At 45.7% G+C, this 71846-nt stretch overlaps 1 protein-coding gene across 2 annotated transcripts; it reads right to left on the minus strand.

The window, feature by feature from the left end:
- Positions 1-685: 685 nt before the first annotated feature.
- Positions 686-54020, minus strand: LOC141953502 (acid-sensing ion channel 2-like). 2 transcript variants are annotated; one of them, XM_074892120.1, is made up of 2 exons: positions 53252-54020; positions 686-770 (listed from the first exon to the last, which is right to left on the minus strand). In XM_074892120.1, exons 1-2 carry the CDS (start codon positions 53813-53815, stop codon positions 762-764), a joined length of 573 nt encoding a protein of 190 aa, XP_074748221.1. In that variant the 5' UTR covers positions 53816-54020; the 3' UTR covers positions 686-761. The 2 variants fall into 2 exon arrangements, with proteins under 2 accessions (XP_074748221.1, XP_074748220.1); XM_074892119.1 differs by lacking the exon at positions 686-770 and adding an exon at positions 21414-21595.
- Between the last annotated feature and the right edge of the window lie 17826 nt (positions 54021-71846).

Here is a 71846-nt window from a genome sequence, read left to right on the forward strand (position 1 = left end):
GCAACAGCTGGAGAACATCCTTCAATTTCATTATGCCCCACCAGCCTTGCTGCCCTCAGCTGTACTTCCCTCCCAATAAATCCTCTTGTGAGAGCTATTTTTTCCCTTTAATCTACAGATGATTCAGTAATCTTTTCTGATAACCAAAAAGCTCCATTGTAACTTTTATTCATGAAAATAGAGACTTAACCTTCAGGTGCCTGCATTGTCTTGACAAAGTTCCAGTCATAAAAATCTCTCGCGCAACTTGGGCGCTGATGGATTGGAAGCCATAAATCTTGCTGTTATTAGAGCCACGGTTCTCCACGCTCATTGCAACAAGTACTCACCAGCCATAAATCTTTGTCTCCTTTTCTAAAAGAGCCCATTTTGAATGCTTCAGTGAGATCTGGATTATTCTTTAGCTATTTGGGTGCTTCTTAAAAAAGACATTAAAGGCAGTCTCAGAGAGAAAACGAGTCTCCCGGTGAAGCTTTCAAAGGAATCCCAACGTTAACACAAACACCGTTCCTGACGCTGCAAGGGAAGCAGGTGAAGAATTTTCTTCCTTAAAATGTTTTCCTTGTTTTCTAAACACCAGTTGAACAGAACTGGAGACCAGACACTTAGAGATTCGTTGCTTATGTTCAAATACACCCAGAAATAACAAACAAACAAACAATTTTGACCAGATGTAGAGTGATATTTAGATGTAGAGATGAAAAGCTGAGCTTGTCTTCAGATCAGGGTAGAAATATACTTCTGAAGTGATTTTCAAACCCCTAAGCATTCTGTGAAAAAAAAAAAAACCTTTAAAGCAGCATTTCCTTATCTTTTGTAGACAGTACAAGAATGATAACCAATTACTCCATAAAGCACATAGGGCAAGTTATTTTTTCCAGTAGCAGTATCGAAAAAGAGTTTATGAATTGAGAAATGCATTGATCAGTTTTGAATTCTGGCTTGTTGCACTGAGTAAAAAAACATTTTTAAACCTTTTCAGAGCCTGAATGATGCTTGCTTCCAACTCCATCTCCCTGAAGAGATACAACACATCCGAGGGTGTTCCTAAGGCCAGAGCTCTGAAAAAAAGTGTGTGAATAAACCCTTCAAGACAGATGGCAGAGGTGGAAGGAATGAGCAGCAGTAGCACTGACATCCAGCCACATGTTCAGGTACCCTTCTTAAATATCTCAGTCAGACCTTCAACAAAACCCAGGGGCACTCTGCCTAGATAAATGGTGATGCAGCCTCCATCTCCTGTGTGTACTCATACAGCTTTGAAGGTATGAATATTTATGAACACGCATCTGCTCACATCTGCGGAAGTTCATGTAGGTATATTCACACACTATACACTCTGAAATGTCAGAAAACTCAGTGCCAGAGCTGTAGGCTCAACCTCACCAAGATGAACCTTCTCATCTGAAACGTGATTCACTGGGACCAAAACCAGGGAAAGGCAAGAGACTCAGTGGCATCTGCTTCCCAAGGTAAGTGTCCCTTGTACAGAAGAAAGAATAATCCAGCCCTAAGTCAAGGCAAGCACTTGGACAACTCAGCTGACAAAAATATGGGAATTTTTGTTGCACTCTCAACACATCGCTTTGTTAAGTGGCAACTGAGAGCCTTTGCCAATCCCTGGATGTGTTTAGGTCTTTGTCAAGTAATTCTGGGATGTCAGGTCTGGTGGACACATGTCCATATTGAAGAGACAAGTGTGGTGATCTCTAACATCTTCAGTAAGAGGCTCATTGGAGACACCAAGAGCAAAGTCATACAGAGTGCCCCGGCAGGTCAGGGTTGGTGCATGCCGGTAAGGTCAAGAGAAGGACAACAACCAGGGAACCACCTTACCTCTTCCACAAGGACACAATTACAGAGAAGGAAACCACGCACCCAGAAAATTTCAAGTGTAATTTCGTTGGAAACATTAATGTCTCTATGCTCAAAGTTCTTTTAGACAAATAGACGTACACCCCCAAAATAGCCATTACAAGTATTTTCCTCCTACTCAGCAGGAAAAGGCACCAGGGATAATTTAATGTCTTGAGTCATTAGTTGCATATTGATGACAGGGGATGACGCCAAATCCTGAAGCTTGGCAAGGAGACGGAGATCCCATTATTAGTTTCTATTACACTTGCAAGACCAGAGTGTGAAAGCTCCTTACTATAGCATTAAAAAAGGTTTCTTTTTCCCTGGTGAAATCTCTTACTGACGGAAGTAACATCTTCAGCTAGTGTATTCCTCTTTTTTCAGAGAGGGGAGAGCAATGTATATGCAACCTCCAGGTGCAAGTCACATAGCAAACCCAATGATCCCCTTGCCCTGAGCAATTGGCAGCTCAGTCCCTGCCCTTTGCAGCAGGCACGATCAGCAGAGCTCCTCCTCGTTCCCAAGGCGCTGGGCCGTAGGGCGAAGAGACAGTCAAGACGTGGCCCTACAGCAAGCAACAGTCATGTCCCCAGAACACAAGACTGTTGAATAAGTATTGGCTTCTCTTCCTTGTTTTCTGGTGCTTGAACTTTCAGGTCATTCTTGGGTCTCAGTTTCAAGCTTCCCCTAGCAACCAAGTCAGTGGAAAACTCACTGTTGGAACAAAAAGCAGCATTTCTCACTGATTCACAAAAGCATTCAGAAAATCACCAATTATCACAAGGCAATAAAACCATGAGAGCCAGCAAGGGAAGAACTGCCATAGGATGTTGCCTGGAACCCATCACTGGGGACTATTTTCAATGACCATAATTTTTCCCCTGCAAGAAAACCGCAGATGACACCAAGTTAAGCGGGAGTGTCGATCTGCATGAAGATAGGGAGGCACTACAGAGGGACTTGGATAGGTTGGATCGGTGAGCTAACGTTAACGGGATGAGCTTCAACAAGGCCAAGTGCCAGGTCCTGCACTTGGGCCACAACAACCCCCTGCATGGCTATAGTCTTTGGTAGGTGTGGCTGGAGCTGTCTGGAAGAAAAGGATCTGGGGGTTCTAACTGACAAGCAACCAAACATGAGCCAGCAGTGTGCCCAGGTGGCCAAGAAAGCCAACGGCATCCTGGCTTGTATTAGAAATAGCGTGACCAGCAGAAGTAGGGAGGTGATAGTCCCCCTGTGCTCTGCACTGGTGAGGCCACACCTGGAGTGTTGTGTCCAGTTTTGGGCACCTCAATACGAGAGAGATCTCGAGGGGCTGGAGCGAGTGCAGAGGAGGGCAACAAGGCTGGGGAAGGGCCTGGAGAATAAATCCTGTGAGGAGAGATTGAAGGAGCTGGGACTGTTGAGTGTGAGGAGGAGAAGGCTGAGGGGAGACCTCATCACTCTACAGCTCCCTGAAAGGACGTTGTAGAGAGGTTGGTGCTGGTCTCTTCTCCCAGGTGATTAGTGACAGAACGAGAGGGAACGGCTTTAAACTGCAACAGGGGAGGTTCAGACTGGACATGAGGAAAAAATGTTTCCCAGAAAGAGTGGTCAGAGAGTGGAATAGGCTGCCCAGGGAGGGGGTGGAGTCCCCATCCCTGGGTGTGTTTAAGGGTCGTTTGGATGAGCTGTTGGGGGATGTGGGGTAGGGGAGAACTTTGTAGAGTCGGGCTGAGGGTTGGACTCGATGATCCCGAGGGTCTTTTCCAACCTGAATGATTCTATGATTCTATGAAAAGCAAACCCCTCACCTAAGCCATAACAGATTGATACCAGGGACTCAAATTAAGTCCTTATTCATTGATAAACACAGATTACCAAGCAGGTGGTATCTGAGGATGAAAATTCTCTGTTGATAGCATATGTGGAACTGCCTGCGACCCCAGCCATATCGAGGAGGAAGCAGATTTTCTCTCCAGATGGCAAGCTTTACTTATTCTAATCACAGATATGTCCCCAAACACCTGAATGCTCTCCACATACACACTGAAACATCCCTTCACAGCCTGGTGATTTGAAGTAAAATTTATTTAGTTATCTAGCAATTTTTAAAAATCAAAATTTGAGCTCTTTGCTGCCTGCTGTCTTTCTCCAAACAGCCTTTTGCAGTCAGCGTGTTGTACGGGTCTCCTTGGCTGCAGCGTAGGGTATCTCTGGAATAAAAACTTTCTGAAAGAGGGAAATAAGCTTTAAAATTAATCCTGGGATTAATTAGGAGGGAGATAGAAGTATAGAGTTCCAAACTGCCTTACTTCCTAATTAAAGACTGCTCACTTCACAGCCTCACGATCCTGAAGCAGTAAAGATAGAGCCAGGTATTTAGCAGTACAAGTCGATATATCCCCATTGACTTTGCAAAGTCAATTTATGCCTCTTCTACCTAACCTGACATACTCGGAAATCAGTGATGAGACTCGCAATGACTTCCATGGCACTTCGTGTCAGGCCAATAAAAATGATCCATACTTATTAATTCTTACAGTGTTTGGCTGGTCATTACGAGATTTTCCCTCTTGCCTTCCCCGCTCCCCTGTTCAAAGTCCACAGAGGAAATTCTACTTTTTCTCAGGACTGGGCTGTTTAAAGGAACATGTTTCATTTTAATTCATCCCACTGTTTGACAGCATGAGCCAATATAAAGCCTTATTTCTCCATCAAATATCTGCTTTACTCAATTCACAGGAAAAGTCCAAGGTTTACTGGAAAAGAAGTTATCATCTCAGGCTGCATGGTATCTGATAGAGATGCACAGAGAAGAAGGAAATGACTTCCCCATTCGAAAGGATGCTTGAGATGTCACAGCAGATTTTTTTTTCCCCCTTTTTACAAAGGGGCAACTAAACTTTCAAATCTTAAAAAGTGTTTTGAATCCAGTCAACCCAAACATTTTCCAGGCCATGGTGCCTCAGGCTGTGATTTCAAATTGTGTGAAATATAAGGTTTGCATAAATTAGTGGCTGTGAGTTTAAACTGAGGTGATTTTTTTTTTTTTTTGCTCAATGATGATTTCATTACATCTCTAAAGGTGCTCTCCGTTGCATTTTCCAGAGGTGGAGACAAGTGGAATTTATCAGCCACAGTTCCCAACCACTCTGACAGCTCTGAAGATGATAGACACAAAAAGCCAATACCTGAAGTGTATCCAAATGAGATAAAAATCAAGGATTTTTGTTATAACCCAATGCATGCACATACCCCTCTGCATGTCTAATGCCAGGCATCACTTTGTGGTGACTTGAAATCCAGCAGCAGTTGTTATTGACTGAACATATGCCAGAAAATCATTTCGCAAACGTCAGTGGGCTTGAAAGAGAAAATGAAAAATTCATCCAGCGAAAGAGACAAATGAGCTTAACTCGTTTCTTCTCCTAGAGTTAACAAGTGTTTAAAGGATTTTATTCACCATTGCCAGTGTCAAACCTGTGCAATGTGCTGTAATGCAAATGCACCTTCCTTGTAAAGCTGTTTTACAATTATGGGACCTGTCTGGGAATTCAATGAAATACTTGGTCAAAAAGTGGTCAAGTGCAGAACTCAAAATTACTTTCATATATGAAGCAGTTATGGTGAAAACAAAGCGGGGATGCAGAAACTGCTGAAATGGAGTATTTGCAACATTCCTTTTAAATCAAAATGTTTCATTTCACACTTAAAAGGACTTTTCTATGAAGCATTTTGGAAATGAAATATAATTTCCACCCAGATCAAGGTGCTCTCGACGTCTGCATATTTGAACTAAATCCTTCCATCTTCCTCTTCATTTCAAGTTGAAAGTGAAAGCTTCACAGTGATTTAAGCAATAAGTTTCACTGTGGATGAAGAGAAAGTTAATTTCATGAAGAATGTTGATTTTCATGTTTTCTTGTCTGATCTGAATGGGAAAAGTATTTGATCTCTCTAGCAAAAACTGTTTCTACATCCAGCAAGGAGCTTGGGTGCAAACCATTTATGTTCTATAATCAGTCATGTAGGACCAATGGGTTTTACCTTTTTAGGACAGTTCCACTTTATGTATCTAGTCGTGGTCTCCCAGAGCAAAGGTAGCTTGATTATAACAAGTTTTTCAAAATATGGCTCTTATGCATCACTAAGGCAAAAAACTGAGTTATTAGGGTCAAGTACAGTGCAGTTCATTATCCATCCCTGCCCTGCTGTGGCCTTCATGATGCTAAAGAGTGACAGCAAAAATGGATTGGCCTCGTGACAAATTTAAAGTGATAATGCTGATGCTGATTTTAGGGCTGATGACATTTTCCACTTAAGCCTGAAAAGATTGTCTGGCCTGGTTGGAAAGCAGCACTATTAGCTACGGCCCACAAACAGCAGAAGCACGAAGTCATCTGATTCTAGAAGAAATATGATTTTTCCACACTGTCACCAGCTATGTTTGTCTACAGGCGAGTTATTTACTACCTCTGAGCTTCAGCTGAAGCATTTCTAGGAATTTCAGAAGTATCTAACCTTGACAAATGCTGCTAGTCCAATCCCTCATCTCTGATCCTGGCACATATCTGTTGTTCAGAAGGCTGAAAACACAGTAGTATGCACATCTGGGTTTTCTTAAGTGTTTCTTTTTAATTTTCAGAAAGTCACCTTGTTCTCATGTCTGACCAAGCCAGAGCAGAAGCTCCTGTTTCCCAAGGCTGCAGCATACATTTGCAGACCTGTAAAGGAGCTATACTCACATTTAGCAACTCAATGGGGTCTTAAAAGTGTTGGTTAGCTAATGGATATGAAAGGTTTTGAGGCACCCAGGATAGTGGTTTGTTATTTTTGAGCTCCATGGAGCTAATGAAGGTGCAAAGACCTTTTATAAGCACAAGGATAGCCCATGGTAACCTCATCTCTTAAACACAGGAGGAACACCAAGATGTAATGGCTCCTGGGGATCCTCAAGATTATTGTTCTGGCCATGGAGAGCCAAATATTTCTACCACTTCTACTAAGAGCAAAACTTTTGCCATCAGGTAAAATACATTCTTGTGTAATCAAGGTTTTCTTAGGAAGCTTCTCAGTTTGGGTAGCAGGGGAAAAGGACTACATCCAACTGTAGCTCGTTGCTTCAAGTTTACCAAAGCTGGAATGTTCTTTTATTCTTCTTTATGTCATAAAACGCAGAAGAAAACCCTGAAACAGTATACTTCCAGAGCATTTTCATGACACTTATACTTAGGTTGAGTGTTATGATTTTTAACTTTGGAATCACAGGATTGCTGAAACTTCTCCCAGTCCCAGTTGCCAAAGCCAACTTGAACAAGTTGTGCCTGGAGGGTACAGCACCAGTGGGCAAAGATCTAAAAGCAATTGTCTACAAATACCATCTGGATCTACCTCACTTGGCAGCCAGAGTTTAAGATCTATCCCCTCTGTGCACCATCCTCATTTCACTCCTTCTCTAGTGATGAAGCTCCCCAGGTGTTTTTGGAGGTCAGCTCCCCTCCATGCAGCTGGGCTTGGTGGAAAACACTGAGCTTCCCACTCTGTAATTACTGGCTCTCAGCCTGGCTGAGCAAATGCTTTGATTCCCTTTCCAGGATGTGCTATGCCTCAAATTCTTCTGGTAATCATGGTTTAAAATGCTTAGAGTTGGAGATTAAAGGAGAGTGTTCCCTCTCACAAAGGGGCATTGAGACCTGGAAAGGTTGTGGCCATGCTCACTGAGGCCCAGGGCTGCTGTCAGCGCAGGAAAGCATGGATGTGGGCTTCAGAAAAAAACCCTAAGAATTAATGGAAGTGGAATATGCTAAAACTCATTAACTAGATATGACCAGGGCACCTGCTTCCCAAATGCAACATCAGAGGTGCCAGGGAATGGTCCCAGAGACCTAAGACAGTGGCAACCCTTTCATCCATTATATAATCAAGCTGCAAGCGCTCATTGAGACAGGATCTGAAAGGTCCAGAGTTGTCTCGGGATGGGGATTAGACAAGCTCAGAGGCTCCTGGATGGAACTGAGCAATAGTCTAGTGACAGCTCCAGCAAACCTGTCTGAGCTGGGGTGCTGGGGGGATGACAGACCACCTACTCCTTGTGCTCTACCCCAAAAAGCTCACAGCTTGCAAGTGTATAAGTCCTGCCCATGCTGATGACCTAACAAAAATAGGAAGGATCCACATAACTACAGGTGACAACACCTGGAAAAAGGAAGACACGTATGGGAATGAGGGGTGGAAGCAGAGAGAGGAGGACTAGCAGTTGTCATTGATGATTGGTCTAGATAGTGCCAAGATCTGAACTTGCACAGACATCCTTGTGTGCTCGGGGCAAGTGAGGAGTGGTTCTCCTTGAGGATGGGGCAGATCTAATGAGCCTGGAAACCTTCATCTAAACCCAGCAGCTATAGGATGTTTCTTGGTCCTAACCCAGCACCCAGTTCTGAGGATGAGCAGAGGAGACTGGCATCAGTTTGCTATATAGACTGAGCTTACTTCTGCCCACAAAACAGCACATGGACACCATGCAAGCCACAACATTGCCTGGAGCATGTTGCATGGAGGAAAACCCTTCAGCTCTACCTACCCGCTCCGCTGTCAATGCTCCATTGCCGTCTGCTCTCTCCCTCCCAGCTCTGGCTTTCCCATCCTCTCGGTCAGGTGAGGTTGCAACTCAGCTCACTCAATTATGGATTAAACTGATCCCAAATTATGCAGATGATCTGGAGATGAAGCACCATCTAACCCAGCTTGGGCTGCATAGTGGAGTCTCGTGTGCCGATGGCCTCCATCTCACCAGGCACAGCAGAGCATTTGGGGGTTATTTTCTTTTGGAAGGGAACTGGGCAATGGAAAGCATCTAAAACTCTCAAAGAAAAGTGCAGCAACTTGAATGCAGCTATAAAAGCATTAATAAGAGACAAGCAACTTCCCCTCCCAGCTCAGCTGTGGGATAAGGGTTTTGCATCACCTTCAGCATTTAACTTCTTGGCAGCTGTTTGGACTGAATAAAAAAACACCCTTCCCCCATACGATTACAGGACCCTTTCCTGGGGTTTCTATGGAAACCCAGATGCTTTTAAAAATATCTGCTCCTTCCTCCAGTGGAAGAGACTCAAGCAGCTAATTTCCTCCTGACCAGCTCTCCCCTTTGGATGGGCTGTTTGCTCATTGACCTACCAGATCAAGGGCTCTCCCTTGCTCCAGCTTGCCAGCTGCTTTGCTACAGGTTAAAGCAGCAGCTAAATTCAAAAAGCTGTCACAGGACACAAGCACTGGAAACCTGAATCATGAAGAGCCCCCAGCTCCCAGAAGGCAAAAACCAGGAGCTACTTCCATAGTTCTCCAGTGCTTGGTGAGACCATGGGCTGAAGATCTCTCATCCTGCACCCATGTGGCAGCTCAGCTTCGTTCACCATCTAATCCAGTCACCGGGAAAAGTCTGAAGGACTTTGGGGTCTGGCCCAAGTGCATCTTTGCACCTCTTTTGCATGAAAGCCTGACAGAAAATACCCTGGTGTGTCCACGCCTGGTGCACTGGCATTGGATGCAGACTGGACAGGGAGCATCCCTGCCTCTCCCTGGCCACATGCAGCCTCTGACACTGCTGAATTCAGCATTGGGAAGGAAACTGCCCCCCAAGCCCACTGACTTCCCAACACTCATCACTTCTGACAGTCACCGCTGCCTGCCCATTTGCCATAACAACCGTTTCCAGGCAGTCGTGCATCCTGGAAGCACAAGTCCCAGCGCTTTAAATCAGTCTAAACAGTTTCACAGACAAAACATCTTGTCAGCATCTACACAATCTCTCCTGATTGAACCAGTGATGGATGTGACACATCAAAAACACAGTGCTTATACTTTTTCTCTGCTTACGAAAGCTCTCTCAGAGGGGCTGGGGAAACAGCTTAGGAAAGCACAGGGCAGGGGACCCTTGCTTTGCTGACATACAGAACACATTCAGAAGACATCCTGTGATTACTAGCTTGCATTAAAGCACAAATTGTTACTTATCCTCCCATCATCTCATGCAGCCCTCACAGTTTCTCTAAATAGCACCATAGATGATTTAGAGAGGGCTGCAGTGCTTGGCAGAGGTTGAGGTAGTGGGTTTTGCAGGTGTTTGCATTATATTTTGCCAAATATTTGCTCTGTCTGGCTCTCCAAATTTCTGGGACAGAGTGAAAAGAGAACCCCAGGACGACAAGATTTCTAGGGATGAACATCAGGTTTTGCATCATTTAAAGTTTAGGACATCTGGAGGCAGAAACATCGCAATGAGGATTTTGCTCGGAGAACTGATCTCAGCACTGCAGGGACTCAGGAGCTGCTTGCAGGGAGTGGAGGGGTGAGCAGCTCTCAAGCGAGGGCCTGAGGACCAGGGGACGATTTGGCATGCTATAAAGGTTTTGTGGGCAGGCAGCATGCTCCCCCTGCCCCTCTCCCCTGCTGATAGCTCAGTATGCTCACGCATTTGCAGGTGCGTGTGTACGTATGTATGTCTGCATTTATCTGGGTAGGTACTGAGCAATCTGCCTCTCCAGAAGCCCTGCTCTAACTGAGCTAGCTAGTTATCCACAAAACAATGAGATTTTGCTTTAAAGTAAGGAGATTTAAATGAAAGAACATGACTACCTTTCATTTATTGCCTGGCTTTTCAGCCTTTTTAGTCACACTTGCAACCTTTCCTCTGCAACTCGGAGCCCAGAGCTGTGCTTTGTAATGACATCAGTGTGTACGTTCAGATTTCATCAGAAGAGCTGACACTTTAAGGAAAACATTAAATTTTGCAAGATTCATAATAAAATTGCTAGAGCTGGCAACCATGTAATCTGAAGTGTACATTTCCAGTCCTTTTCCCTGGCAAAGACAGCTGTCAAGCTGATAACTCACTGCCAAAGCTAAAGTTTGTCCAGATTATTTAGCAAATACACGCAAGTACTTCAGGAGAGAATCCACAAACAAGTCACTAATCCAAAAAAGCTGAATTCAAAAGGATGACTCTAAGTTTGATATTCCTGGCATGCTTAGAGCATAGAGATACAAGTAATTCTGGTGGTAGGATTAAACACAATTTGTGCTTTCAATCATATGATAGAAAGCGGATTAGGTCTGCAAGAAAAGCAACATGACTGAGGTTTTTTTCCATTTTAATGGCATGGGACTTTCATCTCATGTTTTACCCTGGTTCTTTCAGTATAGGGCAGCCTTCCTGCCAATGCCTTGTACCTCGGGAACATTGCATATACCCAAATGGGGGAGAAAAAGGCTATTTGCATAATAGGACAAGATGCTGTTGTAAATAGCTTCTGATGAGCTGAATCACATGGGAGGCCAGGGAGTGGGGCCAAAGCTTAATACCTGTTGCATGGCCCATTATATATTGCTTTAATATGTCATTAATATGCACCTCCCCAAGGCATTCCTGTATTTTCTCATGAAAGATTAAAGGGAAGGCAATTTCTACTAATCACACAAATTTTCTACATTGCTCTCTCACATTTTGCTGAAGGGGGAAGAGAGGACTGCCTCTTCTTTCTACAAACATCCCGAGGATGGTGTTTATTTCCCAGCAAAAACATCCCGCAGCAAGGCATTCCCGTGATGCACCGAGGGATTGACCCAGTTGCCTCTGGGATAGCAGACGGGTGTTGCCACGGTGTGCTGGCAACCCCTCTACTCCTGCCTGCTTTTCCAAAGCTTTCCACTTCAGAGTTCAGATGTTCAGGGTGGAAAATCCTCCTTCAGCCTGTTAATACATCACTGAGCCTTCTTGTTGTAGCTCTCAGCACTTGGTGAGGTTACTCAAGGCTTCTTATTGGGAGGAATAAAGGCAGCAAAACCAATTTTTTGTCTATTAACCTTTTAAAAGCTGGGTCATGACTACATGAAATGATAGCTGAGGAGATGGGCCCCAAAGCACATGGGTGTGACCAGCTCTGGGCGCCAGCATCCTTAGGACTGAGAGTGCTGCCTGCAGAGGTGGCTCTGCCTGCGAGCACCGGGGTGTTGCCTGATCGCTTGACAGTGGTTTATTTGCTGACTCCTGTCAACTACCTTCCCACCCCGACAGGGCAAAGCCAAGGGAGGACAAGGGTAACGGCCAGCACTCCTGGTGCCTCGGTCTCCTTCTCCTGCCAAGTGTAAAACAAACTCACAAGAAGTGACAAGGACTTGCTGAAGGGGAGTAAAATACAGTGCAGTTCTTTTGACAACAAGTTTTTTCCCATTAAAAAAGTGTCAAATCATCAAACCCAAGGTTTTTAACATCATAAGGACAGTGTCTGGTGCACAAGTGAGGATTTTTTTTAAATTGAAGCAATTTTTTTCAAGCTTTATAAACAAGAAACATATCCTTTTTTTCCTTTTGAATCAGAGTAACTTTTTATTTAGCTTAAGTGAATGATTACATCAAAGGTGTAATGGTGGCACCTGCAATCCCAGTCCAGCCAGCTCCAGGCCTCTCAAATCCATGCTCCAAGACCAGCTGTCCCTGCAACACAATGCTCAAGGCCAGGGTCAGTCTTTTCTTCTGCATTGCTTGGTAGACACAAACCCCCCAGACAAGGAGGTTTTTGCACATGGTTCCTCTTTCTGCAGCAAGCTCTGAGCAGGAGGTGCTTCTGCTTCCGCCACCAGCACCCTGCCTTGTTCAGCCTGCAGCCCAAGGGGGGAAACCCTTATCTTCAGTGAGCACCATCCCCTAAGGATCCAGACAGAAAATCAGTAGGAGTGCAGAGATTTGCTGGCTCTGAAGTGCTAAGGAGATAGAAGCCCATCATGCATGATTAGATGTGCTGATTATCTGCTGATTTTTAGCAGAGGGATTCCCTTAGCAGTTCCTTCTGGCTCCTCTATTCTTCATTTGTCCTTCCCTGCCTCTGCTGTCACTTTTCTTCAGTACCAGGTGTGATTCCCTGTTTTCACACATCCCTGATCTCTGGGACCTTGTGCAAAGGCCTGCTGTGTTTTTAGAGAGAGTGAGGGAGCACAGAGGAGGGGTGGGTGCTCCCGAAAAGGTCCTGTTTTATTTCCCCTCCTGGGATACCACCTCTTACTGCAAATTTTTCACCCATGTCAAAATTCAACAGTAAAGGCAAACTGAACTAGTCCATTTTAAACTGTCCAGAATTCTCGCTCCTTGCTATCTGGGATGCTCTACCAAGTTTCACCATACTCCAGTTTAAGCTGCTTCTCAGACTTAGTGTTTAGTATTTCCCTGAGTCAAGATGACAAGGGCTGCAAGTTATGGCCATGATAAAGCAAACAAAGATTCCCCTTGCAGGACAGGTTTTTCTAGGGACCAAAGCAATGGCAATAATTGACAGCAGCATGGAGCTCCACAGCTCCTTGATGCAAGTAGTCCTCTACTTCCTGAATGGAAGTTATTAACATATATGCATGCTCATTTGCATATGTAAACACTATCTCTACATGGGCTCTGCAATCAGTTGGATGCAGCTACTGTGCAAAGTGGACAGATTTTCAGTTTCTGTAAGTTGAGGGAGATATCTGGAACAGCATGATCCACACCTAGAAATACTGCAGTCAGATTTTCAGGAGTTTCTCATGCTTCCAGCCAAGCAAAGATCCAAGGTCTTCCAGAGGATCTGCAAAGGAGGAAAAGTGTCTGGTGTAGAGCTGCTTATTGCCTTTCCCAGTGCCTTTATATCATCCTGAGACAGTTCCTGATTCCACACAATCTTTAGAGAAGAGGAATAGTAAATGCTTTGAATAGGAAAATAGGGAAGTATAAAAATTATGCATCTTAACAGCTAACAACAACGTGATTTCAATTGTCTTTAATAAATTCCCTCTCTTGACATGCTGGGGACACTGGAAAGAATATGGTATCACGTGATTAGACAGAGCAATCCACTTAAGCCTTCCAGCTGGGCTCTCCTCTTGGCTGTATCATGGACTCGTGGTACAGCCTCACGCAGCTTGTCTGAACTCCCCCTGTCTCCATTCTCCTCTGCAGCACATGGTTGGTAGCAGGTAGTCAACCCTCACCTTTTTCTTGCCTTCTCTACTTAGGCTGCAAGATCACAGAATCACAGAATCGTCTAGGTTGGAAAAGACCTTGAAGATCCTCCAGTCCAACCATCAACCCAACACTGACAGTTCCCAACTCCACCAGATCCCTCAGGGCTATGTCGACCCTACTCTTAAACCCCTCCAGGAATGGGGACTCCACCACCTCCCTGGGCAGCCCATTCCAACGCCCAACAACCCCTTCTGGAAAGAAACGCTTCCTAATATCTAGTCTAAACCTTCCCTGGTGCAACTTGAGTCCATTCCCTCTTGTCCTATTGCTTGTTACTTGGTTAAAGAGACTCATCCCCAGTTCTCTGCGACCTCTACAGCTACCTGAAAGATGTTGGGCAAGAGACTGCTGTGGTCCGTATTTAATACAGCTGTGTTCTGCCCTTCAACAGGACTTCCAAAGGTTTTAATGCAAATATCAGGGAATCTTTAATTAGATCTGCAATCATTCCTAATACTGGCTCACAAAGGCTATTCTCTGTTTCCATCAATTTTGTTGCAGTGCTTAGCCTTAGAATAAAAGCAGTGGGTATGGTAGATAGCGAAGCATTTCACTGCCCGTCAGAGGTGAGAAAGAAGAGTAAAGTAGTGAATTCTGCTTTTATTTCTTTTGCAGTCCATCTACTCTTAAATATTAGCATGAGCAGGTACAGTCTGAGTTCAGTACTACAACGCTTTTGTCTTTATGATGTTTACAGCTGTAAACCAGCCAAGAATGACATGCAATTTCTCTAAAGAGCTTAAACACTTGCAAGCCTAGTCACATCCACACGCGCCTCAGCTCTTTTCAGAATAAGGCAATTGCACTGGAACATTTCTACCGAATCCCTGTTTCCCTTCACAGCAAAAGGCCTTCACCTGCATTGAGAGACTCTCATGCTACATCAAAATGGGGATCAATTATGAGACAGCCCCACAAATTCATAAGCCTTCAGGATAGTGCCTGTGCATTCACCAGTTCTCAATTAAAAACTTTCCTGCTAAACTTGGACCCCACCGAGACACAACTCTCTATTTATAGGTGAGACTGTTCTGCTTTTAACACAGTGCTGATGGCTGCGGTTGGGCTCTGCTGCAGTAGCTCAGCACCTTCCTGCCAGCTAAGGGTGGCTGCGTTGCTTGTGCAATGATTAATGAAGCTTAAGTGGACCTGGGATGAGAGTGAGGGCCCACAAGTTCAGCCAAGCTCTCTTGGGTCTGATTACGCCAGCTGTAAAGTGGGGGTGTCAGCACTCTGCTGCCATGGGAGGAGGTGCTGACAGGATTAGATCTATTAAAGGCTGCAAACGGCTCCAGTCCTGCTCGGGGTTGGTGGCTCACGTGGGTGCAGAGATGAGCTTGAGGATGGGGCCAGGGGCAGTTTCTCTTTACTGCATCCCTGGAGGCCATTGCCCATGCTGGTTTTTTTGGTAAACGTTTCAAAGACTATATTCTCTGAGTATTTCTTTACCTGGCAGACCCCTCATACCAAGATGACTGAGCAATATCATCAAAGACCAGAGTCCCGTAACTCTGAGATACCAGGTTTTTCATTTCCTTGAACAGTCCTTCCTCTTTCAAGCTTTCCAAAGGCACCAAATCGGAGGGTTCAGCGCTGCCTCTGCCCATTCTTGCTGCAATGAGAAAGAGGGATCAGGCCCAGAGAGATTTCCTGTGTTTGCTCAAAACTGGCACTCCTGCCTGCACGCGGCTTTCCAGCTCAAGGACTAATGCTGAGAAAGGCACTTTGAGCACAAAGTTAGCTAGATTGCTTTCGTGCCAAACTTGTGACTTGAGATTAATCCTTACCTCCCAAATCTTTTCATGTTAAGGAGGAAAAGAAATGTTCTGTCAATGTCCAATAAATGATTCCAGGGTCGAGCTTTCCACTGAAGGGAAACAGAAATAAAATACAGCAGCCCAGGATTTCAGTATCATTTAACTCCTTCAGAGCTGGCCCGCTCAACAGCCATCAGAGGCATCACTTGCTTACACCCAGAGTAGCTCAGCACCTCCTGGTCACCAGTGCCATCTGGGTGACAGCACGGACCCCTTGGCAGGGCAAAGCAGCTCCTATTAACCTCCGAAGGTGGAATTAACTCCGTCATTTGATAAACAAACAAGCTGCCACTAGCTGATGAGCACCTTCAGCCAGAAATTTGGCACAGGCAGCTCTGAGCTCTCCAGAAAACCTTGCTCATGTGGAGATGGGTGTTTTCATATGGATGTGCCCCTTGTCATGCCCGTGGGTGTGTGGAGTGGCTGGGGGCTTGTGCAGGATCTGGTGGTCTGTGTGTTGCTTGCTCTGGCTCAAATTGTACATACAAGGTTGCTAGATGTTTTTGCACAGGTACCTACACACTGCAGCCTCTGCAACGCAGTGGGTTAGCCCTTCCTCTCCTCTGCTTGCTTTTCAGGAGCAAGACACCTTTCTGCTCTGGATTTTAACCCGTTTCTCACGCAAAGCTAGGGAAATGGCTAATAGGCATCCACACACACACATACCTATTTGTCTGAGCTTTGCTTGAGCCCATGCCCTGGGCTGAACCAGGGAAGCCAAAACATTACCAGAAATTTGCAGGTGTAGCGAAAAACCCATCTCTGCCTTCACCCTTGTCTCTGCCCTCTCCTGCTGGGATTCGGTGTTGATGAAACTTGGACTAAAGTGACATTTTGCTCAGCTCCTTGTAAACGCACTGCTGCTTGGCAAGGAGGTGAGCAAGCTCCAGATGAGCAGCCTCTGGGGCTACTTCCCTGTTTTTTCCCCATGAGGGGGTAGGGTTCAAAGCACAGCCTGCTTGCTGCCCTCCAGCACTGCCGGAGCTCTGCAGGGCTGGGCAGGGTCCAGCCAGCCAGAGCTCCTCAGCATTTCACTCCTTCCCTGCCCTGCCTTAGTCTCTCTGAGGGCACCTCTGAGCCATTGGGTCTGACCAGGGAGCTCTGTATGCCCACGTCTGTGGGCTGTGTTGTTTCTTGGACACCTGCTATTTCTGAAGGGATTTAAAGTCAAAATAAATCCCCAGGAATCCAGAGGGACTCAGACTTCAAAGGCTTTGAAAAAGTGATCTCCAGGCAAGCATGAACTTGGAGCAATAGGGCATGGCTACAGGTATTATAAACTCTGCTCCACGCCCAGACTGTGAGTATGTTTTGCATACGTCTTGTTGAGATCCCACACGTGCTGACGCCAGTTTTGCTCGGTTCCTCTCTATCGCTCTCCTCTTGACACAATGCCTTCAGAGCTGGGATGAGGGAACATCTGCAATTCCTCTGCATTGCCACTTCTTTCTAAGCCTCTAAGTGGTTTTCAGTGAAAGAGTGGGAAAAGGCAGAGGAAGAGCGGGCTGAAACATCATCCTCAGCTATTTCAAAGCAAGACTTAATTGAAGGCACTTACCAGACGCCTGTTACCAAGTGCCTCAGTCTTTCATATAAAAATGTGAAAGCAGAGCCCGTAGCATTCACGAGGTCACCTAAGCAATCTTACCCTCCGGTAGGCTCAGTTCTCCCCAAAACCACTTTAGATGTTTGTCTAACATACTGTTAAAAACCTGAAGTGATGGAGACTCCACTTCCCAGGCAACTTATTTCAGGATTTAATATTCCTTTCCATTAAGAATCTTTTCTTAATGTCTAACCTAAATCTTTCTTCCTACAATTTAAACCTGTTATTTCTCATGTTATCCCCCATGGACAAGGAGAACTCCTTATTGGCTTCCTCTTCGCAGTTCTCTCTCATGCACCTGAAGGCTTTATTTATCTTTACAACATCTCTGGAAAATAGAGCATTGCCATTATCTCTAGCAAACAGATGGGAGCAGAGGAGCTAAGGTTGGGGGTTCTTGCTTAATTTTAGATATCCAGAAGTTAGAAGTCTAAACTAGTTGTGTGATGCTCGCTGTTGTATCTGGCACAGACTTCTCCAGCTGGGACTAGCCTGAAAGGGCTTCCCCATGCCACCCCTCAATCCCACCGCTCTAGTGCTGTGATCTTTAGCTTTGCCATCACAAAAAAAAAAAAAAAAAAAAAAAAAAAAAAAAAAATTCAGGATAGGACTATTTGTGCTGTTTTCCAAAACATGTCTCAGTTTCTGTAGCCCCATAGTATCCATCACTACTAACGAGGGTGAAGAAGGGGCTCTATTGAAAGGGTGCAAACACAACAGCATTGTGGCAGCGAGCACCATGTGTGGGAGAGGCATCCTTAGGTGAAATATCAATTTTGAGGCATGTCTCAGGAAAAAAAAATTTCAAGTTTACTTATAATGCTGTCTTTCATGTGCAAAGCAACTGTCTCACTTCATCAGAGCAAACAGCGTGTATTGGTTGCTCCTTCCTTTTGATTACTTTTTAAGTTTGCGTTATGTTTGAACTTGGGCAGGAGCATACGACTGTAACAAGTAGAAGGTAAAGCTTCGTTAGTTTGGAGAAACGTAAATATAATCATTTTTTCCAGTTTAAAAAAAAAATAGTTTGATACTAATACATGTTGTAAATTCAAGCTGCTAACTGGAAAAAATGAGAACATCATCATTTCAGTCTTTTTAGTGTTTGTGTCAATCTGGCACTTTGAGAAAAAGCAAGCTTTGATTATTTTTCATTTGAAGTGATGTTTCATTTCAAAACTTCCTTCAGTTGGACTTCTTATTAACTGAAAGTCACTCGAGAAATGCTAGAATTGTAAGATATGTATTCGGTTCATTTCTAAAGTATTTTTAAAATTATTTTTTCAATCCATTAATACTTTGAAGGTCAGGTTTTATTCCCCTCTTCCTCTAGAATCACCAGCCTACCATCCAATTGCTGCTTTACTCAGATCAATGCAGGTGTTTGTTGAAAGGGAATTTCAGCCCCTGGCAAAGGGGGGAGCAGGAGAGTTGAGGCCGGGCAGGGCTGACTCGCTGCCTGAACTTGCAGAGAGCTGCCGCATTTTGGCTTCTAAAACCTTACCGCCCCCTCTCTGAAAAATCTCAGCGTTTTACCAGTTGCTCTTTGCTGAGCCTGAACAAAGTAAAACCAAACTCAAATTAAAAAAAAAGGGGGGGAGGCAGGGGGGAGAAGGAGAGAGAGGATTCTTTGAGATGGAATTTTTTTGTTTTAGATGCTTTATTCTGAGTGGGGCCTTTCTTAAAATAAAATGGAGGTTAAAAAAAGAAAAAAGCTCACTTAACCTCACAGTAAACCAAAGCCATCAAGGTTTTGCTCTACCAATTGCACATAAAATATTCCTACTCTTAAACTTGTTTTCTAAAGAAGACTTTTCTCAAACAACAATATATTACTGTTTATCCGCAAATCCCAAAAAATCAGACAAAAACTAATCAAGCTGGAAACCTCTGAGCCATCTCTGCTTGTGAACCAGAGGACCTTTGCCAATGAAAGCTGTGCAGGATGACAGCTCCAGAGCCCAAATAGCTCATATGTTTTTCTCTACTGGCACATGATAATCTCTGAATCCCAGGACCACTAGTTTTTGTTCTGCAACGTTAATATGGTCTCATCTGAGAGCAGAGGCATATCCCTTCCCCAGGGCCTTCCTGGGGCTGCCTGTCCCATGTCGTCTCTGGCAAGCTGCCCCAGGAGGAGATGGGCACGTGTTTGTTGGTGTCGTAGGATGTTAACACTCGCCTCCATCTGCTGACGTGACCTGCTGCCTCCCTCCAACTCTCCTGCCCGTTGCACGCAAAGCTTTGCAATGCTTCAAGTACCAAACAAATCTGGTTTAGCAGGGCAGCTTGCAAACCCACTTAATGGGCCCTTGTTACCCAGCGGACCTGCTTCCCTGGGAAGTTTGCCAAGGAACCGGGATCGGGGTAGTGCATTTCAATGACTGAGTGACAGCTCAGCATCCCACCAAGCATAACAATTTGCAGTGTTCACGTCTCCTGGCTGCGCTAGCTGCGAGTACTGTGGAACCAGGACTTGGTAGCAAGAGTTTATGGCTCTTTTCGGCTCAATTCCCAGATCCAGTCCAGCAAAGACCATGGCAGGACATCTTTTTTGATATGAGTTCTGTGTAGTTACTAAAATAATTTGGATGTAAAGCAGAGCAGTATCTTTCTCTTCCAGAGCTAGGCACAGAGTGCTTGGATGATGCCTCCATTTCTATGGGAACATGAAACCTCTGCAGCACCTTTTAACAAGTGTAGTCCTTGGCCTGGGACCATGCAAAGCCTGGCCTGGCTGGTTGGATCCATATGAAGTAACTCAAGAAGGAAAACAGACCCCTGAGATATGTATCCTCTGGGATGGATTGCAATGAGCTTCAGAGCCTGCAACATCCCCTCTAATACCGCACTGACAAATAGCAGGGTTGGGAAATGTCTGTCCTCTGCAGCAGAATCCCTCCAGGTGATCATGGGACAAGAGAACCATGCTCCTGATTTCCATAGCTTCCTAAAATATTAGGTGGTAATGACAAATATCCTCAGTTTTTCCCCATCCTGACATCAAAGATCTGTCCTTCTTCGTTTCTGTGTCCGGCAGTTGGAGGGACGTTTCCAAAGACTCATGAAGGGCAGACTTCTGGATCTGAAGAGACACCATGCTCCCCATTTCCAGATGGTGCTGCAAGTGACAACAGACTGTAGGAACCAATTTGTTGCTGACAGTGAAAAAGCTGCTTATGTCTAGTGGGAAGAAACACAAGCACCATCCAGGAGAGAGAATTTTTAGTGAAGTCCTCTGCAGTTATCATCAGTGTTCATTCACAGCAAGTATCATTTGCAAAAGACCTAGATAAATATTCTGTTTCCAGCCCATTCTGTATTGAAGCAGGGGAAACTAAATTGCTCCCTTTTAGCACATACCACAGGTGTCTGAGCACAAATGAAAGCAGATTGTACCCTGGCATTTCTAAAGATGAATCTCAGCCACCTTTACTAGCTAATTCTGCAGGCTATGTACTCAACCCAGGCAGGAACATGGTGCTACGGAGTAAGAGGACAGTCCGAACTGGAGAACCTGAACAAGAACCAAATACACCCGCAACCATCAGTCAAATATCACCATCTAGAAGAAACATGGGAGATGTCTCATGGGAGACCAGTTTCTCCTATGCACACTGCACCTGAAGCACACACGCTATGACATCATCAACCCAACGTACAATAACAATGTGAGAGATCCTACTACAACCATTGAAATGAGGAACAGAGGGATGCATTCAGGAGTATTTCAGCATCTGCAATTTGGAGGCCACGTGGGACAGAAAAAATGATACTGAGGAGCTGTGTTTGGGAAGAGTATTCAAATGAAGATTTAAGTCTGTCATGTAGAGGTTGGTCTTCTGGAAAATGGTGGAGGAGGTCTTGCTTTTGACATTGTATTTTTTTTAGGTATTTCTTAAGCTAGAGATGACAACTCTTTCAGGGAATAGGGAACGATGACATCCAAAGGCTGTCTGAAATCCAAAATTGGGTCTAACATTATCTCCTTAAAACAGAGACTGTGAAATGATTCTTCACAAGACCATGAGGTATTCAGTGGTGTGGGTGCTCTCCTCATGCTGTCACTCCTGAACCACTGTCCTCTTCTTATGGGCACTGACTGGGTAGGTGGCACCTCCTGGGAAATGCCTATGGTAGAGATACACATATTGACATCCCTCTTTGGGATGGCTGGTCCAAGCTTGGGATGGTGACAAATATCAGGTTCAATGCTTCTCCTTCTCCCTGCATGGCCACACCACATAGCTGTGGTGTTTGGTGATTCATGTTACTCCCATCCAGTGGCAGCTGTGGAGAAAGGAAACACATGACACTAATATAATCCTTGCTCCTCCCATGCCAACATCCCATTCTGCCTGGCTTGGGGGGGTATCCATAGTTAAACGGTCATGATCTCCTTTCCCTTTGGCATAAAGAGCTTCAGCACTCTTCCCTTCCATCTCTTCTACCTCACCGCCCCCTTTCCCTCCAGAGCAGACAACATTCAAAAGATTCAGGCTGATCTTATTAGCGCTTTGACACTACAACAGCGTTCTGGTCTAACACATCAAGGACGGACTGCAACCGCGTCCCTGAGACGCGTCATCGAGAGAACGTCAAACGCATCGAGACTTAACTCCTCCTAGGATATACGTTACCACACGCACTCTGCCTTTCACCTCCTCAGTGGGCGTCAGGACCTCACTTATGGACCTCAAGCTGCAGAATAGCAGAACCTTCAGAAGGAAGTGGAGAGGTTGGCTGCCTAGTGGCTCTAGCATTTGCTGAGGGGGTGTTTGGCTGTTCCTGCCAGAAGCAAAAGCTGCTCTGCCTGGACCTGTTAAAAAAGAGTAAGTCTGGCTGTAAATAGGCATTTCACCATGATCGCGCTTACAAATGTAATTGAGGAGAGGTGACTTCTCATCAACGCACATGCAGAAAGAACTATCCTAATGAAAACCCAAAAGGGATAAAACTTATTCCCAATCAGTTATTTGCCCCAAATGAACATGGCAAGATAGTGAAGCTGTAACAGTGTGTACTACATCAAGAACAATCCAAACCAGTGTTACTTCAATGAGAAGGTCCTACCAACAAAGCTCAGAGTAGAGCCTGACAGCCATCTCTGAGGCAGCAGGTTGTATCCTCCACTGCTGCAGTTACTTCAACAAAGCTGACAAAGACCTGTTGTGACACCCCTTGAAAGGTTCCTAGTTCCCACCACCTGTGCTTGTGGTCACTATGATATCAGAGAGGAGGAGAGCAGTATGAACGCTCTTGGAGCATCAGCCATGATCAGTGTTTGTGGCCGATTGAAATAAGGCCGAAAAGCTGTCGTTGTTTTTCTATAGCTCATTAGCTTCAGAGTCTGTGAAGCTGCCTTCCTGTTCTTCCTGGCAGGCTGCTGACATCATCCAGTTTGTCATTATGTGGCAGAGGTCCCAAAGAGGGTGAAAGACTCCCAAATGTGTCCAGAGCCCTGAGGCATCCTTCTCTGCTGAGGATCAGGTAATCCAGATGTTGATATGGCTGTGGACAGTGAGATGGAGAGGGTGGGAAGACAGTCAAAATATCAGTGGCTATCATTGCCGAGAGCAGAGTCTTGTCTCAAGAACATAACGGCCCATCCGTCACCTCATCTGGAAACATGACATTGGTGGCAAGTCAGATTGGTGCCAGACTGAAGAGTTGGAAGTGGGTGGAGCGGAATGGATTGGTCATGGAATAAGGTATAAAAGTTGTCTGAAGTGTGACATGTTTGTCACCTTCCCTTCCCTTCAGTAATCATGATAGGTATGAATCCCTTTGCCCTCTCCAGGCAACCTTTCCTTGGGCAGGCTTGTCAGGTGCTTACCCTAAACCAAAATCTGGTCATAGCTAGTGACATGGGTGAGTAATTTGAATATCTTCTAGTGCTCATTCTACAGACAGCAGTCTCAATGACTGGTCACCAGAACTGACACAAGATGGCTATGGCCCACTCAGCTGCACCAGCTATGGCCACCATGAAGCTCCCCAACCTGTGACACTACAGGGACCCTGCTGCAGATTTTAACTGCAGTGAAAACTGTGTGGCACAGCTCCTCTGTCTGGGTGCCTCATGTTGCTCAGGTGAATCAGAAAGGATGGAGGCGGTAGCTAAAGTGCTTCTTTCCCCATGGGGAGCAGAGGCCATGTGATTCCTGCCTAACATTATGCTCCCAACAGGAGCACCTCTGAGGTTCAATTTGTCCTCTCAGATCTTGCATGCAAATATCTGTGTAGGCTTTGGGCCGACTCTGGTCTTCATGATGCTCCAAAGTAGCTGATGCTGCTCATTGCTTCTGTCATTGATGCCAGTTGGTCATTTGCAACTAACCAAATGAGAGATTTTCCCACAAAACTTCGTAACGTCCCCACTCCCCGGACTCAGATTCTTCCTGCATGCTGACTGTGAAAGAAAAGTTTCTATTTTTAGCTTTGAGGTGTTGGCAAGAAATGCAGTGTATGGATCTGCATTACAAACAGTCAGGTGACAGCACAGCCCCTAATCCTGGGCCTTCATTTCATTCCATCTGTACCAAGGATTGCAAACCTTGGTGCTTAATCTAGTGCCCTAATTGTCTGTCAGCCACTCTCCCAAATGCAAATAAAATGGAACAATAGGTAAGGTTTTCATGAGAAAGTGCACGGGGATTGAGAAAGCTTTATGTAAGCTGTGTTCAATAATGTCTGTGTTTAAAGTCTGGAGTGCTTATTCTATCAATTTTCTCCTTTCTCCCCTTCTGAATTTTATTTTCAAACAGGGAAAAATCTTTTTCAAGGTCACAGGGAGGTTATGTTTTAAGATGTTTGCAGTGTATAGCTTCAGGCTAGGTTAAAATTCCCTTAATGATCGTAGCCTGTCTTGACTGGGATTCATTTCTTCTGCTATCTTTATCTTATACCTTCCCGAATCCTGTTAGAGCTATGATGCTGCTAACATGGCACGACACCAAGGACAGAAGACACTTTTCTCCCTCTTTTTTTTTTAATCCCTACAATAGTGGCTTGTTGTCTCTTTTTGTCTTCTTCCCTCTGCTTTCTCATGGCTTCTAGTTGACAGTAATGAGCTGTTTAGCTCTGCGATCAGGATACTGGCAAAAACGCAGCAATTCTCTTTATTCTAGAGGAAACTGGGTATGTTCTCTGTGTATTAGAAGACTGATTTCTTTTTTCCAGTATAACAGATTCCTTTGTACTGGCTCACTATGTGTCACCTGTGTTAAATTTCAAGTTATAACCCCAAAACGGAACAAAACCACCACCCCACCTGTTTTGTGGGATGCAAACCCAAAGACTTGACTATATTCAGGAATTAAAGGCCTGTGTAAATGTGGAGCAAACACACTGAGCCTTCCTCCATGGTGCCTGCAGCTCCAGCTCAACCTTCATCTCCCATCACAAACTGCTTTGATTACAGAACCACAGTCTGTCTAGCTGGTGCAATGCCTTTGGAGAGGAGAAAGATGCTGTTCGCTAATAAATAAGGACAGGTGATGATCCTGTCTCGGGGCTAGCAGGGAGGTAGAGCTACAAATTCAATGAACACGCGCCATTTGCATCCTCACAGCCAAGAACATGGAACAGCCTACAACTAAATTATTTACTACTGAAAGGCCAGGGCCTCTCATGGAACAACCAGGGATTCACTTTGGCTTGTATCTAGATTTAAGACCTTGACTTAAAAGACCTTGTCACCACTCTCATGCTTATAGCAGGGGCAGATGACCCTATATTTGCAAGGACAGAATATAGCACAGATAAATTGCTCTTACATTAGCTAAGGCCCTGAAGCAAAATCACTGAATAGGCTGTTGTGGCTGTTCATTGCATGGGACAGCTGCCAGGGCCCTGCTCAAGGCCCCTTAAGCACTGTCACCTCTGAGTCTGCATTAGGTGCCATCCATCAGCTGAGCTCCCACCCAGCATGGAGCAGCCCCAGCCAGAAATGACTTGTAAGCACCGCTGAGATCTTCCCAAACAGGCCCCTGCTGCTCACTCAGCAACTTCAAACACCTCGTCCATCTTCCCTCTCTGCCCACACGTAAATTAATCGTCTACTGGGATTATTCTCTTCTTGGACTTTGGGGACCTTCCAAACTGTGGTGAGCAGCAGGGTCATCTGTCTAACATGTTTCTTTAGTAGCTGTCCCAGCTTTCATCCCAGTAGTTTTATTGGGACACATTTACACAGTTACAAGTGATTTATATGCTTAAGGGCTCTCCTAACTTTCCTACTTAAGATTATGCTTCCCTCCCAGCACCTTTGACTTTGGCCAGTTTGTCCCAGTAGCAACCAGCTGTGTGCAAAGTATCTGCTGAGTTATCTGCTGAATTATCCATTCGTGGGCAAACAACCCCTACCAGGAAAATGGTCATTTTGCTCACTGGTCTTGTGTTGCCATTGCTAAAGATTTACTGCTACTGCCAGGACAGTGTATTGTGGATGTTGCCAGAGGAACAGGCAGCAGGCAGCCTAAGGAAGGTCAAGGGAAATCCATTTCCCCTATGATGTCTTGTTCGTATGACCAGAATTTCTCCATGTACAAGTGCATTAATATTCTTCTATCCCTATTTGAAATGCTTTGCTTTGGTCTGCCTTTGGCTTTATCCTTGCTCAATAACAAATGGTGTCCTACATTTGTCTCTAGGCCAGTGATAACCCCTGTTTCTTCCTTCTCTCTTTTCTAACCGGTGTTCTCATCACATAGCAGAAATAACATAAACACATAAGCACAGTCATAAAATACAAATGAAGAGGATAATGCAATTTCTGAATTCAGTGATAGTCATCAAGACTATATTGGTAATATTATGGTGTTCTGTATCTCAATTGTTATGTAGCTGCTATTACCTCTGGTGTTGAATATTATCCCGCTCCTGTAGTACAGAAGGGAATTTATACCTAGACCTGTGCTACCACATCAATTTACAATGTGTACATAGCCTGCCCTTCAGTTACTTGCACTCTGCATCCTCTAGTAAATTCAGCAAGTGAATAGAAAACACAGGAGAATCAAGGTACCTGATTCCCCTGCATGATGTATCTATGCTGTGCTCCAAAATGAAAGCAGAAAGTAGCCTTGTTAATCTTAACTTTTCTGGAACTCAGTACAATGTCTCTCTCTCATGCTTCCTCTCTCATGAGCAAAAAAACCCAAAACCCTATTAACAATTTCCTTGTTCTTTGACATGCTTATACATCTGTTTTGTTCTTTATGCCCTGCTGAGACTAGAAGCAAAACTGTAAGCAGCTCATGCTGGGTCAGTGACACCAGTACCACCACCAAGGGAGCGTGAAGACGAAGAGCAGAGCAAGCTACTCTTGAGATGGGCTGTTACGCAGTGTCTGGAGGAGCTGGCACACGTAATTTCCCAGGGTGAAGGAGAGGACTGTATCTGCACTGCAAAATAGCTGTATTATAACCTGTTAACTGCAGGACAGCATCCAAGTTAGGTCAAGACAATGATATTAGCTAGTTAAATGCCAGTATCAGCAACAGAGATTGTATGAGGATACAGAAAGAGCCAAACATGCCAATAAATCCCACTGGCACAGTATTAATGATTACAGAGGTGAAGGGCTGATGGGACATGGGTATATTTTGAACAAAACAGTGTAGTGTGGGCAATGCAGATCACCACTCAGTAGCTGACTAACCTCAATACAAGGCTAACTGTCCTCAACATAAGTAAGAATTGTGTCTCAGATACCAGGGGTCATCTGCAGCATATCCTCCTCTTCTGGACAGTCTGTGTTTTGAGGCAGAAATGGCTTAAAAGAGTTACAGGTCACAGCAGAAGTGGACTGTATTCTCCAAGTTTCCCAGCTCTGAGAACAGTGAACTTAAACAGGACTGAGACACAGCACAAAAGTGCTCCCTGAACCTTCTCCATGGGACATGCTCAACATGGGTGCACAAGAGAGAAAGAAAATTTAAACCTTAGACCTGTATGGAGAAGGGAGAAACAGCCCCATTTGTGCAAAAGTAAATTGTGAAACAATTACATGGTGCGGGGGAAAAATTACAGTAATAGCCAGTAAGGAAGACTTCTCTTAATCATCCCGTATTAGCTCAGTGAATCGGAAAATTGTGGCAAGTCTGCCAGAGAATATACTGCCCAAACCTCGTATCAACTGCTGAGCTACATAATATTTAGCTGCTTGGACAGGAAAATGCATTGCTTCCCATAAAGCATGCCTCCCAGAGAATTACAATCTCTTATTTGTCATGCCAAGGTGGGTGTGTGGGGGGAGAAAATTGGAAATAAATGCTACAAACGCTCTCTGTTGTGAGTAGGGAGTTAGTTTATCTCTCCAGCCCAGAACATAAAACCCACAGCTGCGACTGGAAACAAGAGTTATTTACAGTGCATCTTTTTTGATGAAAGCCTTCTAGAAGGGGTGAGGAAGGTGTTTCTTCTTCATCATAAGTCTGACCCTTGCATCTGTGGATATGGAAGGAATAAAAGTGTGAGATCCTTGAAGGGAGAGGAAAAACAGTGTTTTCCTATGAGATGTCTTCCCAGGGCCATGCTGACAAATCTGCAGTGTTTTTCATTACAGCGCCATGGAGCCCTTAACGAATGCACCCAGGAAAATTAATTCCTCCACAGCTCCAAAGCCACAGGGGTACCTGTGGTTGAGAAGCCACCAGCAGTTCAGGAGAGGAGCCCTCTGGGTGCTTGGACCGAGCTCTGACACTTACTTTCACCCTCATACATGCCAGTATATCCCTCCCAGCCAGGGGTTTGTCTCTGCGTTGGAAGCCCAGTGGTTTCTTTGGTTGTACACCCCCATGGTAGCTCATAACCAGGGGCTTTTGCAGTGGTTAAACCATCAGGCTGGGATTCAGGGAACAGTTCACTCTATCACAGATGGCTTGCAGAGCCAAAAGAAACCTGTTCTCTCTTTCATACTTTCCCCACTGATAAAAAAAAAAAAAAAAAAAAAAAAAAAGATAAATCAGCCCTTGAGGCAGAGGGAGTTTTATGGCCCACTGATTAAGAACTCATGTTCACATTAATCCTACTTTAATAATGACAATAAAGGTTCAGAGTTTTCCCTTCCATTTGAGGAACCTCCACTTTAAGGTGAGGAGCTCAGAAATCAAGCACTTCCTTGAAGCCGTCTCAGACCTGCTGGCCCAAAATTGCTTCTCATGCTGGCTTGTCTGCTTCCACAAATGCTTGTCACTAGAGGAGCCAAAGAGTGGAGCCCGGATGTATGCGACACCTTGTCACGTGTAACCACCAGATGAACCCAACTGTGAACACTGGTCTGTGGGCAGGATGAATAGTGTTGGTGTACAAGAAAAAGGAAGCTTTTGGCAATTGCTCTTGACTTGTGGGTGTTCTTGCTTGGGCTTTCTGCCTGGACACCTTCAAGAGCATTCACAGTTCCTCCTTGCACCATGTGTGTATGTCATTGCAGAGACCCGCTGCCCAACTAACCAAAGTATGAGAGGCCCCAGGCACTAAAAGGCTCCTGAACCTTGTGGCCTCTCGATAGTGCCTTCCATCCAGGAGCATGCTCACCCGCCTGTATGCACATGCAGCTGGGATTAGGATCTGTTCAGCTGAAAACTCTGCATTTTTGAAAAAAGAGCCCATTTTCTGCACAGGGATATGACCTGAAAGGGAATCAAGCTCACATGCATCTGTTTTATGGGAGAGCAATTCATTGTGTCTTTGCATCTGTGAGCTGGCAAACACGATGCTATATCTCATGGCAAGTTAGTCTTTAAAACTAGCTGAAGCATACTCGAAACAAGTTTTTTTTCTTTTTTTTTTTTTTTTTTTTAATATGCAAGATTGTAAGAGAGAAGCTATTTGATATTTAACTTCGCAAGAGCTAAAAGAATGTCTTTAGCAATGCTTAGCTGGCTCCTCTCATGAGAGCATCTCGGCTCCTAAAAAAGGCCTAAAAATCTTTTCTAGAAAACACCTGACTTTAAAGAACAACTTCAGAAATGCTATTCTTGAATGTGAAGAACTCAGCTTTTTTGGATGGTAATGGACTTGTAAGGCTAATTCACAGAACTGGTGAAAGAGGGAGATTTGGGGAACAGGCACAAAGGCGTCGACACTCCATAGTCTTTGGATGGAGCTGGGTATTTCTGCAGGTTTCCCCCACCAGCCTGGTAATAAGCAGCAATAAATTGTAGCAGGAGAACTTGGAGATCCCCAGTCATTTCAACACAAGACTTAAGCTTCTTCCTGCTCCCCAGCTGTGGCATGGAGCAGGGGAGAAGAAGACGAAAGTTGTCCCCTGTGGAACCAGCTCTTAGCTTCTTTCTGTGCTAATTTACCAGCTCGGTTTATGGAGTGGGTTTGATGTTAATGGGTGGTTGCATCCTGCTGCTCTCCAGGAAACTTCTGTTTCCTGCAGCCCCCTGAAAAAACCCTGCTGGGTTTTCAGAACTGCTTAAGGCAAATTAAAAGAGGGGGAGAATGCAGGATGTCCCTTCCTCCATGCAAAGAAGGGGATGAGAAGAGGTGATGCTGCTTTCAACTGCTTTTGCAGCACAGATGCACCTACCTGAGTGTGAGACTCAGACCCCAGAGCTCCTGCTTCGCTCCCCCCTCACTCCTCCTGTAGCTTTGGCCATCTCTCCGGATAGGCTGAGAAACTTCGGGACCTCCCAGTCCCGGAGCCCAGAGCAGGGATGCTGGAGGAGAAAAGGACCCCGGGCACTGCCTGCTCCCCAGCAGGGCTTGGGCAGGGATCCATGGGCAGGCATGAGTCCCCGCCACAGCCCACATCCCTCTCTGATGAACCCGGCACAATTTCTAGCCCAGGAGGTGGACACCAGCAGCAAACAAACTGGAGAGGTTTGTGGTGCCATTTTACTGCATCACTTGAAGGACACATTTGGAAGAACTTCTGGGCTGTCTGAGCCCAAACCTGCCATGATCTGTCTAGGGAAGTCTTCATGGCTCCTTCAGCAACCCTCCTCTTCCTCCTGCTGGAAGCCATCACAGCACAAAGAGGTATCTGTTGCCTCTCAGTATTTCACACTCCTTGCTGTGTTGCTAATTTTTCCTTAGGCTTCCCCTGGGGCCATGCCTTGCCGGACAAACAGAGACATCAGCAGCAGCCCTGCAGACACCAGGGACAGCAGAGCAGATTGTGCAGGGGTTTCCATACGGCTCTCTCGCCTTCAGCTGGCAGAGGCAGCCCTCACCACTGTGGCATTGGCGACCACATCTCAATCCAAAGCTGCTACAAAGAGTTTTGTGGTAGCTGAATCAGGCCAGATAAGCCTTGTGGAAGTTTTTCTGGGGAGGCAAAATAGCTGCTTGCCTCGCTGAGTTTCTCTCTGCTCCATTTACTCAGGCTCTCCAAAGTTCAGCAAAATCCCTCAGCTCTTCTGAAATCAAACATCCAGAGACAAAGCTAAGAAAAATAAATTCCTCCTGTCCCAGGCTGTCACTCTGAGTGGTTTATACCAACAAAGAAGGGATTAGTCACTAATACCACAGGGTCTATAGGTGTGTTTGTGTATTTTATGGCATGTTTTTCCACTGTGTGCCTGCAGTGGCTGTGTATCAGGAGGCTCAGGTGGCCACCAGCTAATGGAGTGTCTTTCGAGACCTCTGTACTCATGGAGAGCCCTTCTCTACCTACACGTGCATACACAAATGCACACACTTGCACACTCACACGCACACCCCTGCTGCTCTCCAGCTGCTGCCTGGGCAATGCCAATAGCACCAAAAGCCCAAGAGGTAAGCCTACGCTAGAGGAGGCAGAGGAATAATCCCTCATCTTGCCATTTTTCCCAAGGTGCTGAACATTTTACTCTGCAAATACTTAAAAACCTTGCTCTGGTGGCTCCTGTTTTCCCACCAGCCTCCCAGAGCCCACGTGGCCCTGGCTTGAAGGCTGCTTCTCCCAGGGCTGGGATGAGGCAGGCGCTGAGTGGAGAAATGATCAGAAAACACTTGAGAGGAAAATGTGGTCTCATCTCCTTTCCAACATTTCACAGCAAAGTGTCAATTTGATTCAGTGAAATCCACTTCAGGACAAAAGTCTAAATGAATCACTTAGACTTTCTTGTTTAGTTTCAGAAATGCTGAAGTATTTTATTTTAGGTAGGTAAACCAGACAGTTCCAACTTAACACTTTAATCCCTTTTATTCTTAACATGCTCCTGTACTGAAATATTGATGACATATTTTATTAACAAAACCACATAATTTATACTAAATATCCACTTAATATATGTGCATAGAAACCCATTTAATATCATATTTAATATAAACTCTTTATAATATATGAAGCCTAGTATAACACAATATAAAAACCTGTCATGTTATAATATAGTTTCATATTTTATGGTAAGAAAGAAGTAAAATGCAAACAAGCCCACATCAGCATTACCTTCATGTTGCTCTGATTTTTATTTTGATTTATTTTGTGTGCATCATGGAGAAAAACAACAGGAATTGGTCCCAGCACACTTTGAAAAGCAGGTTTGACTGGGCTCTGGTCCAGCAGGACAGGAACCCATCACAAAGCAGCAGCGTTTCCAAGGGAAGCCATCAGGCGAGGCTGTGAAACAAACCTACCCCAGCTGGAAGATCTCGACTCAGAAGTACCATTTCCAAGGCCTGTCTAGACAGGGAGAATACAGGGCTAATTGCTGCCTGGCTTAGCAGAGCTCTGCTGGCTCAAATCAAGCGGGTGAGGGCATCAACAGCAAACGCTGCCCAGGCAAGATGTGCTCTCCGGGGCTGTGGGTCCACATCACACGCATGGCTGGTCTGACAAATACTTCTGGCAGCTCTCACCTGGGAAGGTGAAGGGAATGCAGCTCTGCCTTCGTGTCTTACAGTCTCAGTTCAGTGGAGAAAAGAGGGACTGGAGTTTAAACTGTCTGTTAAGAGCATCTCTCTGAACAACAAAACTTGCTCATCCAGTGGGGGATAGCATCCAGCACAGAGAGCCATAAATAATGTATAGGTCCCTCACGTGGAGGTTGCTTCAGACTCGTGTTCCTCAGAGAGTCAGCAAATATTATTTTTTTATTCTCTTTTGTGTTTCTGTTGAATGGTGGGTGGCTCTGGGAGAAGGGAAAGTCTCTCAGAGGTGTTGTGCTGATCCACTTTAACATCTTCCTCCTCCTTTCCGCTCCTCTTCACTGCCTTCCCAAAAAGCCCGCGTACCCGCACGCTGCCGGCGAGCGGTGTCAGATCGGCAGCGCTGCCAAGCTCCCCCGGAGGCTTGTAGTTGTAGCTGGGTTTGGGAAACAGATTGGCTTAATGTGTTAAACTAAACGCAGATTTTAGAGCACGTAGCAAACAGGGCAAATTGCAGCTCAGCAGTTGCGGTGCCTGGGACTGCTGCCTCCCAGGAAAATGAAGCAGAAGGATTTGGCTGCTGGGGAATGACAGGAGGCAAAACGTGAATTTCTCTCCAGGCTAATGGAAACGCTTCCCTGAAAACAGGTTTGAAACTCCTCTGCTAACAGGGAGATCCAAAACTCACAGCTGCTGAGCAGGTGCCTGAAATCGTGATTCATTGGTGTTGTCCTTCTGACTCCCAAAATGCTAACAAGCTGTTCAGAACCCTAAACTGCTAATTATGAGTCTGAGACCTAGAAGGAGTGTCCAGGATGCCTTCTTACTATTAAAATAGTCCAGACTGAATTTCTGACAGACTATCCAAAAAAATCTGGGATTACTTAATGAGACACTAGAGTCTGAGGTTTTTGGGACCCCAAATCTGCTAGAAAAGGTGCTCAGCACCCTGGTGCTTCTCAAAGTCCTTTATTTTGGAAGCAGCTTGAGAATTTGGACCTCCACTCCCATGTTTCTCTTATGCTGTCCTTGTCTCTGCTTGAGCCCATCCCTTCAGGTGGGATTCATGACCCATGGGTTGTCCCAGCTGAATGCAGCATTTCTTCTGTGTTATAGCCACTGTCTGAATCACATGGACCAGTAAATGGAGAGCAAGTCTATTAAAAGCCACTGCACGGAGTGGTGTCACACTGACATGTATTTCTTCTTCTACAAAGCGTCCTGAGATAACTTCAGTTCTACAGAATCTGACCTACTTTAAAGCCAGGCTGATTTTGTCCAGGAGCAGCTGCATTTGAGGGCAAAGAGGTAGAAGTAAAAGCTTCTGAAATCCGAGTCCAGTTTCCTGGTCAGAGGCTCGTGACCTCAGCAGGATTCAGAGCTGCTCGACATTGGCGTCTGTTCTGTCTGCTCCTTGGCTTTCCTGACACGTCCTTCCCAAGCACATGTTGTAGCCTCGGCTTTCACAGCAAAGAAGAAAGAAAAGCAGTCTCTATTAGTCATTGCATCATTTGCACAGCCATCAAATGGGAGAAGTAATTAACTCGAACATGTTTATCTACAGTAATTACGAATTTGCATTGCTCTATCAACAAAGTGGATTGGGCTCCCAACACTCTCTGAAGTATTCACATAGTCCATGCATTCCCTTTTTTGCATGAGTCCTGGATCTTTAAAAGAATCACGTTCAGTCCTGGCTCTGTCTATATCTTTTCTGTCTCTCAGTACCCCCCTGAAGATCTGGGGCTCCTGGGCTGTTTCTCAAAGGCCACTCATCACCATGCAATCAATAGACCCTGGTTTGCTTCCATTCTCCAGCTGGTGATGGGAATAGCAACCCAGATAACAAACCTTGCGGTGGGAACAGAAGACGGTGAGGTCCTCCAGTGTGGCAGTGACTGAGCCTATATTTGGATTTTAAGGGAATTTCAGCAGGGCCATGATTAGCCATAGAATTTTCCACTGCACTGGCAAGAAGTATTCAATCTGCACGGCTGCTAGGACTTTCTTGCAAGACTTCCATTCACAGAGTCCCCCTCTGTCTCACACCGCAGGCGGCGTGTGTCACATAATATATTCTTGATTTGTTTCCGAGCTTGATTCCTCGCCTTAGATTGTGTTGGAGGCTGCTGGGATGTGGGCTGGCTCTACAAACCACACACACTCCCTGGAAAATGCTCCAGTGAACAAACATTCATTAAAAAACAGCAAATGTGAATTATAACTGACTGCATAAAGGTGCTGGTGAATTGACAACATATGCACACAGTCAAAGCAAATGATCTGGAACACAACAGCGAGAGATGGAAAACTCTCACATCCCAGTCTGACACGTATCTCGGGGGTGATGCTGAGCTGCTAGCTAGGGCAGATCCTTCACGCTTCTGTCCTGCTGCATTTTCACCAGCACGAACCTTTTACGGCTGACCAGGAGAGGCGATATCAATGTCCAAGGGAGATCCGGCAAAGCCACCCCCACCCATTCAAATACCTTTATTGCACTTTGTACCAAACAGCCAGTACGGATTTACTTTTTAGTCTCTCTCCTTGCTGGCTGCATTGGTTAAGCAGAGCATCCCTCCTTTTGCAGCAGGACCAGCCAAGATCTAGCGGGCCTGATCTGTAGTTCTCCTTTACTTTGGGGTACTCCCTCTGGAGATGGGTTGTAGGTGAATCTGGCAAAGCACTGAAGGGTTTCAATAGTACTAGCTCTGACTGCAGCGTAGAGTGGTGTTAGCAGGGTCATTGCTGGCCTCACTTTGAGTGGAGCTTTCGAGCACAGAATTTAGGATTCAAAAGGGGACAAAATGGACTCAGAGCAAAATCCCAGTGCTGGCATGAAAATCAAGAAGAAAGGAGGTTGAACTGCACATTCAGCACAAAGCTGGAATGCCAGTCGCAGATTTGTTAGATAATATCCCCTAAGTCAACAGAAAGTGAGTCTTAATTAGTCCACATCTGGACCTTGGTCCTAAATGCATTCGCGCATCACTTGATGCCAGATCTCTCTGTCTCCCTCCCTCCCTTCAGGCATCACAGTGCATCTTTCAAGGGAGTTGATTTGCAGTTTGAGCTTGTAACACAACCCTGCAAGGCATGTTTGACGTGGCTCCAGGTTTGCCTATGAATGTTTCCATACAGCTCTAATTAATAGCAACAACAATCGCTTTTTAGCCATGGGAGGGAAACCTCGGTGGGCAGAACGAATATTTCTCTAACTGCTACCACAGCCTTGTCTCTCTAGGAAACCTGAGGGCAAACTTCCAAATTTCTTTCCTCTTCTGCAGTATATTCCAGTGCGTGCGGCAGCCCTGCGGGGGAGCCGTGCTTTGTAATGAAAACACAGTGCGTTTGCTCTCACTTATTTATGGGATAATAGACCAGGTGCTCTGTTTCATGAGACAATAATCAGAGTTCCTAGGTGGGTAAAATCAAGACCAACTAACTCATTTCTGCACAGGGAGTGTATTATTGTCTTTTCAAATAGGGTTTACATTTCTCTCTGTTGTATTATGAGTGCTAGAAAGCTATTGGTCAGAATCAATCTAGCAGATGGTTTCCCCTCTTTTTCTCCCTTGCTGCTCAGACACTCCCTTAAATCAGAGACAACATTATATTATTTTTAAGCAATAGAGAGGACAGACCATCTTTCTGATCCATTTTTGTACAACATCTAAAACAACAGCATTCCAGGGGCTCACAGATGCTATGTCAATACAGATGATAAAAATCCCACCACATCTAGAGCCTTGATTTCAGTCGGATTGGCCATTAGCAAAGCCCTGAGGATGTTCTTTACCACCCCTTGAAGGTGAAAACATTGAATAACACTCAGGGATATCCTCAACTTCACATTAACATGTAAGTTTGAGAGACTGTCAGACTGGAGATTGCCTCCACCTTCAGGTGTCTTGCACTCATGTTTTGGGTGGATGGTCGTAGCAGGCAACATGAACACCCTCAACCACAGAAGCTGCTTCAGCCTCCACATGGGATCTTCACACAGCACTGGACAGGGTTAAACACCCAAAGGACCTGCACCCTCATGGACTAAATATTATTGTCTCCATTCAGACATAGACAGAGCCTGAGTTAATCAAATATCCAGATCTGACAAGTTGTGTATTAAAATCTTCCTATGATCAAGCAACACAGAACTCACACTGTGTGTCTCCAGGAACTGAGGGGAAAGAGCTTTCCAGGACATGACTGTTTTTCCAGGTTTCCCAGGTCACCACCTTGCTGAACCCAGATGGGTTCAGGCACATCACCTAACACCCACAATCCACGTGTACACCCAATCCGTTCCTTCAGAAAAGGAAAATTTTAGTGTGCATCAAATTGGAGAGGTTCTTGAATGCAGCCTCCTGTTACTGGCAACCACATCATATAATCCCATCCACAAGGGATGATCCTGTTTTAAAACCTGCTAGGCCTTTTATCCCCATTATTCCCACTGAGCAGTTACTTCAGGATTTCATTCCTTCAAGCATTAAAAAAACCCACCTTTCTAACTTCCAGCATAAAGTTATCTATGACCAATTTATACCTTTTGCTCCACAGCCATCATCATTTAGCTGAAATAGCTCCGTTTCCTTCTCAGTGCTTATCCCCTTGACGTATTTTCTACAGAATAATCACAGCCCTTCACACAGCCTTTGCCTTGTTATCTTAAACAAGCTAAATTCTCATAATCTTCCCTCCTAGAACAGGTGCCTCTTTTCCTTAATCCTCCTCGTAGTTGCTCTCTGTACCTGTTCCAGTTTGGGTTCAGCTGCTTTTGAACACATCCGACAAACCATTCACTCTGCACTAGCATTTACCACTGCTTTCTCCAGTGGCATTAATATATCCTGACCTCCATAAGGAATAGCTTTGTAAAGAAAAAAAAAAAAACTAGTCAGGACCTCTGCCTTATCATTCTGGTAGTTTACAAAAATTCTCAGGTGTGGACTACTCTGAGCCACTGCATGTATCAGCTGGGATCGACGTGCAAAACAAATAGGCAAGGATGGAGCATTAAGGTCTTTGCTCAGTGATGGTTGAGATCTGTGATCTTCAAAACATTTTTTTTTTAATGCTCCGCGATGGTGCAATCTTTCCTTACATTGCAGAGTCCACAGCCTCTGCTGAAGGTTTATCCAACCCACAGGGAGGACAAAGCTTTGGCGAGATCGATGAGGAGAAAAACCACCAGCTGGCTTAGGGGCAGACGGTGGTTTTATGAAGGCAGGTCTGGCAATACCAGCTGGCAATAGCAGCTCCCTGCTATCAGCTCCAAAATGCTGTCGTAGACGTAACTCCACAAACCAACAGAAACCTCCTCTTTGGAGCTGAGCCTGAGCTGCTCCACATGGCTCATGCAAGGGAATCTGGTTTTTGAAGAGGAAACCTTTTGCATTGCACTCTGAGGTCTTAAATATTATTGTTCCCCACTGAGTGTGGGTTAAGGGAGGAAAATAGTGGTACTTTTCTCTTTGGCTCTTTTGCAGCTCTCATAAAGACGTATATAAACAATAATGAGCCACTCCACCACTTTAAGCAGTCAGGCAATGATGAATGAGACCAAATAAAACACTTCTGTCTTTGCCAAGGGCACTCTGGATTATGCTTGAACCTGTTTTAACCTTAGCACTTAACCTTCTTTTCCACAAAGTTGTCATTGCATGGGAGCAACCATGATGGAGCTCAAAATAACAAGTCAAAGGAATGATTCCCTGAGAGGAAAGGAATATTTGCTTCACAGTTGGGGCTGGGTTTTTAAGAAGTGCAATTTATCTACTTGCTAAACTTCAGAATTTTAAAGAAATAGAAAGATAATTCTGTGTTACTAGTAAAGGAGGAAGGAAAGCTATGAAATTCAGCATGGAAGTGTTTTTTTTATGACAGTCTGGCATGAAAAATATGGGGAAAGAATAGAGCTAAGCATTATTTCCAGCAATGGAGGCTCATACAAGATCACACAGGCAGCAGAGCAGGCAGTTGACCACAGGGTTGGGAGAATATCAGCTGACACCATTAGACATGCTTCTGCTTGTGCTTTGCCATGGCCATCTGTGCTGCACGAAGTGATACAGTTTGCAGAGACCCCAAAATGAACTGGCATCGAAGAGCAGAGCACAGGTCCCCAGAAGTACATCCATGTGATTCTGCATCCCTGGAAAATGTGGTAACTCAAGCAAAAGCTTGATGTTGATCCTACTATTCTGTGTCTTGCTCTTGCTGTGTGGAGCAGAGGAACACACATTTCCTCTTCATCCTTGGACTCAGCCAAAGACCTGCACATTGCTGCTACCAGTAGAAAGTCTGCCCAGCTCACAGCCACCAGCGTGCTGGTGTGAAACCCAGTGCAAGTTGGTCCAAAGGACCAAAGGCACAGCTGACAACTCCCTGGTGCCTGCAAGAAATGAGCTGAACATGCCAGCATGGTTCCTAGGGGACATCCTCTGCTGCAGCTTCCCTCATCCCCACCAGCCTGGGCACTGCTCTGAACAGCCGGCTCCCCTTAACCTGGCCTTCCCTTCCTCTCCCAGCTTGCACTGGGTGGGTAGAAGAACTCAGCGTGGAGGTACTGGAAACTGTCTCTCAACTCAGGAGCAAGACGCATAAAACCTCCCCTGTGGGGCTGCCCAGATGGGTATCTCAGGAACATGGTTTCCCTGCAAGTGGCAAGCATCATATGCATAAAACTGGGGTTTAGTGCATCACTGCTGTAACAGATGATAAAAAATCATCATCTGCATCACTGAATCATTGCCATCCTTAATGATCCAGTAAGACAGGAGCCAACATCTTGAGTGAAAAACATCTCATTGATGTGGCCTGAGGGGGACCCCTGGTCACACACCCAGTAGCTGGAAAATCTCAAGCCTGGATGTGCCTGGACAGAAAGCGAAGAGAAATTATTCCAGGTGGGACCATGAAACACTGCAGGGGGATGGACCTGGCTGGGTATACAGCTTAGAGGAGGGGCAGAACAAAGATTTTCTTAGTAAAGAAGTCGCATGCTGTTTTCTGGTTTTGCTGTGTTTAATGAAAGTGTGTATGTCTTTTTTGAAAGACAAGTGCAGTTACAAGAACACACCTGACTCATATATTTATTCCTCCTCCTGATAGATAAAAGCATGGAAGGGCCAGAATACACAAGCTAAAAGGGTTAACAATAACAGCATTAACAACTCACTCACTTACACCTCTTCCCCAGCTTCTGAGATTACTTTGCAAATGGGGACTGTGTATGTAACTACCTGATTTGCAATAAAATAAATGCACAACACATTTCCCTATCCCTGGTGACTAAACTGTCCTTGCTTGATCTCTAGAAATCATTTGTCACATGAATTTACTTATGGTAGCTGTACTTTACTTTAACCCCCTGCAAGGGGTGCCATTACAGATTTTGAAACATAGGAGGAAAATATGCTGCAATTAATTGTACCAAGAAACAGCCAACAGCACAGGAAATGGAGGAGTAGTCTTAGTCTTCGAAATATCCTTCCACATTTAGCAGCATTCCAAAGTGGAAGGGAAGCAGACGTTTTACTTAGGGATACTGTTTATCCTGCAGGCGCTTGCAGAAGCTATCTGGGGTTTGCAGAGCTGGGAATAGCTGTGAATGCTCAGGTACACTGTGTACCTGATTTGCAAATATAGTAAGCAAGGCTATAAAAATGCATTTGGAGTGAAGACATTCATAGAAAAATCTGTTTGGTTTTAATTCCTTTCAAACTGGAATGATGGATATTCTTGTCTCTGCACAAAATCACAACCCACGCCATTCTCTGAGGCAGGCTAAAACAAATCCCCTCCCTTATTTAATTTTTAATCATTTTTTAAAATAAATGTTTAATAATAAACATAAACCAAAAAGACAGTCCTTGCCCCAAGGAGCTGCCAATTTTATTGTCAATCCGAACGGAAGCATGCGAACGCTGTACTGACGCGTATTATGGAGGCTCGGAGCTGGGCGGGTGACGGTTCCTACCCATGCCCTGAGGAGAGTGATATGAAGTTGCAGTCAGCTTGTGCATCCTGAGTCCTGCAGCGCAGGTTCACAGCAGCACCATGGGCCCACTCCCACTGCCAGGAACTAGGCAGGCTCAGAGCTAGTTTGTTGGAGGGGGAAAGCTGTTGTCCATGGAGTTAAGCTGGGAGTGGATTCGAGTGAGACAAAGTAGCATCACCCCTATATGGGTTTTGGGGTCTTCTGCTAGTCCTCCTCGGTGTGGCCACATGTGTATCGTCTTTGGTGATGAACAGCATGGCAAGTGGTCTGGTCCCTGGGAGAAGGCGTGCAGGGCAGCTCCCATCCATACCCCCTGTCCCTGTGAATGCCGTGCAAGGTACCAGTGCCCGTTTTCAACCCAAGGAAATTAGCTGCTGGCTCACTTCAGGTGGGAGTCCAGGAGGTAACCACCATGGATGTAATGGGGCCAAATGAGTAACCAGGGCATTGAAGGGAAATGGCAGTATTTCTGCTCACAGCCTTTCACGAGGTGGAGCAGAGGGCACAGCAGAAGTAAGGCTGGAGGGCCCTGTACAGGAGGTCTTTGCCTTTTCCCACCTCTTCTGGAGAGCCATGAGTCACAAGTGCAAAAGAAATCACACCAAGATGGTTGGGGACTATTCAGAATGGCAGAGCCCAGCAAGAGAAGGTGTAAAAATGGTTTAAACTCATACTTTTCCTGCTCTTGCCCAAAGTCAGGAGGGAAGAATCAGATTCATGTCATTTGTCTAGGTCTTAACTTAAAAATAAAAGGATGTCTCCACTCTCCCAGTCCCTTTTCCACATTTCCACCTTCCTTCTGAGAGATGGGATGTGGGAATTTACTGCATAAACCACCTAGCACCATGAGGCTCTGGTCCACCCCACATCCTCTCTGTGTAGCCCATATTGTATGTACAGCATTGTATTCCAAAGCCATGGCTCAATAATAAACCAGCATGAGCATCTCTGACTTTCTGGACAACGTGGTGGTTAAAAGATCCAGGTGCAACACCTGTGTTCCCAGCAGGACCTGCAGTGACAGCCGAGCAGGTCAATTCATGCGTATATAGGTAGACACACACGTGTGGGTGTTCAGTGACCCACACATTCAGTAGGAGAACTTCTTCAGCAAACACAAGGAGGGAAATGAATGCTTTACATAGTCTGTGAAAAAGCAAATCCACTATAAAACAAGTTGTTGTTGAAACAGAAGAATTAATGGAGATTGTTTTCCTAAGGATGGGGGTGTTTGTCTTCTCTCCCTGCTCTGCCCTAGGCCCCTTAGGACTCCCAGCAGGCAAAAGCAGAATAATCCAGGAGTATCTAACATCCACATCCATGTACCTACCTTCACACACACAGAGATCTACCTCTGGGTGGTTTCTCTATGTCCCATGGGTAGCGCAGCCCTATGCATGCCGACTTTTTCTTCATTGTGCTGTCTGTACTGCCAGAAAAGTGTAAGCTGTCTTATTGCCACGCTGCTTTTGGAGAAAGTGGGGCACATATGTTTGTTGGACTGTTAGTCTCTGTCAGACAAAATGTATCGTACCATCATCAGCTCTGCTTTTCCTTGGTGGACTTGAGTTTGGTTCTCTCCCAGCTTCCAGTTTTCCTGAAACTTGTAGAAACCAAATGTTTTTGAGACTTCTCCTGTTCTTTCAAATGGAGACAAAATTGCTGAACCCTTCTGTTATCAGGAAATAAGGCTAAAACCGAACCATCTCCAAAAAGTTCAGAACATGGTCTATCAGAAAGCATCTTGTTCTGACACCTGCCCTTTGAAAGAGCAGACTCGTTTGAAAGCAGTGTATGAAATCCCTCTATTCAGGGAAAGCCAGATATGGGTTGAGCCCAGGGTTCACCCTTACTAACATCAGATCATGCCAGGTTTTACCTCAAAACCTGTGTAAAATAGAGCCTGGGGTGCACCGCGCCTACAAGTGCAAGATGTAGAGACTGCACTTGGTGGAAAGTTCCCCATCTCTGAGTAACTTTTTCCATTACTTAATTCAGAACTAGCTAAAAATCAGAACATCCATTTAAGAAGACATGCCAGCGTTTCAAGATGTTATTTTGCTCTGAGTTTATTTTTTTTTAATTAATTTCATGGAAAATAGAAATGCTTTAAGACAAAAGGCTTTAATTTTCCTCATGGGAAATCTCATCCCAGTCAGTGTAACTTTAGGAAAGCAATTTTTTGCATTCAGAAAGCATTTTCTGATGGAAAGTTTTCAACGACAATGTTCAGACCAGTTCCAGGCTCATCAACCTGTGTTTCCAAAACCCATACTTGCTTCTGATCTGAATTTGTTTTTATTTTGAGCCAACCTCAGGGCTCTGCTTCCTCATGCAATAAGCACAGTTTTCTCCCATTTCTGTTTCACCTTCCCTCTTCCTTTATTGCTCTCCCCTATTCTTTGTTCCTGCCTCATTTAACCATCCACTTCACAGCCTGTACAGCACCTCAAGCTACACAATGCAGATTGAGAACAAGGAGCTGGGAGCCACAGCTCAACCTGACACGATGCGCTGACAGAAGCAGAGATGTAACATGAGTTTCTGAACACTAACGTACCCAGCAAAGAAACAGTTTTTAGAAACTTCAGAGTCCTGTATGCACTACAGGAGACCCTTGCACATTTTTCTAGTATCATGCATGAACACCATAGAAAAATCCTTTCCCTCTTGATCTGTTTTTCCCTGGAGAGATGCAGATGTACAGAGACATCATCATAGAATTGACCTCTAAGAGTCTTTTTGTGCTACCAAATGATAATGCAGAGAGAATGATTTTTCCAGGAATGGATGCAATTGTGGGGACTAACAGCATCCTCTCACTCTCATTAATGTTTTTAGGAGGCAAACTCCACTGGGGTTCAATAGAAATAGGATTGGTTTGTCAGCCTAGGACTTGCTTTCTCCCACAGCTCATCCTTACCAGCCAACTATACCATGGCATCTTCTCACTCACGGCATCCCTCCGCTGTCATTTGTGTCCCTGTAATTACATGCACCCTACAAGGAACTCGTTGCAGTTAGTGTAGAGCAGCAAACAGCACTCATGTTAATTCAGCTGCAATCCGTTGTCATTGCCTTGACAGAAACAAATTAATTTGTTATTCATGTGGTTGTCGCATGTATTTCAGGAGATGCTCCATCATAATTTAGCGTTAGTTAATGGCCACTTAGAGTGTTCCTGGAGCATCTGTAGAAGGGATGGTGGCTGTGGGATTCATTGCCAGGGTGGAGTATGAAAAATGCAGTTGGATCAACAAGTATGAAGCTTAACATCTGGCACAGCAACTCCTTCTCTTAATGAGGACATGAAATCCACACCCTGTCTCATCATGCTACTCATGAAAACTTTACATAAAGATTGGTATAGATGGGAATATTATTTGAGAAGCTACCACAGCAGCAGTTTTCACAAAACCTTTTGGGAAAAAAATGTTTCTTTCCATTCAAAAAAGGAAGAATCCCCAAACATTAAATGCTTCAAAGAAAAAAATTAATACATGAGGACTGTGTGACTGCTGTAACCAGCCATCACCTCCCTAGCAAAAGAGGAGACAACATGTTACGTTCTGTGAGATATAATCCAACCAGTGTGTCCAGAGAAAAGTAGTACTATGATGAACAGAAACTGCAGTTCCTAGCAGAATTCACAGTAACATTTCTCGTTCATATTTTCAGAGAAAAAGCAAGAAATCTGGTGACAAAAATTCTGTTCTAATCCAAGGCCCCCCTCAAATAAATCATCACTTCCCAGATGGCTTACAGTCCCTCCCATCTCCCAAAATGTAATGTTATCACGCATTTGAGGTCAAACCGAAGCCTCTCTGATATCCTTGTTCAGCTCTCACAGGTTTCTCCATCACTGGAAAACTGCTGATGAGTTAACAGCGCTCCTGACGCTGCCGTTTCATGCAGGGTAGGCAAAGACGGATCACACATGCTGCTCTTCCAAAGCATAGCAGGTGGCGGCGGGAGAAATGCAGAGCCTCTAATGGATGGCTCTATATATACCATCCATTCTAGTGCCAGGGAGCAGCGGAGTGTGGTGTTGAAAGTTTAGCTAATTAAGGGTTAAGCTTACATTAATTCCTCCTACTGGTCATTAATTCTCCTCTGTGATTAGTTTAGCCCTTTATTTTTAGTCCTGCCTATGGCATACTGCAATGATGTTTACTTGCCTGCCACTGAGTGATCCCACATGACAATTACACTCTCCTCCCTCTGTACCAGGGTTTCAGCTCATCATTTTCTACTTGCACTGGGGGAAGTAAGTCACCTGTCACGGTGGCAGAGATTTGAGCCCTTAAATTATCCAGCTCACAGTACATGCAGTTAAGTCACCAGAGAGCATTTGCTTGGGTTTATTTATTCTCTTCTCCTGGCCTAAGATTAATTTCCCTCAAACATTCAGGTGAACAAACAGTTTGAATCACTGTTATGGGACTCAGCCCCATAAAGTGAAGTCCTTGCATGACTGTCCTCCACTGCATGAGCGTGGGATTTCAGAAAGCTTGGAAAGAACATGGATGAAGGATGAAACAAGAAAATATCTAAATGGGTTGTTCTGATTTTCTCCTCCAGTAATGTCAAAACCTTTAAAAAGGCAAACACATTTTTACTTCTTTTAATTTCATGCCCATCTTTACATTACATTAATTTATATATCAGTCTTCAACATTGTTGAAACAGCATCATGAAGATTCAGATCTATAAAACAGCTAAACCTGCATCCCACTAAAATTTTGGGCCCTCAACCTGTTTTCTGGGGGGTCTTTTCAGATATGGAAGGAGGACAGACTCAGAACTATTGGTTTCCCTCAGTACAAAGCATTTCCCAACAAACTCACACTGGAAGTGAGATCTGAGCAACCTCTGGACTGACTGAAAGGGAAGCCCAAAGGCTTGGTGTGAAGCTCCCACCACTTGGGCGGAGCCTGGAATCACCTTCTTGTGCAGGACTAAACTGATCTGAAGAAGCACCTGATGAGTAGATTAAATTTGGCTCAGTCTTTTTCACTTCTGATTTTCTTTTCAAATTCCAGTCTCTGAGGAAATCAGAGCACAAGACTGGTTCATCTGACAGGAGCAGACAACTGAGCAACTTCTATTGCATGTGAAAAAGCCCCCATGGCCCAGGTTCCTCTGCAATGGGCTTCTCTTTGGAAATCTAACCAAGTGCAGATTAAACCTCCTTTCATCTATCTCACCCTGAGCAAATATATGTGCATTTTCCATTACTGTAAACTTCTTCACTTCACGGTCCCTGACTTAACACACAGACTAAATCCTTTCTTCAACAGCAACAATAACAAATGATCAAAACAATTCAGCTTTTCTTCAAATAATGGAATGTGCTTCAGTTGTAAATATTCATGGCTGGATGGAAATTGTTTCTTGATGGGCCCTGAGCATACTGGTGTCAATCTGTTTAAATGACTCACAGTCTCGTTTACCTCCAAGGGGCAATTTTTTTTTCTGGTGCCGCTCTCATAGATTAATCCATGGCAGATGGAGTCAGACATGTCCACCTCATCTAGCTCATTCTCCATCTTAGCTTGTTGAGCTTGTGATCCCTAAGAGGTTTTCTCACAACTATTTGCAGGTCTGGAAATCCCAAGGAGCTTCTAGAAGACCGTTCAGGTTATGCTCATTCGCCAATAAAGTGAATACATTTAAGACTTTTTTTTCTTAATGTCTCAACAGATGCAGGTGACAAAATAGCCACTGACTTCTGAAACTTGCAAATATAGCCACAGTTCATTTTCCTCCCTTTGGAAGACCTGTGTTCTCCCCCTAGCCCCAGCTCTCTCATAGCTGTACTCATCCTGTAGGCAAGAAAGTTTTTCATGGATCTGTTTTTCCAGAGCTCTTCCTATGGAAAGCTGCATGAAGGTCACATCAGCCCAGTAGGCAAAACACTTTCTATCTCTTTTGAGCGCTGTATACAGTTGGTATAACTGTGGCAGCAAAACACCCCTCTGGCACTCTGCTCGGGCCCACCTTATCATGGTATCTGAGCTATATATTGCCTTTTATTGCCCCCACCCTGACCATGCGTCCCCCTGACAGCCAATTAATGCATAATTCTGCTTCACCAGCCAAGCTGAGCCTGGCTGGCACCCCAGGTATAAATTCCTTTAACAAATGCTTTTGTGAAGGCGTAGGAGGGACTTGCAGACGCCAGGCTCTGCCAGAGGAGATGGAGATGCCTCAGATGACCTCACTGTCCCCGCTGCTGTGCAGCCGGCTGCGCTCCTCGAGCTGCGAGGCACATTTTCTCAGTCAAGAGGAGTCGAATGATGGATTTGAGATTTTTTTTTTCAGGGAATCTCTGTTGTCTCCTACTAAAGCAAATGGGAATGGTTTCAGGAGACAGAAAAGGACGGGGGCTTGCTCAGAGAAACTGTGACTGGCTCTTTAAGGAATCAGAGCTGTGAGTGCCTCAGATGCTCAGTGCAGACAGAGTTGTCAACAGCTGTGCATTTTAGGCCAGTTTTTTTCCTTAGGTCAGTAATGCAAACTCAAACTTGTATGCAAGGCTCACAGAGGGGAAGGTAACCATCTTCCAAAATTGGGTCTCATTTTTCATGCTTGCATTGAAGACTGACAGTGAATTGAGCATGAAAAAATGAGACTCCCAAAAAACATCAAAAAGGGATAAGAGCTAGCAGGTATGCACCTGCTTTTTATTATAGAATCATAAAATAATTCAGGTTGGAGGGGACCTCAAGAGGCCACTCGGGCCATCACTGAAGTCAGACTTGTTTTCTCTTTTAATCAAGTGAGAATATCTCCTGTTTCACTTTATGACTGCTGGATTCGATTTTTGCCCATTTCCTTCCATGGGTATCATGGACATTGAACCGTAGTGGTCAGGACCTTGCAAGGAGTGTTTAGATTAAACCCACAGAGTGGTTTACAGCAGTCATATCATGGTTTTTCACAGGGCATCACTGCACTTAGTCAGATAAGCACAAAGATTCTGCAAGAGGGAACATCTGGGAGGTTATTTATTATTTGTCAAGAAGGGGCACTTGCATGAGGTGTATGGAAGGTCAGGACAAGCTATGCTGTTCCAATTTACCTCTCCAGATGGAAACCATGCTGGTTTTTTTATATGTCCCTTGTCTTACCTGGCCTTCACATACAGTTTTGGGCATGACTAGATTTAAGTCTGGTTCATGTAGAAAGAGCACGAGTAGATTTGAATGCTTCCTATGGTTTCACCCTTCATTCACTGCAGACAGCAAGCTGTACCCAGGAGACCTCTGTCCAAGACCGGTTGTCAGAGACACCCTGTGAGATGAAATGTGTTTGATGCAGAGAGCCACGGGCTAAGGAAACACCAGGACATGGTGACTGAAAGACATTTATCATCCTTGTTCTCTGTTGTTTACAACCTTGCCTCTCCACAGCTTTCTAGCACTTTAGTTCTCAGTGTCTCTGAGACATTCACGGGTAGGAGACCTGAGGTGTGAGAAGCTGGACTCAGAGGTATTTCCAATGCAAAGGAAAGCCTCATGCAATTCCCAAGAAAATTCTGATAAAGCCTTGCAGCCCTCAAACATCTCCTCTGTCTTTGCAACTCTAATGACATCCTTCTTGCTCAGCATTTCTTCCTCATCTCAAGGACAGCATTTGCATTTTGCTTCAGCTCCAGATGCTGTTTTGAGTGCAAATCCCTCAGCAGGTGTGGTATGGATTAGGGGACAGAGGAGCTCCTGCTTGGCCTCCTGATGAATAACCATGATGAGAGTGGTTCTTGCTTGCCTTCAAATGAAGCAGCCGGGTGCACGGTGTAAGCTGAGGCCCTGGGTAAAGAAAGGCTGAGCCCACAGCTGGCTCTTATGCACAGAAGTGCTTTGTCTTTCCTCCTCCAGGGCCCTCCCTGTGCCTCATCTCCCTTTGCACTCAATACCCGCTGATCTCCAGCTGTATCTGATACTTTGGCTGTGCTCATTTCTGAGATATCTCAGATCTTTAGATTATTTCCCTTCTCAAACCCCTAGCGAGGGAGGGGAGTGTGCCTGGTCAAGAAACAGCTTGAACCAGAACAAAACACAGACCTTTTAAAAGAAGGAAAATTTTATCACAGTGCTGCTCATGTCTTGAGTCAGGCCAGTGTCTCAGATGTGGAGCACTGATGTCCCAAGTAAATGACCGACAGCCACACTTCTGAAGTTTCTGTCCTATGGGAATTGTTTCACCCAGTGTGAATATTTTCAGTATTAAAGGACTCAAAATTGGATTTGCCTTGAAAGGACCCCCACTGAGGTTCTACAGCCTTCTCTTCATTAGATTTTAACTCCAGTAACTGTTCCAAGACCCAGGAAGCACTTTTCATGAACAGATGTTCATTCCGACTGGCATCTTCCCATGAAACTTTCTGGTGAATTTTAAAGCGTTACCCTACCATTTTGTAATAAATAAAGGAAATACAAACCCCATCAGCACCATGGGGACACACTACCACACTCATTTGACAGCTAAATTCTTAAGAGACAGAGAAACTTAGTCCAGGCAAACATTAGGTAGAATGAGGGTCTGCATTTCTCAAGGGCATGGTTTGCATGTCAGCCAGATACATGACCCAGCAACAATCCACCCCATTTTAGACCCCCAACTGAGACACCACCAACAGCGACATGATAACCCTGCACTCCCTCCTGTGCCTACGCCCATGCACTGAGACTCAACAGCACATACAAACTCAAAATGTTATAATGCAGACTGGGAAGGCTGCACAGAGATTTGGTCTCCTAGTGGAGGAACTATCTATTTGTGTAAAAGGTATCACAGAATTGCAGATCTCATTATGGCATCTCAGATTCTGAAGCAAACTTTGGAAAAAGTCAGGATTTTCCAGAAAAATTGTTAAATAGAAAAAAGTAATGTTTTTCCAAAACAAGCAGCCACATCCTGATACTCTTTTTTCTTGAGGAAAGTGGGAGTTGTATAATAGGAGATAAGAATGGACTAATTAGTCTAAAAAGCAAAAGCTATTTACTAAATACTGGCCTCATGGGCACACTAGAACAAATGGGAGAAAAAATATGCATGGAGAAAGACAGATAGATTGACAGAAACTTGTGTCTCAAAATAGAAATATTCACGTGAGATACTCTCCATTATGTGGACACCGCCTGTCAGTAAGAATGTGTATTGAAAATAAATTAGTTATATCCTTCAATTGTCATGGCCACTGAAAATAAATAGACATCCAGCAATGAAGGCATAGCAGGCACAAGCTAAGTTATTGTGTTACCTCTGAAATGAATTGGATGTGTGAGGAAGCACACACTACACATTCCATTTAGCAAATGACCTGACTGAAAAACATGCTCACACACCACAACACACACCCGCTGCCATTGTCTGAATATGTCTGGCAGGGCTTGGCTGCTGGGGCTAATTTTTTCATCAAGGTGAGACTGAGATAGGCCGTTCCCCCTGCTGCTCATACTCTCGGTGTCTACTCCCAGGTCATCCCATCAGTCATTCTGCAATTTGTCCCATGGGCTGAAAGGGTTTTCACAGCCTTTTCTCCCCCGTTGCCCCATAGGTTTGCTGCACAACACACAAAAAACTCCTGCAAGGCTCCCCTGCCGTTGTCCAGTTCACCCCATGCTAGAACAGCAAAGGACCACGAGCCACACCAACAGGCCCAGGAAAGAGGCTTTGCTCCAGCACACCCACAGAGCTACCCAGAAAATCACAGCGGTGTGTCTGGGGCTGATGAGCCACAGCTTTACCACGCTCTGCAGCAGCAGTTTGGGAAGACCTTAATGTCATGTCGAGCACCATGAACACAGCTCCTCCAGAAAAATGCCATATGTGAGGTCATTTTCAACCGAGACCTCCTGGGAGGAGCAATGCAGAAAAAAAGGAGGGGATTTCCTCAGCTGCTGCTGTTATCAGGTTTCCCTCCTCCAAATACTCTAAGGGAATGGGTTTGCTAAAGCGTGTTGTGCCAATTTTCTATTCTTCATTGCTTTGCCTACAGCAGAGGTCTGCATTATCTTATCTGCTGCTCAGTGCATTGCGATGCCAGATCAGGAATCAGCACATATACTAAGACCTTGCTGTTCCCTCTGGATGTATCTCTGCAGAAAAGCTTAGGGGACTCACTCCTCCGAGCAGACCACAATACAGGGAAATGTTGTCTGAGAGGCATTAGACATTATCCTGGGGAGAAGGAACAGAGTGTGAGGAAAGCACAGCTCAAATCCTGTTAATAAAGCAGCGACACAGAATTGAAAGAGGGAAGTGGAGGAGGAAGGAGGGTAAAGTCAGGTTTTCAAAGTGTCAAGACACTGCCATGCCAACTCCTGCTTTCCCATGTGGCAAAAGCAACGTGCGCTTTCTTCAGGGGACACACTGCACACAACACATCATGCATCAAAAGGGATGGCTGACCCGCTGGCAATACTGCACTAACTTCTTTGGCAATACCTTATTGCAGAGTGAACTGCTTTGATGCAGCCTCCTACTGCAAAACTCCTGCCTTTTCTCCTCCCAGATGCATTAATTTGGGGAGTACAGAAAAAGAGCCAGAGTTCTTCACCATGATGACGTATTACAAAATTGCTCTGGGATTTACACCCTCTGTTTCCCAACAGGAAAGGAATCAGGCTTCAGTGATGATGCCTCTCCTCTTTTTCCAACTGGTAACGCAGCAGAATGGATGGGCTGTCACAGAGCCCATATGCAGTTGCAACAGGTCGTTGGTGATTAAATACAAAATTCATCCAGGACATGAGGTTCTGATTCAGCCCAGAGGCAATTCAAAGACCGTTACAGCATGCTCCCCGTGGAAAGAACTACTCAGCTTTCAAGCAGACACTTTTTGCTGCCTTTTATCTCTGGAGGTGAAGTCCTGAAGGAAAACAGGGTGGTTGTGTCCCTTTTGAGTGCTGCTCCCCGGATTTCCATAACCTGAGGGATTACCTGGAGTCACTGAGACTGAAACACCTGTCTCTGTTAGAAAGGCACAGCAGACAATGCTGGGAAGATGTTGTCTCCTGGATCATGTAGGAGCTGTTTAGCAGAATGGACTGAAGCAGTTCACTGCCCTGTTTCTGAATCTCTACAGTACTTTGACAAGGACAAGCACTGTCAGTCCATAATATCCTATGTGTTTTTAGATGGCCCTAACCTGTTTTAGCAGAGCAAGGATTTATTTGGCAGACAGGAAATGCTTGGTCTTTCTGGAAACTACTGTATCCCCCATGGGGAAAATAAAAAATCATTGTTTCAGAAGCAGCTACCTCAAAAAACTAGATGACCAGGGAGGTGACAGTCCACCATGTCCCAGGAAAGCTGCCAAGAGCTCCTGTCTTGTCTGAGAACAGGACCTGCTTTTTTAAGTCCTGCAGATATTTTGAATGTGCTGTTTGCTTGCTGGCTTTAAGGCTTTTGCTGTGGACTGGTGTTTATTGCATTATTGGGAAGCCCATGGGCAGAATACCTTCCTCTCTCCACACCCTCGCTACAGTTAGGGGAAGTCTCTCCATCCTGTTGGGATCTGTCCTCACTCCCCAGCTCTTATGTCCCCTAGACTTTTGCATCTGTTTCTCCTTTTCTTTCCCATTCTCCAGACTTAGTCACACGTGGCTCTTCTTTAGCAAGCTCTTCTAGTGACTTTCTTGATACCTTTCTACAACTTGCATGACCCAATTGCTGCTCAGATCTGCCCAAGGAGCGGAAGCAAAGGAGCAGTTTGCCTGGATATCTAGTTTGAAATGGGCAAGGCATCAGAGTTATACACAGGCAATAACAGACACATAAAATTATATGTTCCTGCTCAGACGTTTAAAGAGAGCACAGTCCAGTTGATGGCAATGACTTTGTAACATGAATCAGTTGGATTCATTTGCTGGGCGATTCAAAAGCAGCAGAGACAGAAAATATTTGCTTCTCCTAAAAATAGACAAAGATCCTGCTGACAAACCAGACTATCACAAAACCTGTTATGACACCTGCCTATCTGCAGGACATATAGTCATGAGTAGAACAAGCAGCATCACTCCCAGAGAAACCATCTGAAAGCTGTAGCGTTACTGGCTCCAGGATTCACGACCCCCCAGCCAGCTCAATTGGTGCAAAGGGACTGGCCAGCATGGCCTGAGAGCAAAGTACAACCTAGCCCAGGCCCCAGCCCGCACACCCACATCTCTGCCAGGGAATGACTCAAACCACCAGCCTGGGCGACAGACGCCTCTGCAGCCCCTTGCCCAACCCAGCACCCTCACCTGGCCCAGCAGCACACGGGGGCATCACTTCTTCGAGGTAACCTACTTTATATTTTTATTTTAAGCTGACACTTTTTGCCAGCCAAACTACCCAGGCCAGCCTGCACTGCCATCAGGGTGTCATCCAGAAACTGTAAACTGAGCAGCATCTCCTTCCTTCAGCATCCTCAGGCTACCCAGCTCGCTCCACCTCCCCACCAGCCTCAAAGCAGACTGGGATCAGAGCTGAACCTCATTTCTTTTCCTATTCTCCTCTTTTCCCCCCCCTTCTCTCTAACACAGCACTAGGAAGGTACCCAGCTGCTGCCCACACTACGCAGCAAACTAGGATTTATGAGCCATGACCACCAGGAACAAGCAGAAAAATTTTCCCTTCCACGATTTCAGCAATTCTACAAACACCCGGGGAAATACAACTGGCTAATGGACATCACTCAGACCATCCCCGAACGCCTGCCTTTCTTGCTGGCCTCTTTCCAGCCCTCTCTACTTTCTTCAGCTGGCTAACATTCACTGGCCATAGCAAGAGATTCCCAAGACCCCTCTGATGCTCAGCAGGACCCATCTGCCACCCTGGTCTGACACCAAGCAGCCACCTGGGAGCCGTGGGCCTTATGCAGGCTGGAGGCTGGACCTGCTGCAAGCTCTTTGCAGGGCTGGCCCTGCATAACCCCCTGTTAGGACTCCATCCAGCAAACAAACTTCAACTCAACAGGCTGCTTCCTCCTCTTCTGCCATGGCAGATCCCAGCAGACACCATTCTTTTATCACACCGTGCCCACACAGGTTGGCCAGTGACCTCCAATGCTGTCCTGGTCCTGGAACACCACCACCGTCCACACACCCAGAGAAGAGAAAAGCAGAGTGTCTGCTCATACTCACAGTTTTGAAGTCCTCATGGTTGCACTCTTGGCCTTTGAATTTGCAGTACAGCATCATATCCTTCAGGTCGTGGCCAACCCGTGCCAGGAACTCCTGCATGTTGAAAACTTTTGGTTTATACTGCTTAAAGTTGGTCTTTTCTTGGAGGATGGCCAAGACAGCCGGGTCAGCCAGGTGAGGGTTGGGGATCTGCAGGTTGACGTCAAGCAGAGCCAGGAGCTCCCCAGCGTGGTACAGGTCGTTGGTGGTGAGCCGGGAAAAGCGAAACTCGTTGAGGTTACAGATGGTGACAGCAGGGAAGACCAGGCTGTTTGCCACGACCTCGTCCACTTTGGTCACGTGCTGGTAGGAGAAGTAGAAAGCCACCCGGTCTGAACTCTCAACCAGGAGGAGACCCAGCGAGCCCACAAAGGCCAAGGTCCAGAGCAGGCGCCGGATGGTCACTGGCCCGTAGACGAAGACGTGACGGATCCCATGGAGCGTGGAGGTGTTGGCAAAAATCTGGATGCTGGAAGGCTGCAGGCTGCCCATGCTGCCCTCGCTGGTGCTGTCCTTCAGATCCATGAGGGATCGTTAGTTAAATCCTGGCACTGCTTTTTGGGTCAGTCTGTAGCTGGAACTGGGATCCAGATCTCTCCCCTCCCCTCTCGAAAGTAATTAAACCCTTTTAGAGGCCGGGGAGAAAAGAAGACTCTCAGGCCAGCTGCTGCGAGTTTATCCCACAAGCTCAGCAGTAGCTTCGTAGGGGTAAATATTTATATAAAATCCATTCAAACTCTCGCTCTTGATTTCCTCGGTGCGATAAGAAGGGCTGGTTTTATTTAGGGAGACACCAAGGTGATGTGGAAGAGATGTGGGTGGGCAGCGAAAGCTGAGCCAATGGAAATAAAGTCCTCCCCCTACACACACACACATGCACACACACACGCGCTGAACGGAGATGAGATTAAGCAAGAGAGCGAGCTTAAAACAAGTCGAGGCAGATCGCAGCCTGTTAACTAGTGCGTAAAGCCCAAGGATGCTGCTTCACAGAGCTGATGCCTTGCGGAGCAGCGGGGCTTTCAGACCGATCGGGCAACGCTCCCTGTGCTCCGGGGATGCGAGCTGCTGGGTTCAGGCATCTCTCTTCCTCCCCACCCCTCCATTTTGGGCAGGGCTCCAAGAAATACCACCCCAAAAACCCACCCTGTGCTGCCAGTGTTATTTCCAAGGGCTTCTCTCAGAGAAAGGTGGGCAGCTAATTCAGCAGGAGAAGTACGAGAAGAAAAGGGGGAGGGAAAGGGAAAGGCTAAAAAAAAAAGAAAAGGGGGGGAAATTTGCTGCTCAGCTCTATGCACACACGTACACGCAGACCGAGCAGGGGAGAAAGCAAGAGCATGGAGCCTCTTCTGTCACACAGCAGCTCAGAGCAAAAAATCAGACAGGGCAAGACTCGGTGGGGAGAGGCAGCGGGAGGAGAGGGACTGCAGCATCTCTCATCTCTTCTACCCCTGTCTCAGAGCTTCCCTTCCCTTCAGGACTCTCAACAGGGCGAAGCGCTGGGAGCCGTGAGTCACGTATCGATCCCAAGCCCGCAGCAGGGCGAGAGCCCAGGGGAGGGCAGGGAGAGGGGGCTGCAGCTGGAGACCCCCGGCTCCTGCCTGGGGGGTGAGTCTGTAAGCGGCCGTGCCATGGTGAGGCCCGGGGAGGGCTGTGCCGAACAGCTCCTATAGCCCCCAGGCTCAACCCACCGAGGACTCGGAAGACTTTCAGCCAGCAGGGTCTCCAGATGTTTTATTTGCTGCTGAAAGGCAGCTGTGATGGATGTCTTTGGGGAAGATGCTCCCAGATGTGCATTCAGCCGGGAGGTTTGGAAGCAGGAGGGGGGCGGGGAGACAAACTGGGAAAGGTTTTCTACCCAAGAGGTACTGCAAAATCCTGTAACGATGCCTCCATACATGAGCACATCCTTATTGCACGCTGCAGGAGGTGGGAATGAGCAGAGTTCAGCCCGGCGATGAAAGGTGCTGGAGTCTGAGCAGGATCTGGGGTAACTCCCCGCTGTATTGTCTCAGTGCATAGCAGTATTTTTGCCTGCTTTTGTTCAGATCCAGAAGAAAAACATAGTTTGTGTCTCTGTACTACGGTAGGTGAGGGTCCCAGGGACCATAACAGCACCCAGGAGGTGACTTCCCAGCTTGAATAAGGTGGAAGCAAAGGGTCAAAGCACGGACAGAGCCTGTCACAGTCTGCAGTGCGATGTCCAACTACTCTTAGCCACCCGTGAAGTTACCTCAAGGACAAACCCAAAGATTATCCAGGACTTTGAGCCTGTTTTTTGTCTTTAAAACCCCAAGTGCTGTTATCATGAGAGCAGACCCTGAAAGAGCCTTTGCACCGTTTGGCCCCTTCAGCTCTTCACGTGCTTCAACTCCACTGACGGACCCCTGAGTCCCTTATCCCCTAGCCATGAGCCACCCTGTCCATCCCCTGATGATTTTTACCCAGAGCTAAGATAGTTTCAGCTTGTGCTACTTCCAAAGGCACATTTGGCCCAGCTGTGGCATCCTCCAACCTAGAGCATCCTGTGGGAGCAGCTCTCAGGCTGAGCCACTCATCCCAGCACCACTATGTGCAGCTCAACACTATTCTCTCCATTTTACACTAGGGAAACTGAGGCAGAGAGAGGCCAAGGGACTCAAGAGCAGTCACCCAGAAAGCTTGCAGTACAGCCATGTGTTGAATTTACCAGTAGGTCTTTCAGTGTATCAGGTTGCTGCCCTAAAGCTCAACTCTTCTTCCATAGCCAGAAGGCTTCAGGATTGTACCAAGACCACGGCTAGTCTTCATGGACAGCTGAGGTGGGTGGAGAGGGAGCAGGCACTGCCATGTGAGGCTGCTTTCCTCTCTGTACAACTCCACATCAGCCCTGGAATGCAAAAAATGGTCCCTCCTGAGTCTCTGCTCATGACTGAAAGCCAGGCTCTCAATGCAAGCCCACTTGGGGCTAAACAGAGCTGTGTCCCTTCTTTATTAAGCAGAAATTCAGCCAAGGTGGAGTCTTACAAACCTCCTGCATGTTGGCATGCCCTTTCCAGGAGGGGTGAAAAGACAGCACTGAGCAGACCAAACCAGAATTAAAGCAACTGAGGACAGTGGCCACAGCACCCTTGTTCCTGGGCTCCAGACCTGACTGCCTGTCTACCCTCACGCTCACCATCTCCCCAGGGCAGAGGCAAGACCATTCTCCCCTAAAATTTTCTGGCAGGAATGGGCTCCCTTTCCCACCCATCACCGACCCATCTGCAAATCTCCCTCCTCTTCCCCCATCTGCGTTATTTGGCCTGGTGCGTTAATGCTTTCATTTGTTCACCACACGCACTGCCTTTACAATCCTGTTTTCGGTAATTCATACCATATACCATCTGCTGCCTTTTATTATTTAACTATGTAGAGTGCTTTGGCTGCAGTCTGGAGAAAAAAACGCCGTGCCCAGCAGTGCTGCCTGGCACTGGCGGCACCTTGCCAGGCTCTGCTCCACTGCTCATGGGGTTGGGGACAAACTAAGGGGACAAATGCTCTCCAGCAAGTGCCTGTGGCTCAGGTTGTGCCCAGGAGCTGGCATCGACCGGGGTGTCCCAGGAGCAGAGGACAGGAGCTCTGGTCATGCCTGGGGCTGCACTATGGGGTGACACCAGTGAGGATGGGGGAGGCGGGTTGTAACGGATGGTAAGGGGTGTTGGCACCTCTCACCATCCACGTAAACGGCCTCTCTGCAGGTGGATGTGCCTGGTAAGGACAAAGCAGCCTGGGCAGAGCAATAAAAGCCCCCGAGATGGCAGAGCCCAGCTAAGGAGACCTGCACTCCCCGTCCTTGGGGTCACCCAGGGCAGGGCACTGCATCCCTGGGGGGTGAATTAGCTGCTTTGGGAGCTCGTAGCCCAACTTCAGCCCCTGAATATCCCCCACAGATTTGCTGCTTCAAATCTCCTTCAGAAACAAGGGCAGAGGAGCCAGGCAAGCCCAGAAGATATGTCCCCCAGGAAAGCCCCTTTCCCCCCCTCTTACAGGGATGGAACGGGGGCGGGGGGCGGCAGGGCCAGTGGCTGAGGGCCAGTGGGAGCCGAGCCGGAGCCTCTCCCGTTTGCACAGCCTGTGTCTGCCCTCTTGTGTCCCAAAGCCACTCTGCACCGCTCCGGGTGAGGGATCCCAGCCCCGAAACACGTGGGAAACGGATTAATTCGGGGAGGGAGAAGAGATGGAGAGGGGTCCCCCCAACCTGTGTGAACCCCTCTGCTTCCACAGCCCCACCCGAGCCCTCCCAGAAGCATGTCCCAGGCGAAGGGTTTGCACTGGGATAGTCAGGAGTGGCCTTAGAGTCAGAGCAATGGGTTGTTTTAGAAATAAAAGGGGATTCTTTGGCCCCTTGTATGGTTTAGCACACGGCCCCCACTGCCCTGGGCCAGAGCGCTCTCCTTAGCACTGGAATTTGCTCCATTTTCTGCCAATTTGTTGTTTTTATCTTTCCCTCTGGGCTTGACCAGGAAAAGAAAAAAGAAGAAAAGAAAAAGCAATGATGGCTGCAGACTGGGAGAGTGGTTCGTCTTCCCCGGCCCAGCTGCACATCATTTGTGTCGTTGCATTGAGCACCAGGTAAATGTCCCCACTGGTGTCCCCCTGTGTTTTGTTCCACAGGACACTGATTTTGCTGCATCTCCGTAGGCTTTGCAGAACTGAAGGCACTTGGAGAGGAAGGCGGGGAGCACTTGGCCCATGATGATGACACCTGGAAAAAGGACTTTGCTTAAGATGACCATGGTCCATCAAGTGCCCCACCATTTCTCAGCCTTTCCCTGACCATTTTTGGACCCTCTTGTCACCTAACTGCTTATTGCCAGTATCTTCAAACTGTTGGGGATCCAGAGCTCCACTGAGCAGAGAGAGCTCAGCTACTTAAATGAGTCTGCCTTTCCAAATGGGAACATAATGCTGAATGCTGATGTTTCCCCTGAAATTAAATCCGATCCCTTCCAAAGTAGCTTTGGCTCCGTTAAATGGCTTTTTAATATATATAGAAAATTGAAATTTTGATTGGATTTCAATGTATTTAATATTATGCTTGGATTTATAATGGGGTATAAAATGAAAGCAATGAAAACAATTAAAGAGGAAAAAAGTGTCCTTGAAAGAAAACCAAAAATATTCGAATAGCTGCATATTAGGAATCACCTCCTGAAGGAAGGTGTTGGAAGACAATGAAATGCTCCATTTTGATACCTCTGCCCCCAAAGAAAGGTGCTGATAAAAACATCAAATTGACAAAGAGTTGAATCAACATTTTCCACTGGAAGAACTATTTTGGGGGGAAGATCTCTCCACCAGCCGTGCCTGGCATCCCCCAGTAGCAGAAAGGATGCTCCAGGATGCCTTCCTCCTCCTCCTCTGCCTGCAGAAATGTTATAGCACATTAATAGCTCAGTGGTGGCAGAGCCAAGCCTCCAGCCTCCAAATTTGGATTGTAATGGGGGGAGAGGCTTCCCTGGGGCATAGAGATTACTCTCAGCCCAAATCAGCCCAGAGTCTGCAGACCGAGTTACATCTGCAGATTTTATTACAGAAAGGGAATATTGGATTTGCAGTAGTGTTTTTCAGCAGTCGGAGCCTGTCCTGCTCGCTCTGACATTCCCAGCTTCTCTGCAATAAGTTAGATTTATCAGCCGTCTCTGCGGGGCTGTGTTTATCAGCCGGGGTTCGAAGATGTTCGCATTAGCTGTGACTCGCATGGCACCTGCTCGGCGTGCAAAGCGAGCTGGAGGGATTGCAGTGGCCTCCGGCTCTGTCCCCGTGTGCCATTGCTTTGCTGCATGACCCCGAGCAAGACACAGTGTTTTTTCATTCTATGCAAAATTAAATGATGCTTCTGTCCTGTGTCTTAGTCTTAGAGATTTGGGGATGAAAAATGCAATGGAAGAACGACATTTTCCTTTGGCACCTCCCCATTTAAATAGCCCTTGAAATCACACTTGTTCTCTCTTAAGTTTTACACGATTTTATTTTGACTTACATGCATTAGTTCTGCCTGATAACTCTTGTTCCTGAGAACGTCTATGAAAGCACTTTGAATTACTCATGAATAATTCAAGTTTAGGACCCAATCCAGGCCCTTGTTTCTGGATAACACCAGGCATTTGTTCTTGTCAGCACATGAAACAGGCCAGGAAAATCACCGAAATATATATTTTTTCATTCTTTTGCCCAAAAACGTCTTCATCAACCTTTCTTTTTAACTTCTCCTTCAGTAGCTCCCAACTGAAATCTCCAAATAAGGCAGTTTTCATGGGATTACAATTCTTGGAACAATTAAGAGAAAGAATCCCACAAATTAAGAAGTCATCCTTTCATTGCTATGGCAACCCTGATTGTCCTTCCTCAAGTGCCTGAACTGAGAAAACAAGAAAAAAAAACAATCTAAAAGATAATTGCTATCCTGCTGCCAAAGGCGCAAAACGGGGAGGTGAGATGGGACAGACGGTCCTCGGTGCTCCCCAGGGGGGACCTCTCTGTGCCATTTCTATTTGACCTCAGCATGGTACAAGATATTTCTTTTAGCTCTCACAAGCAAGGGATAAAGACCTGGTGGCAAGAGTCTGCTTCAGGATGAGCTGAGTTCCCCTCTGGGCTCCCCAGGTTGGGTTGACCAACGACTGCAGAGGCAGCAGAGACACATGGGAACAGTGTCACGTTTGGGGTGTACTGATGAGGACATGTCCCATCGGGATATCCCCCATGCTGATGGAGCATTTTCTTAGGGAAATACTAGCCACAGGAAACTCAAAACCTCTTGGGCACAATGAGCAGGTCAAGAAAAGAGGGATTTACGCCATGGACATGCTCCTGTGAGAAGAGAAGAGAAGAGAAGAGAAGAGAAGAGAAGAGAAGAGAAGAGAAGAGAAGAGAAGAGAAGAGAAGAGAAGAGAAGAGAAGAGAAGAGAAGAGAAGAGAAGAGAAGAGAAGAGAAGAGAAGAGAAGAGAAGAGAAGAGAAGAGAAGAGAAGAGAAGAGAAGAGAAGAGAAGAGAAGAGAAGAGAAGAGAAGAGAAGAGAAGAGAAGAGAAGGGAAGGGGAAGGGAAGGGAAGGGAAGGGAAGGGAAGGGAAGGGAAGGGAAGGGAAGGGAAGGGAAGGAAGGGAAGGGAAGGGAAGGGAAGGAAGGGAAGGGAAGGGAAGGGAAGGGAAGGGAAGGGAAGGGAAGGGAAGGGAAGGGAAGGGAAGGGAAGGGAAGGGAAGGAAGGGAAGGGAAGGGAAGGGAAGGGAAGGAAGGGAAGGGAAGGGAAGGGAAGGGAAGGAAGGGAAGGGAAGGAGGGAAGGGAAGGGAAGGGAAGGGAAGGGAAGGGAAGGGAAGGAAGGGAAGGGAAGGGAAGGGAAGGGAAGGGAAGGGAAGGGAAGGGAAGGGAAGGAAGGGAAGGGAAGGGAAGGGAAGGGAAGGGAAGGGAAGGAAGGGAAGGGAAGGGAAGGGAAGGGAAGAGGGCAGAGAAGATGCTGCTACCCTCATGGAAAAGCTTATCCTTAGGAGATTTCCAGCCTGAAAATGAGATAGTTTGGGCAGAGAGAGGGACTCATCTCTGCTCCTGGCACACCACAGTCCCAAGCAGCTTGCAAAGCCTACTCTAACCCCCCTGAAATGCTATGAGGACATAGCAGGATTTCCCAGCCCTGATTAACTTTGCAAAGCCAGAAGGTAGAAAACTTTTGTTTGCATTTGTATCAAGAGCAAATCCCAGCTTGAATTAATTAGAGTGCAATAATGAGGCTGCCTGGGGCTGTCGTCACAGAGGTGTGATCTCACAGCTCTGTCACAGGGGCTGCACTCCCATCCGCTTCCTGTCCCCAGTGCTGGCTTGCCCCAGGCTGTGACACTGGCAGTGCTGGTGGTGTGACAAGGCTCAGTCCCAACCCATGCACAAATGGGAGCTGAGCCAACATTATGGCATGAGTTGTGCTCAGCCTCTGCTCTTCCAGATGTCTCTGGATCTTGAGTTAAGTTAGCTGCAGGACAAGTGTGAACCCGAGACCACACCTGTTTCAACTACATTTGACTAAAATTGTTTACTTCCATTTCCACAAATCAGCAGAGATCTCAGGGAACTGCAGCTGATATGAAGTGACTTGACTTAAAGAAGACCTGTAAAGCTCCCTTGAAACACTGTATTTTGTGGGGACAGATTGATATGCCAAGGCTGTGTCCTGTGACATCATTAGACCTTTTGGAAATCAGAGCCATGGATAAGGAAGGGATGAAGTTTTCTGGAGGCCAGCTGAGGTGAATGGTGGCTGGAAACACATCATTTAATTTGTTTGTGATCCCTGGTGTGCTGAATGGGCCTAATCCTTTCCCCTCCTCAGGGACGTTGGATGAGTTAGTTAATGTTTATTCAATGGTCTGAGAAGCAGCAGGGACAGGAACTCAACCATATTATGGTATTTACTCTTCAGTAAGATTATATCCACTCCAGAGAGGAGCTGTTCCTGCACTGATAGAACAAGCCTCATCTTAAATCCTTGCCCTTTCTGAGGGGGAAGAATACATAAAATTTCTGTATTCCTTTTGGATATAATTTAAGTCAGTGCAAAGCGACACAGTAATAACTGCACAAAGTTTTCCCTTGGCAGACTTGAGCAGCACAAGCATTGTTTCTCTATGGAGCTGCCCAAGCTAAACAGATCCTTTCAAATTGTCTAAGATGTGACAGAAAAGGATCTTACCATGAACTCTTTGCTCCTGTGGCAAGACATAACAGGTTCCCTGAGATGGTACCTGAGATGTTGTGTGAGAAGGAAGGCCCAGAAAAGCTGAAGGAGAGTTTTGCCTGCTTTCAGTGCGGAAAAAGTGCAGTCTGGGCTCAATAGATCTTTTTTCCAAGCTCATCTCTGTCTTTTCAAATACTGTGTGTGCAAATTTACAAAAAACCCTTTACAAATTAAAACCCGAAGGAGAAGGACCCAAGACCTAAATTGAAATGCTCTGTTCCATCTGCAGTTGACCCTTCCTACTTGGTAGTCAGACTTCCCAAAGAAGTGAAAAACAACTCTCTTTGGCACCAGTTATTAATAACTCTATTTGTGCAATCTGGGCTTCGTGACCCAGCAGGAAAAGGCTTTGAGAGTTTACTCTTAGCTGACCGGACGGTAACGCTCACCCTCGCCGTGATGAGCCCATTACTGACATCACTTACTGACTACGTGCTGTGATGATCGTTCTCACAGGCTCATCCAGACGGGATCCTCCCTCTCTGCTTCCCCAGACCCCAGGACGTGCCAAGCGCAGTGGGAAGCAGGGCTGAAGAAGCTGATCTCCTGACAGCTCCTGCCATCCTCTCCCCACCTTATTTTGGTTTGCAAAAGGAAAGGCAGAGCCATAGCTGTACGCATGCATGAAGACGTTCCCTGCAAGCACATCCTTGCTCATTCCCATCTGCAAATGAATGCATCACCAGTTCTCTACTCTGGTGTCTTTGCTGGTCTTCTGTCTACAGAAGGACAGAAAGTTCATTCCAGAAGATGAAGAAGGGATCTGTTTCCCCTGGTTTAATGGCATGAGAGTGTGGTGATGTGCTCCCCCCTCACCCCCAACCTGACCAGTACTTCCCATAGCCCTGTCCTCATGATAACCACCAGTGGGGGTCATAATGGATGCATCTGGTTGTGATGGCTGCATCCACTCAAAGTGGATTCAGGGGAAACAGAAAACAATACAATAGCCAAGGGCTAATTTGAACAATATGCCCACCTAACCACGATGCTGGTCAATGTCCCACTCAAGCCAAATTTGGAAGAAATTAACTTCTGTAGTTGGTATGTAAATATGACTAGAAGTCAGTTCTCTTACTCCATAAATAGTGGACAGCCCAGGGCCCGCTGAGCTCTCCTGCACGGCAGCGGGCTGCACACCAGGATCTCCCCTTGAGTAGGGACGCCTCTCAAGGTTACTGCTTGAGGTCGAGAGAGAGTCATCACCACAACAGATTCTCAGTAAGAGATTAATAGCATACTAAACTTTGAAATCCTAATTAAGTGATATAAAGGATTGGTTGTGCACATATATAATCCTTTAGACATAAACTGTTGACCAAGTCTGGGACTAGAAGTGATCCAGCTGCACCTAGACCCCTGTCTGAGAAGGAGTTTAGAAAGCAAGGGGGTCCACTCTGAACCTCGTGGCTCAACGGCAGGGTGTCCCTGACAGTTCTGTCTAACCCTGTCCTCTATGCAGTAAATATCAAGCGAACCTTGCCATTGAATCTTGTTAAAGCACTGTCGCATTTACTATCAAACTTTGTTAAATCGCTGTTTCAGATCAATAGACATATTGCTACTTCTCTCTTATGAGTGAAGTGCGTCACTCCATCCACGACACAGAGGGGGAAAAAAAAAAAACCTGCTGAGCACTCTCTGTCTGTGGGTGTGAGTTTTGCTGGCCTGGCTGGCAAAGCAGGCTGGTACCAGGTTTGTAGAGACATGAGTGACTCACTGCTCTCACTTGGCAGAGCATTTAAGATGAATTATCTGATCAGTGGAAAAGCATTTTCAGGTCAGCCAGAGCTATTTGTAGCAAAGCTGGCGAGTGATATCTGGGCAAAAAAAAAAAAGGCTGCTAGAAGAATCAAATGAAGAAACATAAACCTTGTGTAATTACAACAAAAAGTGCAAGCAAAAGCAAAACATCGGGATTGTTTGTTTGTTTGTTTTTATTTGAAACAAAAACTTAAAATTAGATGAGGCTAATCAAAATAGAAGATTAAGATCCCATTTCTCCCACCACCTTCCCTGAGGTCCTTCCAGCCGTGTCTCAGCAAGAGCAACATTTCTAGGTTAGGTTTTTATGGGTAGAGAAAACTAACCTGAATGTGGGTTTCTGCAGTACAAAGATCTGCACTTAAGAAGCCCATCACTTGTTTTACAGGTAAAGGAGCCCTGGGCAGCACAGCAAGGCAAAGGCGCAGCCCGGTTTCCTATCCACTGCCTTCTCTCTGCTGGTCTGAATTACAGCAGAGCTGCCCCTTAGAAGGAGGGTCTCTGAGTCTTCTTTCTACTCTGTTGTGCTGGCTTTGAACATTGCAAACTGCAAACTGGCAGGTTCAGGAAAATCCAGGTGCTTTATTAGCATCGCTGAGAGTGCTTGCATCCTCCATCAGAGACAAAAGAGGCCAATTCCCCTCTTTCCTTTGCGAAGTTAACAGGGATGGCTCCATAAGCAACCTGATTTAGAGTTTTAATAACAGCGAGTGAGAAAGAGTCCCATCTTTGCTTTCTCGGTTATTCATGTTTTAATACAGCAACAAATCAACTTTTAATGGAAGAACAAAACAAGCACTGCTCATTTCACTGCCGTGGCTCTGCGTCTAGCCATGATTTTGGCCAGGCAGGATGTGATGATGGGAGGTTTGTGGCTAGCCTAAAACGAGCCAGGACTCAGATCCCATAAGCTGGTCAGGGTAGTGAGGAAGCAGCTCTCCAGGGCACATGAGAAAGGTCAGAAGCAAATCCCAAACCAGCTAAAACTTTGCCATTGTTCATTTTCACTTGGAAGCCAGATGTGATAGCAGTTATACCCCCAGCGGCAGCTCACCCTTTTAAGAATGGAAGAGCATTTCAAGGCTCTTGTCTCTAACAAAGTGGCCAGGAAAGCCCTCACTTACCCAGGGCTTAGTGAAGGTCAGCACCAGCAGAGCAGAGCCCAGCAAGCAGGCAGGATCCTCACTGCAGCCGCCGCAGCTGACCTGGAGAAGCAGCACAGGAGATGGAGGCAGCACAGAAGGCTCAAGCATCTCCTAAAAACATCTTCCTGAAAGCATCTCCCATGATGGCATCAGTCCAACCCTTCGGAGACCCACCCTTGCAATTATCATTTCTGCTGGGGCACCAACTCCCATCCCCAGAGGCCCGGTGGGGAAGGAGCTGTAAATGCAAGAAAGACAAGTTTGCAAGCAGCAAAAACCCTTAAACAGAAAAGTGTGATTTTGTTGAGCAAACCTTGGCAAAGATTGCTTTGTTTCCTCCTCTTGGGGAAAATTGCTGATAACTGCAGGATAGATGCAGGGCTGACACCCATTAATCAAAACCAGGACACAGCAATGCAAGCCATCCTCTTCCAGAGCTTGACCTGTCAACATTTACATTTACTCATCATTACACATCATCATTTACAGCACCCAGGGACTGCCTGACACAGGGATGGCCCCAGGCAGTGGGGGAATTCATCTACAGCATGTCCACATTTTTGGCTGACTTTCCACAGGCGGGCTGCTCCGTGGTGGTGTAACTCAGGTATTTAGGAAGCTCAAGCATTTCTATGTTCTATCCTCTGCCCAAATTTTACAAAACCAGTCTAGTTCACGCAGTGTGATCTGCTGTCTGGATGAATCTGTCTGAACAGCACATTTCCATTTACCTTGTTCCAAACCAGTTTAAAAGGAATTGACACAAAACCACTCAAAAGCAAACTCAGAGTTTTTGTAAAGCCCTCTGATGATGATTCACATCCCCTCTGTTAAATCATTGTCTTCCTGCAGAGACCAGGTGTAAAAACCCCTGATAGGGCTTTCACTGGGGTTCCCAAGGCACAAAACCTTTGGGCAGTCATGTTGTTTTGTCACTCATTCATTCAGGGATTGATTTTTATTTGAGAAATATCAAATTCAGAAATGAATGAAGATCAGTTCACAGAGTGCATGTCTTGGCCAGGCAGCAGGGGATGCTCTTGGTATTCGTTAGTCAGCACACCCTGTTGCCTCTGTGCACTTGTTCATGTTACAATGAGACCAAATTTAAGGTGTGTAGTAATTGCAGAATAACTCTGTGTGTGAGTATATCTATTCCAGAATATAAATGCCTTGCTCTGGGGAAGGTTAATTTGGTTTCAAAGGTTGAACCAGACTCTTCATTGCAGTTCAAGAGCACCCAAACTGAGTTATTCCAAGACCATTTATTTTTCATTTATATTTATATTTGGGGCTGTTTGGTAGCAAAGACAATACCATCAAAATTATGTAAGTCTTTGGTCTGTGATCAACACACCACCTTTCAGCAAACGGGGCTTTAGTCATCTGCTGAATGGAAGGTTTAAAAAGAGAAGTCAGGTCCTTTCTGAGAGCCCCATAGCTTTTTGCAGACTTGCTGAGTTCAGCTCAAAAGAAAACAGGTAGAAAGGCTTTGGAAAAGTCAAGACTCTTCATCTTGATGCTTACAAAATGAAATGTCTTGATTTCTCATTGCAGTGCTTTCATTTCAAAGACTGCCACAACACAATATTGGGAAAACCAGATAAAAACAGAATTTGAAGGCCTTTTGAAGTAAATAGATTTATTTTTTTGTTGAATGCAACTTTCTGTTTCAGTTACCATTACTCCTATTTTTAAGGTGGGTAATAGTTTTAGTCATATTTCCTTTAGTTCACCTTTCAGGACAAAATTGTGCATTTCAAGCAAAAGCAAAGCAAAGCAGTAATTCCTGAGCTCAGATCATAAATAAATTAATATTTTCCTGTTTTCATATGATTATTTTCAGTGCATGTTCAGGAGGAGGAAACATTACTTTAGTTCCATTTGCAGGCAAAGAGTTAAAGTCTGTTAATTCAGTCCCTGGAAGAGATTTGAAGTCTCTCAAACCTTTCATGTTCACTCCCCTCTCGTGCCAGTTCTCCCCAAGTTTTGAGAATAGATGGCTTCTAATTAAAGCTGGCAGAAACCAATATCTTTTCACTGAAGCTGTGGAAAGAAAATGCATTTTTCATGAAATCAGCTCTGCCTGGAATAATGTCATTTTATTTCCACTGCTTGAAACTTCTGCTTGATGGTGAGCAAATGGCAGGGGTTGAGGGCTGCCCCAGACAGCGAAGGACCAATGCTGTAAACAGGCTTTGAGTGTTCCTCCCCATGGCTCACTCCTCCAAAGCATGTCAGCCCATCGCTGCCCCATGCTCAGGTCATGCCCATGAGCGGGCTGCTGTGGGATGGAGAGGAACAGGGCACATGCCACAGCTTTAGGTCATGCTTTACAGGACAATTCTCCCCAAACTCTGGGGTTGGGAGCCTCTCTGTCTTCTTATTTGGGAAAATGATCTTACATTTCAATCCAGTGTTTGAGGAGTATCACAGAGCAAACAAAAATATAAAACTACTTAAGCTGTAGGCGGGTAACTTTGCTCCCTTTTTACCTAATTTTGGGGGAAGTGCCAGCACTCTGGGAGGAAAAGCATGTCCTCCAGCTTAGTCTGTAGCCCTTGCAGGTATTAGATCTGAAGGTTGAAGTCATGTTGCCTAGTTAAAGTCATGGCATGATCCACTGAAACACTGAGACACTTCTCAAAAAAGGAAAAGGCTCTAACAAACATCTCCATTTGCACCTTCCAGTTTCACTTCCTGCAACTGATCCAGCGACAGGGCTCTAGGAACAGAAGGAGTCAGCGGTGGCTCAGCAGCAAAGACCTCCTGCATCACCGTGCCAGTGTTGCATCTTTCTTGTAACAATTCATATGAAAGATGAGCCAGATTGTAGAAATATGGAGAGCTTTTAAGAGTAAATAGAGTACCAAACATCAAAGGAGAGGGCTTGTCCAGGTGGAAGGTTCTGACTCAGTGCACCTCTCACCAACTCTCTTGAGAAATGTCCACACCCTTGACTTTCTTGGTGTGCAGTTTGCACACAAGCCTCCCAAGAGGTGATGATTTTTCCTTTCCCTCACCCTTGCTCACGGCTATCCTGTCTGCCTACATCATGCAGACAGGATCAACTTCAAACTCCAGAAAATACCCCTTCTTCGAGAGCAGCCAGTGTGATCACTTTGGAGAGATTCCCTTTTAGAGACAATGAATCCAGCAGCAAGTGTAGATCACGGCTGTAGAAATCATGCCCACTTTGGGAAATGTTTGCAATGGTTAAGAATAAACAGCTTGGCACAGTGCCTCAGTTATTAAGCACCAATCATTCCACCAGCTCCAATGATTGATTGCAATTGCAGAATAAAATCCAAAGTGAAACGTGAAGTTCCAGCGCACTGCACTAGATGGTGGTGCCTGCAAAGAAAAAATTCCAAGTGCATCTCTCCGGGATGCTCAGCACTGGGCAGCACATCTGTGCACCTCCAGGCCACTGCCCCAAATTTAGGATGAGGTATGCAAGAGAGGCACATTCCCCCACTGTGCAAGGGGACAGGATTTGGCCCTTTCTGGTTCTGTACTGCTATAGTTTCAGGTTGTCCAGAGAAGCTGTGGCTGCCCCCTCCCCAGAAGAGTTCAAGGCCAGGTTGGACGGGACTTTGAGCAACCTGTTCTAGTGGAAGGTGTCCCTGCCCGTGGCAGGGGGTGGGACTGGATGGGCATTAAGATCCCTTCCAACCCAAACCATTCTATGATTCATTCTATGATTCTACAGACAGTTTTGCCAGCATCGGTCAGAAAGCAAATGGCACTGTGCATCTAAGGAGAAGGCAAAAGAAACCTTCTAAGAAAAAAATCTTCAGCCCACATAGTAATGAACAACCAAGAAATAATCATCCCTAGCTGAAAGTACACACCTTTCAGCAGTAAACCTCTTAGGTCTTCACAAATAACCACAGCAGCATGAGCTTTGTTGTACAAATGAAGAAGGAAGATACAGCAGAGGTCAGAGGGATATCTTACCCCAGATTACTTCCCTGGCAATGAAATAATGATCTTCTGTGTCCCAGGAGACAGAGATGATGACAAAGCCGCAGATGGAAAAATTCAGCTGGCTTTACTTAGTGGCACTCTCTGGGTTGTGTTGCTGTTTTCTCCAAATCCAATTACAGGAGACCCAGGTACATCTATCCATCCTCTGCTGAAGACACAGGGGTATCAGTGCTGTCACACAGGCCAGCACGAACCTTGCAAACTTCTGTCACCAGCCGTGATTCACAAAGGAAGAGAGCGGCTGGACTCCGGCAGCACAGGCTGAGCTTTTGGAGATGGGAGTTAATGAAAGGGGAAATTCTCTTGTAAATCATGAGCTTATTTGCTCTGGAGTCACTGTCCAACAGCAAATATTGCTGCCTCTCAGCCTAACCCCACCGTCTGAGAGCTGTGGTATGGGGTGGGGGAAGAAACAGGAGTTATTTCAGTAATATCCAATTCCCATGTAATATCCCCTCCCGTGTCAACATTAATAATTCACCTGGTGAACAATATTTTACTGTCATCTTTGCCACATGTTTTCCTATAAAGAGATCCCAGACACCCCATATTTCTATTTTTTTTTCCTGTGAAGGCCAAAACTGAGTTTAAAAAGTTTCTATTCTTAACTCTGTGTCATTGTCTACAGCTCTAGGGCCTCTGGTGAGGGCAGAAATGAAAGAAAAAATAACAAAACATACCAATTTTCTTTGCAAGCTGTTCATTTAATCCTGACCCACTGTGCCATGGTGTGCTGCCCCACAGAGATGGGGTAGAAGAAGTGGATAGAATGGGGGGTTCATACCTGATGTTCCTGGCCCCCAACGATGGAACTGGATGGACATCTTCATCCTGTTCCCAAAAACAGTCACCTGGGAAGGCCTGGAAAAGACCAGAGCTTGTATTGGGCTGGAGTTTTCATGAGCATAAATGGGTATTAACATGATTCCGGATCTGAGCATCTCATAAACAGCTCAGCTGATGCATTTAACCAGCTTGTTTCCCTTCTCTTTAAACAAATGCTGGGATGCAGGGAAAATGCAAGCATGTGGAAGAAATGGAGGAAAGCACTCATGTTTGCTTCTGAGCAGGCCAGCAACCACAAATGCCCTTATAGCAAATTATGGGCAATTCCCATGGTCACAGTCAGACCAGAGGGGTCTTCTGGTGTGAAAGTCTCAAATCTCTGCTCTGACTTTTCACCCTAAATTGAAATTACATTTCTGGAATTTTGAAATTCCTGGCATTTGCCTCAGAAATATCACATTGTTTTGTTTTAATAATGTCTAAAGGTTTGAGTAAAGAAAAGAAAAAAACTGAAAATGTTCAGTGTTCTTAAACATCTGAGTATATTAAAAAGCACTTCAGTAGATCCTGCAAAATATATCAAAAATACCAGCATCAGTATAACAGTGTAAAAATGTAAATGGAACAAGGAGGGCAAGGATTTTCATTCTGTGGGAGTGAGTCTACACGATTTTTTTAAAGCATTTTCCCCCATGCTATGTTATCCAACCCAGTGTGTTACTATAAAACCTTTCCAACAGATTTGCACTTGCAAATGGGGGCAACTCCAGTTAATTTTGCATCTACTGAGGACATGATACAAAATTTGGCATTTGTAGATAATCAACTGGGCAAAGTATGGGGAGCAAAGTCATATCTTTTATTAGACTTGTTAGTATAGTTGAAATTTAAGAAAAAAAAAAAGACATTTGGGAACAGCAACACAACCGTCACCTAACCAATGGCATTGCTCTCTTGCTCAATTTTATATGATTGAGCCGGTAAGTTCATTAAGTTCATCTCTTTCCTTCCTCTGCAAGAGTCTGTTTTTCATATTCAACTCCTACTCAAGACTAGTTCATTATGACTTCTCATCTGCTGAAAGTTAAACAGGAGAATTGCTCAAAAAAGGATTTTTTTTTCACTCCAAAAAAGTTCAACAGCGTGAAAACCAACCTGCTTAGGTTTCCTGAAATCACGACGGCTTCTAGACCAATCCATAGCATTTTCAGACCAGAGCTATCAAAAAAATAGAACTGTCCTCAGAGGAAATGTTTTGGTATTCCCTCCTGGGGACTACATGGGGTGGAGAAACATGTTGGTCTTGGTGTTTCCCATCATAGTGACAGAAAGCATGGCATTGAAAACCTCCTTTTCCACCAATTCTGATGGGAATTTTCGAGATCCAGGTAGAAACAATTCATGTGCTACTCTATGAAGTCAAGACCCATGAGTTACAGATCCTGGGAGCAATTCTGCTTGGTTTCCCATTGCCTGTTTGACAGCCCAGGCACTGCCAGCAGGTCCACCCGCCCAGTACCACCAGTCCTGGGCCACTCGGGTCTCATTGTTGGGTCTGCCCAGAGTCAGCTATGCTGGGGGAGAGCAAGGGGCCATTTCCCAGCCAAAGGCTGAGCTGCTGACGTCTTAAGTCCTTCAAATGTGGGCAATCTAGTTCCGTTCCTTCACCCAGAGGATGAAAGCCGTGTTACCTGTGTTGTTGGATGGCGGTGGCTTGGCATTCATTTTTCTCCCTTGACTTAAATTCCTTCAGGGAGCATCCTTTACAGCCTCATAGCCAGGAACACAGTTGCTTGTACGGCTGTAAAGAGCCATATAACATTTATAGACCTGAAGAGGGGGGTGCGCCAAAAGCTTTTCCATTTTCTAACTATATCTGTCAGTCCAAAAAAAGATATTAGCCCTCTGAACGTACTCCACCTTTATCACAACATTTATGGTGTCACCATGAAAGACTGTATATTCTATAGCATCAGGCACAAGCGCTGGCCCAGCAACTGCTCTGCAGAGATGCAATTCTCAGCAACACAAAGGCAATCTTACACAGCTCCTGCCTGGAAGCTAATATAAATTTGCACCCTCTTCAATGCTCCCTAGCTTGACAAGTAATATAAAGCTATCTTGTTG

Source organism: Strix uralensis, chromosome 22 (assembly GCF_047716275.1).
Source record: "Strix uralensis isolate ZFMK-TIS-50842 chromosome 22, bStrUra1, whole genome shotgun sequence".
NCBI classification, from domain to species: domain Eukaryota; kingdom Metazoa; phylum Chordata; class Aves; order Strigiformes; family Strigidae; genus Strix; species Strix uralensis.

What these genes read in the sequence shown, in the direction of transcription:
- LOC141953502 (XM_074892119.1), bottom strand. Translation starts at nt 53,815, where the DNA reads ATGGATCTGAAGGACAGCACCAGCGAGGGCAGCATGGGCAGCCTGCAG. An exon ending in ACCATGAGGACTTCAAAACT is followed by an intron (nt 21,596 to 53,251) that starts GTGAGTATGAGC and finishes CTTTCTCCACAG; the next exon opens with CTGCCACTGGATGGGAGTAA.